At 42.0% G+C, this 72089-nt stretch overlaps 2 protein-coding genes across 2 annotated transcripts in view; both read right to left on the bottom strand.

Annotated features, from left to right (window-relative positions):
- The window catches only part of cunh14orf180 (chromosome unknown C14orf180 homolog), a 99034-nt gene extending 81460 nt beyond the window's left edge, over positions 1-17574 (bottom strand). Inside the window, exons 1-3 of the mRNA XM_068581013.1 lie at positions 17437-17574; positions 16944-17052; positions 15895-16037 (exon numbers count right to left, since the gene is read on the bottom strand). The gene's annotated coding sequence lies outside the window, so the exon portion shown is untranslated. The remainder of the gene's footprint in view (positions 1-15894; positions 16038-16943; positions 17053-17436) is intronic.
- A 32332-nt stretch (positions 17575-49906) lies between these two features.
- Positions 49907-69491, bottom strand: LOC137787703 (kinesin-like protein KIF26A). Its single transcript, XM_068580393.1, has 13 exons — positions 68632-69491; positions 66022-66205; positions 62888-63100; positions 61836-61929; positions 60968-61230; positions 59917-60100; positions 58960-59119; positions 58459-58621; positions 54372-57606; positions 53488-53681; positions 52566-52589; positions 52057-52207; positions 49907-51964 (listed from the first exon to the last, which is right to left on the bottom strand). Exons 1-13 carry the CDS (start codon positions 68646-68648, stop codon positions 51783-51785), a joined length of 5064 nt encoding a protein of 1687 aa, XP_068436494.1. The 5' UTR covers positions 68649-69491; the 3' UTR covers positions 49907-51782.
- Positions 69492-72089: the final 2598 nt, after the last annotated feature.

Genomic DNA, 72089 nt, shown 5'->3' with positions numbered 1-72089 from the left:
TGGCCACAACTATAACCATTTTAAATCATGTATAAATCACTCAAGTATTCGTTGATTAATCAATTGCTTATTTCGTCACTAAAATGCCAGACAAATAGAAGTGGTAAAAATGCAGTTCACAGCTCCATTGAAGATTTCTAATTGCATGTTTTGTCCGAGCGACAGTCCAAGAACAGAACAGTATCACAGTCTTACGTTTGAGAAGCTGTAGCTAGCAAATAACACAAACTCTGTGAGTACTGAAGGCATTTCTGCTACTATGAAGGAGAACTCCTATTTTGAGTACATGGTCTTCCCCATTTCCTGACTCTTTTCTTTGCCGTGTCCTGGCTTGAACTTGGTTACATGCTTGCAGCAGAGAGTGACACACCTCACTCATATCTCCTATTCTTTTTGCACATCCGTCGGGTAGATATCAGGCCTCGCTCTGGACTCAAAACTCGCATTTCTTAGGCCCATTAAACTGTCAACTAGGATTTACTCAAGATGAGCGGTTAGGAAAAAACAAGAAATTATCTTCTCCTGCACATGTCACGGGACAAAGGGCAAATAAATGTAGCAAGACCGAGGCATGAGTGTGAAGAAACATGCTTGAGAGTAAATAATGTGTATGGCGAAGCGCCTTTGGATGCCTCTCAGAATGGGATTATGATTACGTAAGGCATTTCAGCTATAAGGAGAATGAAAGAAAATGGAGAGACAATAGCTTGCTTTATCACTTGCCATCAGAGCACATATCAGTATCCTTAAAGCAATGGTGCATAAAGACATTGCCCTTCTAAGATTCTTCTGCTTACACCATTTTATTCAACTGTAAACCCTAAAATCTGGACTACGAAACCATGACACTGAATGGTGTGTTTGTGTGTCAAGAAGCTCTTGATGGCTGCAGTAGTGAGAGACAACAATGACATTCTGATTAAGACGAGATGGGGCATTGAGGTACAGGGAGGCACAGACGCATCGTCACCCATTTCCAGCAGAAAACGGTCAAATGTCTCACACTCTGTCAGTTTATTCATAAACCTCCCACTACATAGAACACACACGCGCGGTGGAACAAGGTGTGACGGACTGAATGAGGCCATGGATGTGTATATTGATGGCTCTATCAGGAAACTACTTCTCATGAGGCATCATCTGCTCACTTATGTGTGTAATGCTGACAGCTAGAATAATAATGGCTGTCAGACATCGGTAAAGGAACTGTTGGACCTTTACAGCCCAGAATATATTGCACTTGTTTACCTTGCATGGTTACTTAAAAAATGGTGGGTCAGCAAAGCTTGAGGGCTACTCATCAAACCTAAACCTGCTCAGTGGAAGGTGATTCTGGCTGACGCTGACTGGACAGATGCTATAGATTCAACATGTTCACAGATTGCCTCAGATTTTGTGGAGAAAGCTGTCCTACCTGAAAGCTTTGCAATGCCAAAAAACATGGCATGGTTAACGGCCCATGGGCATGAGAAAATAAGAAACTGCTAATCAATATTAAATTAGTGTAAATATGTATATCCCAAAAAAACAATAAGACCATGTAAAGTGAGTGTTGATGAACGTTGGTTGCTTAAAAAAAACCACAAAAAAACAGGGGTGTTCTGACGGTGTGGAGTCAAAAACATTGTCATATGAATTCTTCAGTGTTTTGTAAGGTCTTGTTGACCTTTGACCATCAAAATCTAAATCAGCTCTGTCTCAAGTTCAAGTGGCATTCCCGAGATATCTGTCCAGATGTATATGTCCCAAAAACATGATGCGCACCCCAACCCCCCTCTGCTACAGCTGTCTCCAACGCAGAGGTATAAAAACTACCTGATTCTGCAGAGCCTGAAAGGGGACAAACAGACACATTTAGGCTCCCGATGTATTATGAGTTACTGTGCATTGTCAGCTTATCACAGGGATAGGTAGGAATAGGAAGATTTAAGAAGATCAATCATGGGGATAGTACACTCTTGCGTGAAAGGAATTATGAAAGTCTGTAATTGTTATTCATGAAAAATACAATCTGACAAAGTAGGAATTTCCGATCCACAAAAGGCTTGCCAAGACGGAGAGAGAAAGAACACGCGCTGCTTTATTGACGGCCCAGGGGAACATGATTCCCTTCAATGAATATCATTTGGCATATCCCCGTCTCGTGCATTCAATAATTTACAGTATTGATTTGAAACAAAGTCATACACTGTGAAGTGGATAGAGGGATACAGTGCCTTCATTTAATGGTTTAGTGATCTGTGGCTTCTGATTTGGTACACAACAACTACAATGAAACATACATCGGAATTTGGCCTGTAGGGAAAGGTGACACGTCTATCTGTCAATGTGAAATAGGGACTCAAAGAAGAAAGATGATATTCACCGCTGATACTTTGAATGTGACATCCTAATACCACCAAGCAGCATGATGAAATGCATTATGGGCCAAATAAACACAATATAAAAAGAAATCACTTAATCCACATTTTTGAAAAATCCTACAAGATATTAATGGTGTTGGTCCTCGTCTTTGACATTTCCAATCAATTAGATTGTATCCAGGTGATTTAATTTGATTTTGTGTTGCAGTGGAGCGATTTTGGGATGCACGGCATTAATCAAAGAATTATGCGGAGTGAAACACAGGGGAGGTCTGTTGTCACCGTTACAGCCAAATCAATCAGACTCTGTCAGGTCCCCTATGAACACACAAGCCATTTTTATTCCCCCGATATCTATGGATCTCTCTGTGCATGTCTTTGATACACAAGCTTTTACGCCGTCTTTTCTTAAACACCAATATATCAAATGATAATGTATTACATATAACTCATATACATTTAATTTAAACTACTGCGGAGGTAAAGTTAAAGCCTCTAATATCTATTTTTGAATACCTCATTCTTATTAAACAAGAAGTACAGAGGGCTCCTTGTCTCATATATTGTATGAGTTATTGAGTGAGTTGCTTCCTCTATCCCTCGGCAACTCAGAATAAAAGGCTTATAGCATTTTTGTCTTATTATTGTGAATATCAAACACATTACATCCTTTTCCACAAGCCCACCAGTGAATTAAACTCATCGCTCTTATCTTGATGGGTCTCATTTTTCTTTTTCCAGAGAGATTTATGCTTTTGCTCGCCAGGTGAAAGTCATACTCTACCTCCCACTTGGATTATGTGTAGGTGTGTGTGTGTGTGTGTGTGTGTTTCTGTGTGTGTGTGTGTTTCTGTATGCAGGATACAGGGGTCTGTTTAGCCAAAATATAAAAACAGTCTTTTCCTAGGTCCGACCTCCGTGTGTTCAAAGTCGCCTCGGTGTGTAGATAGTTAAATCTGACTGTGCTCATAATTCACGTCTGGATCTCTTCCAAGATGCTTATCTAACCGCAGAGCAATTAGCGCAGTGCTCCCAGATTGTTTTCACTGTACATCTTATCTGATCCCACTGCGAATATAACCTATTGAAATAAACGCAAAACAAAAAGGTCACAAATGGGCAATTTCTTTCAGATACTACACATGAGTATCTACTATGCACAGACATTCACCTGACTACCACGCAGTGTTATCATATGAAACAAATTAATAGAAGCTGAGGATTTTTCTTTATATGTTTCATGGTAAATCATGTGGAAAGCCTTTTCTTTCTTTTGGTCTACCAGCAGATAACCCACAGCATTCCCCTTGAGATCTGACTCCATTCACACCTCTGAATGACACACACTTCATCTGCACTAGGATGAGGAGGATAAATTATTAAATCCGAGCACCGTCTATCCTCTCTTCATGAAATGATGCAGTTTCTTCATGAGATACCCCAAATGACAGCCAGACACTATCAGTGTCACCAAACGGTCTTTGAAGAAGTATTGTATTGAGACTGATAACGTCATGACAAACAGTTAGCTAATAACCCAAAGTGATCCTTTTTTAATTTGACTAAATCGCATGGAGTCCCTCTTATCAACAGTGTCATATGTTCTGTGTGATGCCTCTCCAACAACAGGCTCCCAGCAGGGGATCCAAGGATTACAGGAGGATTTTTTATGACATCTCTGAAAAGCACACTACACAGCCAGCTGTCCCCAGTCTACTGGCAGAGGCTGCAGCCCATTCAGACCCCGGCCTCTGACTGAGGCACACACAAGCCGCCAAGCTGACTGCAGTAATTAGACGATTAAAATGGAGATCCAGGTACAAGTAGACGGCAATATGAAGCTCAACCACATTTATATCTTAAGCCCTGGGCAATGTCAAAATGGATTTGTACAGCAAGTCGTCTTTTCAGCTGGAGACACATTGTCCAATCAGGTCATTGTCCAGCAAGAGTAAAAGCAAACTTGTATTGCATAATACAACTTTGCTTTTCAACATAAAAGGAATACATTTATGGCAGACTATCTCCATAAACCTTTCTCCACATAACAGCTTTGGGGAAATTCATTTTTTCTTTTTTGTTCTTGTTCTGCACTAGCCAATAATCTTCAAATGCACCTAATTGTTAATATTGTAATATTAGGAACATCTACTGTAGCTACAATGAATGCAGTCTATTGTTTAGTTCAATTTGTTTTAGAGAGGTGTTAATTTGACTGATCAATTTGGAGGATGTAGTTTGTGGTGTTGTTGAACTGTATTAAATTATACAGAGCAAAATAATAAAGCATAATAATAAAATAATGGAAGCATCCGTCAGTATAGCACAATACATTTCAACAACAAAAACTTCAATGAAGGTAGGACTTGTTGCAGAGCTGTCATATTAAACTGCAATAGTTTTAGTGAACTGTACCCAATAAATTGGCAACTGAGTGTATGTTCAAATGCTCATTATCATTTGGTCCACGAGAACATAGAATAAAAAAATGCATTCGTGAAAAATGACCACAGATGCCATCGCAAAACCTCCCAGAACCCAAGGCCATAGTTTCAAATCGCTAGTTTTGTCGAAACCCATCAGATATTGACTTTACAATAATACAAAACAGATAAAACTAGCAAATGATTACGTTTGAGAGGCTGGAAGCAGAGCAGTTTGGGAAATTTTGCTTGATGAATGGTAAACTATTTATTGATATCATAATTGTTAAAAGGTTCTCTGTTCATCTCTAACTTATATACCATCTGAACTGGTTTTACATCCACAACAGAACCAAAGTAGTACAAACCACCAGTATGACATCATTAACTCACACAGGAGAGACTATTCCCCCTCCTTGAGGAGTTCCTGCCCATCTGCACATCAGTTAGCGGAGACATCACACTCCAGTATAACGAGGTGGAATCACTGGCGGTATCAACCTCCTGGAACGACAAAATGTAGCTCCTAAATTTCAGTAGGGGTGTATGATGAGTGATTAATCTCCCCGTCTTCAGGGCATTCTCATTGTTCACCAGAGACACATTGATTGTCTTTAGATGGTTCTCTGCTTGACTGCTTGACACACAGACTGAAAGACAATAATGTACGTATACTTGTATTAAGAGGAAGACCGAATGGAACAGTTTAAAATTGCAAAACTGAAACTGTGAAATACAAAATTATCTCATACAGTATGTTTGTGTATATTTATGTTCCCTTTTTACTTAAAAAATGCTATCATCACTCACTCACTCACTTTCAATGCGCTTGTTTGCTATCCGTGTAGGTCTCATTGATGAAGTGTGCATTAGACTGAATTGGAAACTGTTAATTAATAGAACAGTAACATTAAGTATTGATTTAGACAGAGATGCATGCTAAAAAGCTCAGAGGAAATGCATGCGTCTCTCTGATTGAACTGGGAAGAGAACAAATTAACACTTCTGTCAAAAAAGGGTTCAACCTTTCTAAAATGCACGGCGACAGCACAGAGCAAGAATACCAAACGGTGGTGATAGCTGAGGAACTAAAAGATGACGATTGAGGAAGATTGCTCCGATGAATCTTCTTCGGCTCTAATCGCTCCACGCTTCTGTTGACAGCTGAGTGAGGAGCTGAAAGTAGAACTAACGATGTCCATTTAACACATGACCTGCACCGACACGCCAGCTCCTCTGGCTTCAGAACAACGCATGGAAAATTTACATTCTAGATCACCTTAATCAATACGCTCATTAAACCTTAATGGATTGACCATCAACCTGCTGCTTCTCTGAGAATAGTCAGCTAAAGATCGCCTGTGTGCAAAGCACACGCACGGTAAAACCATTGAGTCAATTATGCAAGACACAAGTCTTAAGCGAAGCTCAGTGTACGTCTTTACAAAGAGCATTATGGCATACGTATTCAATTTGATTGCTAAAGGTCATCACATCCATTTACTCTTGTTACAAACATGTCAATCTTAACATGAATATCTAATGAGCCTGAGAAGAGGTCTGAGAAAGTAAACATCCTGTTATTGCCCCTAAAACTCTCTGAAGTGCAGTGGCAGACCGTCAGGGAAAGCTAAGCATTTACCTGAAAGCATATATATATATATATATATATATATATATATATATATATATATATATATATATATATATATATATATATATATATATATATATATATACACACACACACACACCAGGGAAGAAAAAATCCATTTATGGAATAACCTGGTCGTTGCTGAACTTAGACCTGACCAACTGCAGCAACCCCAGATCATAGCACTGCCCCTACAGGCTTGTACAGTAGACAGTAGTAGTTAAATCCAGGTGGCACATTTGTTTTGGCCAGGCAGTGTACTTTAGGACACATTTTAGTACACAAAGTGAACATAGACACGGTTTTATCCACAGATGCACTCGTCTTCTGTCTCGGCTACAGCGGTGTGGCTGAAGAGATAAACGAGGTGGAAGGAGGATTAAAATGTCCCAAACATCCAGGCTGTTTAATTGAAACCTCCCGTGGGACACGAGAGAGGACGAGAGGGCGGGAAGGCTTTCCAGGGAGCCACCGCTTGTGCTCCTCCTAGGTGAATCCATTCTCTCATCACCTCTCAATAGGAGATGATGAATAGTGTGACATCAGTAACCCGCAGGGGATTAGGCGTGTGCCACCGATCCCTAAAAAAATGGAGCACTCTTTGGCCTTTATGTCGGGGACAAAGATGGAGGCGGGGTGCTGCTGTGATGATCAATAATTAATCAAAACATTAAAAGCATTTATTTATTTTTTTTGACACGCCAATTGGAGCATCAGTCTTATAAAATAGGAAGGCAGAAATAGTTTATTTTGGGAATGAGACACACTTTCCTCCCCGGCCTGATTTAAACTGCTTACACACATCTTGCTGGCTGCTAAAAAGAAGTTTCATTATTAATGAAATGTAGGTCCAGTGTTTCTGGAGTTTGATGCATATTAAGAATAAAAGCCGCGCTATCTCTGGTGTATTGACTTTGATCCTTATTTTTCTTTCTTTTAAAAAAAAAATCTTTCTCTGACAAGTTCTCAAACTTTATAAAAAGGGAAATACAAAATTACTGGTGTGTTTTGATCATCTTAAGGTCAACTGTTTGTCCTGAACAATGAAACCATTACCTGTGACACGTTGATGAGGAGATGATACAGCCTGCAAATCTCACCTTTAGCAACATCTAGAAATATATGAGGTTAGTGTCTGACACAAGGAGTGGACAAAATAACAAAAACACCTTACAATATATTTAAAAAAGGGGACAATTAAGTTATTGCAAAGGCTTTGTGAAGAGGATTAGTTTTCGCTGACTTTGCCTCAGGGTTGTCTAATTCAACACAATGATAACTTTTCAGGACATAATTTTGACTGTTTTTTTGTTGAGGTGAACATTTTTTTTCTTTTTTTCGCTTGCACAACATGGGATTTTAGCCTTCATTTAGAAAGGGTAAGAAGAAATCGGTTTTAAATCCGATCACTAAAACCACTATGCGGTCGTCTGAGCTGCCCATCCCTCCTGTAAAAGAGCACTGAACCATGTGACATGTGAGTGATGGCTTTTTTCAAATCAATGAGATGTGAACAAGTGCTGTGATAATGTTGTTAGCGGCATCATTTTCTCTTGTTCTTGGTTGAGCTGGTGATTGATAGGAGGTGGTAGCCATTTCGTCCAAGGTCAAAAGCTGAGAGCGTCTGACATAAACTCGCTGTGCAGTATGTGTCCTTGAACGTTCACCACAACACAACAGCAACAATGACCGTCGAAGAGTTGGGATTGCTTAGACGTTAGTTTGAAAGGAACCCTTGAAGCTGGTAGATGATTAGCATGAGAGGATAGCTCTACCTTTCACCCAGTGTACAAGGATGTGAAAATCCAACAGATTATTCCTGAGAGATTCACTGACATCATTGCTTTTTGCGTTCATCTTTGACCGGTGAAAAGCCAGAAGATGAATAAAGAGCCTGGAAACAAAAGGCTTAAATGGCTTCCCAGATCCATTTTCATTAAATGCGGAGAAAATGGCACTTAGCTTTTATTCACAGTAGATGGGGTGTCCATTAGGCTGAGAGTCTCACAGCATCCATGATAAAAAAGACACTTAAGTTAACACCACGTCTCTTTCATGGCGAGCTAATATGGTTATAATTGTTACAGGTAGGTGTCAGAAGCACACAATTGCAAAGGTGCTGAAGTTTAATGGTTTCCATACAGATATTAAGGCTTTTGGTAATATCTTTATGAGAGATTTTTCCGATGGAGATCCGGAACCAATTTTTAAAACATAAGCTTTAAATGGATAAAGCTTTTAAAAACAACTTTAGAATCACACAGAAAAGCCATCAGTCCTCTACGTTACTTTCTACATGGCTCTAGGTGTTGTGATATGCTAAACTCCTGTCAGTCTTACTTCACACTAAACTCACCAGAGTATACTCTTGTTTGGATTTTTAATTAGCTAAACTGAGAATATTAATTGGATGAGAAAATGCCATTTCTTTTTGTTTAACAGATTAGAGATGCTTACTCGATTCTCAATTAGCTGGTGAAATTAAGCTGTATGCAATTGTTTGTGTGAAGCTCAGTTTGTTCCAAAGCTAATACCCAGTATGCAAATTGTGTTGAGTACAGCAGCACAGGGTAATTCAACAAGAGAGACAGAAAACAGATGAATTAGTCTGGTTTAGTTCCTTTGATCAACAGAGAAGTAAAGCATGGCGGTCATTTTCAAAGAGAAAGTTTGACAAAGCATTACTGTAGCATCAGGAATTTCCACAGGGAACTCTTTGGTTCTCTAGTGAGCTGTGACGGGTGGACCGATGGTACCACACTACGGCTAATCAAACAGGTTTTACTCAAAATTCCTTTATCAAATCATTATTTGTTTGCATTTAGAAGATGTTGCCGGCCCGAACCTCCAATAGAAAATAGTCTGTTTTAACATAATCCTCAAACCACAGTTTTTATCTGTCAATCCATCTGTTTTCTTAAAATACAATAGATAGATCTTACTGTCCCCAAATAGGACATTTGTTTCAACACATCGAGTGCATTAATATATATTTATACATAACATAGCTACAGAATACATCATTAGTTATTGTGATTTGCTACTTTCTTTAGTTTAAATTCAGCACCGTTATATCAAAGTATTATTTCTGTTATTGGCAAATGAAATACAGCACACTGTAAGAATCATTAAAAAAGATGCAGGCTGGAACATGACATCTTCACTTCTGCTCTTAACCATCTGGTGGCACTCTTCCAGCTCCTAAAGACCCAGGAGTGCGCTACATGTACAGTCCCATGAAAGGGACCGAAAGCTGCTGCACCCACTGAACAAAGGCTTTAGTGATGGACATCACATTCCCTTCAACCTTACAGTAACACAATCAGATGAAGCATCCGTGTTTCCCGTTTACGATGCCCATTATTCTCTGTTCCGCTAAACTGTAACCGCTATGACAAAATTCAAACGCAACCAAACAAAAAATGCATGATCCGTTACAACAATATCAGAATTAATGAGATGCATCAATAATGATTACATCAGTGGTACAAACTAACTGTCAGGGACATTTCCGCATGACAATTAATTAATTAATTGGTGAGGGGTTTTATTATTGATATAAATCTATATATGTCAATCAATAAAGATTCTGAATTTTACTCAACACATTTTTTGCAGGATGCTTAATAAAATGTTAATTTTTCCCATATGGTTTGCAAGTTCAAAAGTTTTATTGTTAAGACACATTCATAGTCCAAAAAACGTCCGCCACTATGAGTAAAACTGCATAGAATTACACAACATTCATAAAGGAAGAGAGATGTATCTATAACTAAAATTGTAAAAGATGAAAATACGATTATACCAAGTACTGAATAGTGGCCATATTTGGCCACTATTCAGAGTTGATGCAGTGCTCGTGGCAGCTGTCCTTTGTGTGACATGATGATTTAGCAGCAGTAAGTCGCTCTATGAGCTAATGTCTTCCAGAGAATCACAATGACCCTTGTTATGAGAGGACTTTAGCCGAGCCCCTCTTCTCCCTGAGTGGCAGCGACCCCCTTTCTCCACGCCCACTGTTTTGACTTTCAGCCGCCCCTCCTCTCTCCTCCTCAGCCCTAATGAGCCATCTCCTGGGGCAGGGCTTTACCCCCGCAAGGGGTAAAGAGGCCATTATGTTGCTCATCTAAAGACGACACATAACCATGACTTCCCTCTAATTGTGTGCCTGTGTTGGCTCATTTGTTTTCGTCGTTAAAAAATTCACCTCCATATTTTCCCCTCAACATTGATAGACCGGCTGCAAGCAATTTGGGGGAGCAGATTGTTTTTACTGGCTTGGGAGGCTTTGAGGCCCCTCTCTCTCTGATGTATGGAAACACCCACAGACACATAGGCAGACTTGCAAAGTACAATGAAAATATTAAACACAAACACTCTTCATTATGCATACACGCAGACAAACACACACAAGTACATACACAGCCACACATGCCGGTGAAACCCCTTGGGACTGTTTTGGTTTGATGTTTACTACTTTGAAATCCACCACAGACGCAGGCCGACTGCGACCTGTAGGAGAGGAGACCTTTAGCTGGCACATTAAATATTGATGTGGTAAAGTTATGCAGATTGTTTATTGACCAGCTTCAGAGAAGATTTGGGCAGGGGGGGAGGAAAGAAAAAGAAAAAAAACACTTCTGTCTGGCAAACTCAAACCCTAGTGTAATTAGTTTGATTTCTTAATACCATTTAAAAGCACTTCCTTGTCCTGACAGTGGGGCTGTAATTCCAGAGACCAATGAGCAATTGGGAAAATAATTTTATAATATGCTGCACGCATAAGTGCATCTCTGAAGTAATGCTTCAGTTTGCAAAGAATGGATCTGATGAATGCGTATACTATTAGTGTTTAATACCTCCATCAGCCACAATTACGAATGATTCAACGTAAACATGGCCCTCCCCCTAGTCACTTGACTTGGCTGTGACATTTGCCAGGTGCTGTTTGCCTTCACCATGCTTAGGCTATTATTAGTCTAATGCCCTCGAAGCATCCTGTTTATCGGACCTATTATGCGACCTATTCTAAAATGATATGCCAGAGAAAGTGAAAAAAAACATGACAAAAAAAAGTTCTCATCATACCATATTGGTCACAAGTTAAAGAACGCTAGAAATTCTGAATTCAGCTGCTGATCATCTACACTTACTTTACTTAATCGAGTGTACACGAGAAACCATACATGAAGGATGGAAAATATTAAATGTCAGATTTAAGAAGACATGTGCTGTTTTAGACAGTCAACGGTGATTTGTGTATTTATGGTTCATTATGTCCCCGTCTAGCCAGCATTGAAAGGGCTTTGACCGCATCATTAACGTCCTCAAGTGGCGTCAACTTGGGCAGAGCTATGCTTTCATCTTTTTTAATGAAGGGGTAATTAATAACTCATTTATAAATATTAACTTAACCAACATTTGTAAAGATGTGGGGAAACCCTGGGCAGAAGGACATTAAGGGTTTTTTCTCCAGCTTCTGGGGAGATGCTGAGATATATATATATATATATATATATATATATATATATATATATATATATATATATATATATATATATATATATATATGTATATATATTAAATCTATCAGATTTCTGTGAAAGATACATCCTATTGTCAAACCGCGGTCGAGATGTAAATTAACCTCACAGTGTTTAATCAAGGGAGAGCAGCTCTATTGTTCTTCAGCTAGACTACCTGCTTCAGAGAGAGGGGATGTGGGAGGCATTTGGCAGGGGGGAGAGGGTTTAGAAGCAGAAACACATAACATGATGACTCATACAGTGAGATGTAAACATCGGATTGTAAGCAGAGGAAGGACAAGATTCATTTCTGTCACAATTTTCCTCAAAAATACTCCCAGACACTAATTCCCTTATAGTCTCATTTTAATGTCACCTTTCACCATGTAATTTGCAGTCATTTTGAAATCTCACATCTACCATTAGCTATGCTTGATGATATTACAGATCAAATCCAATTTGCAATAAAGATTTACACTGTGTGATACCTTGATGAATAAAATCTAATCAAAGTCACTAAGACACACAGACACACAGGTGACTCCCCTAAATCAGAGACCGGGCTGACGCTGGTGCCTGATCTGGCCTCCATAGCCCGGCACCTTTACACAATGTTGTGGCATGGCATGTCCTGACCTTCTGTTCATCCAGCAAGCTCAGCATGAGTGCATTGCTGGGAATGTGTCCAAACAAGACAGCACCATGAGGTTAATCCCAATGAAACTATGGCGCACAGTGGAAGACTGACAAAGACATAGCCTGGGTACCAAATTCACTTCAATGTTCCCACTTTATCCCAGAGAGCTGCAACAAAAGATAAATCCAGAGTGATAAAGGGGAAGACAGCGATACAGTGTATTTGCCTTAGGTAAGACACCTGTTACTGAATTGACATGACAGAAAATAGAGATCAGAGAGGATGCTCAGGAGAATGGGCTTTTGCTTTGTGTGTGCATAGCTGAGCTCCTGTTGCTGACTCAGTTGTTCATAATCCCGCCCCCGTAACGTCCCCCTTTTCAAGCTATGCAGATGCATGCAAGCTTGTATGATCATGAACACACACACACACACACACACACACACACACACACACACACACACACACACACACACACACACACACACGGGTAAAGGTCCTTTTCACATCTCCTCTAGTGTAAATCAATAGCTTTTAAAAAAAAGCAGACAGAACACTCATTTTCCCTCCTGTTATTTTTCATTGATAGTGTTTTCATGGATGCAAGCTACTTTAAATAACAGAAAAACAAAAGTCTTGCTTGCCAACAACTTAAATCAATGCTGGCAGCCATGCGAGAGCGAGCAGACATTAAATAGCATCAGTGGCAGTTTACCTCCATGTTTAGGTAAGACAATCCCTTTGAAACATACTGATATCTGCCAAACTCAATACAAAGTGCACACACACAGAAAATTTAATTAGTGCCTGTTTACAAGCATTGTCAATGCATGAATGCATGTTGTGATAGGCATGTGTGCCCATACCTACAGGGGATACGTAAAAGAAACACTGGAGAAGAAAGTGAGGGAGAGAAAGCACACGCGTGTGTCAGTGTGAGTGTGTGTGTGTGAGTGCATGGAGGTGGAGGGGATTAGCCTGATTGGCATGCAGGTGGAGTACTGCCTTCTCTGAATGCAGCAATATTTTTGCAGCAACCTTCTGACAAGCAGGTGCCACTCGATCACGTGAGCCTCATTCAAATCGTTTCTCAAAGCACAGATGGTGCAGGACTGAATAACAATTCCACCGCTGTTATCCTGCCGAAAAACCACACAAGCAAAAACCATCATTCAATTCAATTTATTTTGTAGAGCCCAAAATCACAAATTACTAGTTTGCCTGAGAGGGCTTTACAATCTGTACAAATACAACATCCTCTGTGCTGGGACCTCACATCGTTTCAGGAAAAACTCACCCCAAAACAAATTTTAACAGGGAGAAAAGGGGAAGAAACCTTAAGGAGAGCAACAGAGGAGGATCCCTCTCCCCGCATCATGAACAGAATTTCATTAAATAAAGAAGATAGCTCACTTCTAGCTTAGTTCAACGGTAAACTGATTTAGCTGAAGTTGATGACACAAAACAGAAAACAAATTAGTGTCTTCTCAGCAATTCATGCTAACTTGACAGCTTACGCTGCAATCCACTAAACACCAGCAGCGGATCTCTTTGCTGCTATTGCATTGTGCCTTCAGGGGACGTTTTCCAGAGGTAGCTTCCATTCGCACCATGCACTCATACGCAATGTAGTGACACAGAATGTGTCAGAGTCCGGATTTTCTATCAAGAACCAGATAATTGTGCGGCCTCATGGAGAGCCAGCTCACAGAGTTTAAACTTGCCTTCAGCCATAGTCGCGTCACAGCACTGTCAAAACCAAAATGACAGAAAAACAGACAGAAGAGTGAAGACAGGCTGCCTGGAGGGAATAACCATCTTAACAGGTCCCCTGATGGAAAGTATTCCAGGGATTTTGGAACCAGTGCAGATTTTTTTTTATCATGAAGACACATCAGGAAAAATGTGGGATACAAAAATCCTCTTTGCTTTGACAATCAAGGTTGTCCTCTTTAAGGAGCAAATGTCTGTATTTGTTGGAGTAAAACGATGACACACAACAACCCATTTCACAGGGACTTATGTTCAAGTTTTCCACTTTGTATCTTAAATTGTCTCATATTTGAGAGGAAACCAATTTCAGTTACGATCGTATCAGTCTTTTTTCACCAAACTGTGAACCCTCCCCAGATTGCTCACTGACACCTCTCCAGCCCATCTGACAGCATCTAACACCTTTAGATGTCCTTTAGCCCAGTTTATCATTATCACTTTTCTTTGCTTTATTTCACTTGTTCCTGTTCTCATCTGTGCCCGGACCACAAAGTGACATCTGGCCCTTTTGGTTCCCGAGGTTAACAGAAAAACTAATGACTTAGAAAACTGACCGTACAATTTCTATCTGTAAAGAAGAGAGAAAGGGCGGCAGTAATTGAAATAAAAATGAACAAGACCCGCAAAATTGAGGACAAGGAGTTAAAAACAGCAGACCTTTTCAATGCGATTGAGCATTTTTATCAACAGCTCCATAAACAACTAGCTGTGACACAGTATTTACCAAATAACCAGGCGCAGGAGAATAGGCTGTAGGAGCTTTGGTCAAAATCAATGCATTGTGAGCCACCTGTCTGCTTCACGGTCAGTCTTCCTCCCAAACAACCAGGACATGACTCTATATTGTTTTGCCGACACTTTATATAGCTATACAATTGTTTTCATCATCTACTGTCGCTTTGTTTTTTGTTTAAGGTTGCATTACAGCTAACTTCCAGCCAAGTAACTGGCCATCTTAATCATACTAATGATGATTTTCTTTCTGAAATAATGTCTTAATACATTAATATTGAGGCATCTGGTCAAGAGTATCAAAATAATAAAACATGTTGACAATGCTTCTGCTAAACAATTTTAAATTAAATCTTTTTGATGGGAAAGGACTCTGTGTCTCTTCATGAAGGAACGGCTTTAGTTTATACTCCTGCCAGCATTTTAGATCCAGAGGACCTCGCAGTAACATGCTGACACCATTTTATCCCTTTAGTTGAAAATGAGAGGAGAGTGCCTTGCAGTTTTATGATCGTATCCCACTTGGCGAGATTTCTGTCGCTCCTGGTATGTCTCACGCCCAGGGCATGGAAAATAGAAACTATTCTCTTGCGCTTTCCCTCCCTCCCTCTCTTCGTCTATGTGCGTTATACACCCACACTAAAATATTTGTCTGCACACTAAAATATTTGTGCGTGGGTGTTTTGTAACCCCTGAGTGCTTGCCCTTTGCTTAAAAAAAAACAAATGCGTAAAGCTTCTGTAGTGCTGAACCTGTCATCTCCGAGCCTCTCAGCTACACTGTTTACCTCTTGCTGGTGTTCCTCCCTCCTGGACTGAATGGTTTGCTATGAGCAGAGTGAGTCAGCAGATCAGAGGAGAAGGCAGGCTTCAGGATGAGAGCTGGCTGTGTTTAGAGTCAGTGCCAACCCCTGGCTCCATGATGAGTGACCTGTAGAGAGGAGATGACAGTCAGACATGTAGCACCTACAGTACAGCAGTAGGCTGCAGACTGACTCAGACCCACATATTGAAGCCTTTCCCTCCTCATGTACTACCAGGACTCCACTGGTATTAAAAACAGAAATATTCCCAGATAAGTAACTCCAAATGTAACCACATTCTTACAGATCATAAGTGTAGTACAATAGGCTGAAGAAGCCTTGGTCTAAATAAATCAGTCAGCCAGCCGTCTGCTTCACTGGTCAGTAGACCTCCCACAACACACACACAACTCAATATTGTTTGGCCTACACTATTTATTGCTGTAGATAATTGGATATCATGGTGTAGTATCATGGGATACATAGTGTAGCTTTGATTTCTGTTAGTTAATTCAGCTGCATTTGGAAATCCAGTCTGTTGTCAGTGTTTCTTGGTGGCAAAAACTAAATACTATTAACCTTCCTTACAAAACCTCTTGAAAGTTATTACACATCTTATAATTGAATAAAGGCTTAATCCTGTGAAAGATGGACAAATGGAAACATATTGCACATAAAATAAAACTACCATATCTAGATGCAGGTTTTATTTGTTATCGGGGTTTGGTAGAGAAAAACATTTCGGATAACCAGCTGTTATAATCCTTTCTGTACTCTGAATGTGCTCAGCCTTTGTGTTTTACAATAAAGATGCACATCTAAATCTTCTATTCAGTAACACACACGCACCTCCATACAAATGGCAAATGCAAATTCAATCACAGCATTAAAGAAAAAAAGCCTCCAAAATCTTCAAATCAACCATATAGCCATAGGGTTACAGGGTGAAAGATGGGGGTAGTGCTAGACATAGCATAGAGACAAAGAGAGGAGCAACACCAAAAGACTTTCTGTGATTACATGTCATAACACACCATGCTGAAGACTGCGGGTGTCCTGCCAGAGTGTAAATCACTGCCTGGGCTCCCTTGGGCTCCCTCAGTAGGTGACAGCTCCAGACCTTGTCTCACCTACTCCACACACCTCCCCAAACACGCAGTGGCCAAAATATAAAAACTGCATAATAAATACGGCAGCAGGATGACAGTTACTGTAATATCATATCCTTGCAGGCAGTTAATCAAAACTTTCTGCATATAATCATCACACGAGAGGAGAAAGGTGAAGATAATAAAGTCTCCTCTGGGTTTCTTACTTACAAGAATAAGACAACAGGTATCACAGAGATTAACTCATTACAAGATCCAAGGGGGGACAATGTGTTGATTGGAGAAAAAACATTGATTTCAGATTAAGATTTAATGAATTAACTGATCGTTTCAAACGCAATGAAGCAATTTTCAGTAGCATAGATTTTCTCTAAAAATAATCACATAAATACTCATTTACGCAAGTATCATTACTTACCTGATCATGCCCGGTAAATAACGCCTTTGTTGCTCTTTACTGCAGAGTCCAACTGTTTTACTAGGAATATACACTGTTGGTAGACCCATAGGTTTTATTCATGGATGCTTAAGGTACATCTAGAAGAAATCAAAAAGCAAACATCATTTCTGCCCTAGTGTGTCAAATGAACGATATCAAAGGCCATGGTATGATTCTCGAATTTTCCACAGGAAGACAGATGTACAGGATGCCATGAAACCCATGAGACACCAGCTCCGACTCCCTACTTTGCCACAACACAATTATCATTTACTGCTGCTAGTGACAGTTCTGCTTTGTAACAGAAATGTATGTGCCTGTTTATCCTCCATCTGTGATGGCATCTGTTTCATATTGTGCTCTCTCTCTCTCTCGGTTTGCCAGTGTTTGGCATCAACACATTTCAAATGTTATTTTTATCCCAAAACACAATGAGAGTTAGAGAGGTGGCCAATTCCAGTGTGTACGATTTGCTTGCGTTTATCTGACAATTTCAGAAGACAAATTCTAATTATATGTATTAAAACCAGCCAGTAAGAATGGATGTCAAATAGATGGCAGTCTTACTAATCGTTTGTGTCTCTTAAAAGAAAAAAGGAGCTCATCATCTGTCAGTGTCGGGTGGAAGTGCATGTCAAAATCTCTTGTGCAAAAAGCCAGGGTCAGTGTGAACCTGATGCCTCCCATGTTCCATCTTCTACAAGGTCGGGATCCTGTCAAGTTCAACGACCCCGGTCAAGAGTCAAGATTACGGTCAGAGGACACAGTGTGTTTTGGATGGATGTCCATCTGTGAGCGGACCACGAGGGTCACAGACACTCTAATTTAAGAGCAACAGTGTGCTTCACTATGTGCAGCGTTCATTCTACTACTTGCAGTAGGGTACGTCATGCAGACATAAATTTCAATCCAAGACATAAAACTGTCCAATCAACACCACACAACTACTGAGGAGAGGTGTTTTTCCCCTCTCTTTTGCTTTTAAATGTCACCATAGTTATATTTTAAATTCACAATTTGCACAAAATCTTATGGTTTACATATGTTTCTTGTGCAAAGGTGGCACCAAAAGCACTGTCTACCCAAACATAAAGAACAGAATTATCATTTTCTCTGATGTGCTGGCAGCCTTTTAAATACATATAAGAAATCAAAAGGGGTGCTAACCATGCTAAAAGAAAAAGAAGTGAGATTCACCACACCATTTCACACACACTGGACCGAGAGCAGCAGGAGCATGTCAGAGGTATGTGCTGTTCAAGAAACCTATGCATTTACACAGGCTTAACCCTCACTCAGTACAGAGGGGGATGGTGTACTGTGCCAACCATGAAATTAACTATTTCTGAGACATATCAGCTTAAAGAAACCCGTGCAGCTCCAAACACTTGTAAGGCTACAAATTCCAGTTGCGTTAAACCACAATCTCAGCGAACATGGCCACAGTAAAGTAAATACTATTATCAAACATATTTTGTTACTTTTTATTCTACCTGCTAACAATCAATCGTCATAGTGAACAATAATGGTGAACCAACCAACCAGTCACTGTTAATCTCCTCTAATAAACTAACTACCCACATATCATAGACTGAATTTAACATGCTCTTCTTAATAGTCACAGCCTCCGAGCAAAACATTTGCTGTATCCTTTTCATCATATTGCTAAGCTAACCAGCGTCATATTTAGCGTGCAGACATCTCATTTAAGCCTATGCAAGCAAGCCTATCAAAGCCAGGATATTTAGCCAGGATATTCCCAACTGAGAATTTTAAATCTCATTTACAAGGGATCCTTGCAAAGATGGCAGCGTTAAAGTTTCACAAAAGCGCCACATAAAACCACAAATAGGAGAGAAAAAAAAAAAAAAAGTTCATTCAGTGCTCAAACCTTCATTTTTTGGGGGGAGCTCATGCTGACTCGCTTGGTGTAAATGAATTGTGACATGTTGAAAATGAGAGTCCGCGAAAAGGATGCGATAGTAGTTTTAATCTAGTGGGGGTCAAACAAAAGGCCACATCATTGCAAACTCATAATGAATTCCTGGATTTAAATAGAGTCACAGCGGCAATTAATCTAAAAGTTCCCCCATAAAACAGAGGAAGTGACAGCAATGAGCTATGCCATGTCTGCGAGGCGTAGCTGCTAAGCCTTCCTCTCATGTGTCTCATGGAGCCCTGGTGTGTGTTGTTGCCATTGAAGCTCTTGATGTCATTACACTCCAGACGGGGTAAAGAGATGTGAGGAGGTCAGTTTTACTATGCAGAGCTGTAAAACTATTTTATGGTGACTTTCACGAGGAGCTTGCTGGTTGCCACCCTGTGTCTCTTTATCTGCTTAGAAGTCGATGGACCACAGCTCCACCAAGGCCTTAGAACTCCCTCCCTATACTCCCATATTTGCAATTTGTACACTCTTCTCTGAATTGCAAGTCCAGGAAGTCGGAAGCCCAGCCTTTGAAGTTGTTGTGATTAACACAAAATTACAACTCTATTTTATTTTTTTAACAAATCATGCTTCAATACCATAACACAGCTGCACTGTGGTCATATCGCGCTGGCTAAGCTGGCTTTATGTGACAGCACTATGAAAAAAGCTATTCATTTATGTGGCCATATCCCTGTGACTTTATAGACCCTGATGCAATGGTGTTATTACTTACAAAGGTGACTAATGAGCATGAGGTGAGAAGTGAAACTTGTCATTAGAGTGAAAAATATAAGAGGGACAAGCTGAGAGGGTCAAGCCTCGTGTGAAAGGAAACAGGGATGATGATTGAAAGTGTCAAGTAAGATTTGAGCTATGGGGTTGTGATTAAACTGAAAGGACCGCCATTATGGCCCTTCTATCATTTAACACCTTGATTGCAAGCCTGCCATGTCCCTGTCAGACTGACTGCTTCATCAAAAGGTTTTTGTCTCCGACAAGAACCCAATTTGGTCCAAGTCCCTTCCCGGGAGACCAAAGAAGACTGAAAGAAAACTGAGCAGTAAAAATGTCAAAAATGATCATATTTCCAATGTCCGAAAATAGTATATGTCTATTCTTTGCAGGTATTCCAAGGCTGTACGAGCAAAACATTATAGTACCTGTTACTGAATTCCTCATAACTACTCAGATTGCACTGTAAACTACTATTATCTACGATCCAAACGAACCGTTAACACAGATCTTCAAGTGCTTGTAAAAGTAAATAAAACTAACTGACCTCAAAACTATGACTTCATAGAAACTTAACCGTTTCATGTCTATTATATTATTTGTAGCTATGATAGCAGTAAGGCTTCTTGGATGTCAATGTCAGCTCAATGTCCAGACCGACATATCTTAACCACTACCGGATGGACTGCTTTGAAGTTCATAGGCCCCAGAAATAAATCCAAATGACTGACTTTTTTTTCCAGCGCCAGCAGCAGATAAAATATCTACCTATCCAGTGTAAAATCTCAACAACTACAAGACAGATTGCCACAAGAGTTTGTAATAAACACTTGTATAATAACCTGAAAAATCTGTCCAACACTTTGTTTTATGAGTCAACACCTGCAAATCTATTGACATGTTGAGCTAGTAAGCAACTGTTAGCTTGCTAATTAGCTAGACCAAGCTGGTGAAGCTGGTAAACATCCCTGCTAAACATGTTACCAGTCATTGACAGCTTGCTGATGGTATCTTAAAGCACTGTGTGCACCAAAGCCTCACAAAGAGGCAAGCTTGAGAGGTTTATATTTCCAGAGGTTTCCATAGTGTTTAAGTCTCCAATCCTTTTTTTCTATTTAAACCAGGCTGCACTCAGGCTGGAGCAGGACATATACGATACATATTTCTCCCCACCAGCTTTACAGGCTTGAACACAAAAGGGGTGAACTCACACAAAAAGGACAAAAATAGTTTTAGTGACGTATTTCTAAAAGATAGAGATTAAAAGCCCACTTTGAACCGAGTCAAGAAGCAAATCATGTCCAAATTGCTTCCCCTCGTCGTGGTTTCAATAAAATGGCTCACAAATTGGTTTAAGGTTATAGGGTGCCACGTCAAAACGACAAAATAATTGTGGCTAGGACTATTTCATTGGTATAAATAAAGATTCTGAGCAGAGGGGGCACACAGGTGTAACCTCTGTGTGATGTAGCACTTCTTATATTTCTTATATTGCATTATCAAAATAATAGAGTAGATCACAGCTTGTGGACATTTTTGGACAATTTATTGTACACTTTTGGTCTACATCTTCATTCTCTTTATGGTCAGGATTTATAAAGTTCAGACACCCCATTCTAGTCCCCACACGGGAGGTCCGGCCCTCCCAGTGACCCCATCGCACCCCGTCAGACTAAACAATGATGCCGAGTGACCTCCTCATGGCCCAAGACAGATGGCTGGCTCCTCTCTGCGGGCCCAACCATGGCCAAGGTCACCTCCTGCTCTTGGTGCACCTGCACCCCAACACTCCCATCATCATCTTAATTCCTTCTACACGTACACACGCCACTGCACAAAACCTTCCCTCCTCCCATTTAGCAAGAAGAAAATTAACCATTTAGATTTAGCACCAAATGCTGAAACACAGGCCGGACCCGGACCGAGTGTTGGTTCTAGCTGGACTCCAATCAGATAAATCAAGAATAATAATCTTCCCTTCCCTACTCTGAAATTATTTTAGAAATGTTGTTGTATTTAATAGACGTACAGTAGGCGCAGGCTATAAGACACCATTTAGACATGAGGTTTGGACCTTTGTTTGGAGGACATTTAAGTAACTTAACCTCTTTGAATTTTAATTTAATACCCCTGCTCTAGAGTCTGCTGCTGTTTGTCTCACCATGCTGAAGATTACATACCACCTGCCAAAAAATACCTGAGACACAGAAATGAAAAAGACAGTTCACAAAGTTGATCAGTTGATCCACTTCTACAGTCAAGAGCTGTTCTGTTTTCACTAATGAAGACGTGAGGCAAGGTTGGCAAAAGACGACAACAAAATGGAAAACCAATGAAAAAGAAACACTGAAATATTGTTAAATTGGGGTAATGCCTCCCTTGCATTACCCCAAATCAATGGGCACCTGTGTCATTCTACTAAAATGTTCCACAGCAGCACACTGGAGAGGGGGAGTAGTATTGACGAGAAGCTGTGATCCATGAGACAGGCTACCTGTCACCATCACAGGAGTCCCTCCCTCACACATTCAATACAGCAAACCATCGGATCAATGTCCACAGACACAGTCCTCCCCTGCAAAACTAATTATCTGAGCATTTTATACTGCCAAGTCCCTTCCATGCTTTGTTTATGCAGGCTGCAATTAGAGAAAGAGTCAATAAAAAAACTGGGGGAGGTAACGTGGAGGAGGAACAATGGCAGAAGGTGAGAGGTGGAGTCTCAGGAAAGCTGCACCGCTTCGGCAGCACGAGCAGCAGGATGCATGAAGGCGGGGCTGCATGTGTAACAGAGCAGACTGGAGACTGGGAATGTTTCATGACACGGACTGTTCCTGTGAGCTTCTCACAAGTCGAGTCCGAGTGAGGTGCCAAAGTACTTCGTTCTGTAGCATCAATTCCCCAGAAGTGTGATGTTGCCGGGTCTTTATATCACTTCAGCACGCACAATTAAGTTGCTGTGAATATTTATGACTGGTTTAAAGACATCCCTCCCAGTCCCCCAGGTGTCACAAAGTGGCTGTAATCAGAATGCAGAGGAGTCTCCTGCTCTCTGTCGATAGCCTACTTGTCTACTGAGAGCTGTAAAATCCAGAGCTCCACTCCGCCTCTGAAGGTGTGGTTAAGTAGCAGAAAGCTTAGAGCTGCAGCTCAGGCTTTCACACTGCTATTGCCATCATTAATGCTGGATATTGTGTAGTTTTTTCAAGATTCTAAAATGATAAGCTATTGAACTGATGGCAAGGGTTAAATAATTGTTGAGACAGTGGCATAATTAGAGATTTTATATACTAATTTAAAATTTTACTTTTAAATGAAAGGCTATATATTCTATTCTACTATAGAAAATAGGCTCTTCATATTTAGTATTTATATGCAGTTTATTCATTACGTGGTTTCTAACACACTCCAATAAAAAGTAGTTTATAAACATTAGTAAATACATAAAACATATACTGCTTATACATGCACAATAGATGTTTCAAATGTAAGACACATACACATTAATGATACATGAGTGTACGTTTTGCCGTGTGTGTGTGTGTGTGTGTGTGTGTGTGTGTGTGTGTGTGTGTGTGTGTGTGTGTGTGTGTGTGTGTGTGTGTGTAGCAGGGGTTTGGAAGCACAAATATCTTAATTAGACTTTCTTTGCAGGTTGAAGGCCTGCCGTCTGTCAATAGACGTATGAGTCAGTTTGAAAGCTCTACCATGTGGTTAAAATTCTGAGAAAGATTATGAGATACAGATCTGCAGTAATGTAAATCCATATCCTGACTATTAAATTCATCCGATATTCCAAAAACAGATCATTGGACTCTGTGTGGTGGAGCCCATAGATTGCTATGTTAACAGTACAGCAGTCAGTGTTTAAATTCCCTCCAGGGACCAAGCCAGGGCGACCAACTTGTAAAACATAAAGACCTACACATTGCATATCTTCGTGTGCAGTCTTATCTTTAATTAAATTAAAACCTTGATTTCCCTTAGCTGAGAGTTGATTTCCTCCTGGTATAATTATGTCGGTCTAAACAAGTGCACGGGTGTGTTTGGCCACTGGCAGATGATCTATCCAGAGAGCATTGATCCCTGACCATCGTAGAGCATTTATTACCCTGGTGTACGTCAGATTAAAATCATACGAAACTCTGTGGCACACAAACGCTAAACTTTTATTTACCAATACGTGTGCATAGAAGTTCCATCTATTTATAAATCATGTCATTAGATTTAGTATTTGAGAATTATCACTGTTTATGGCATTAATGTTGATTACCAGCTCTGGACCTTCTCTGTATGGAAATAATCAATGTACACCTACAAAATAAGTAACGGCATGAATCTACAAAAATTAAGACAAAATAATGTATACTGTGTCTTATATGGTGGTAGCAGCATGGCTAAGAAATATCCCTTGATTCACCCCTTTGGTCCAGACAGAAATAGCTCACCAAATTGGATCGATTGCCATGGAAAACAGTTAACAAGACTCTGAAGCGTATCTATAATAAATTTAAATCCTCTCATTTCAACGTTGTGTTTTGCAGTTAGGAAAAGGATCATAAACTAAGCAAACATCATGGTTACTTCATACAAAAATTTGGTCTTCAAACAGAAAATGACCAGTGATTCAATGCTTTATAACTGACAATCTGTATCACTGGCAATGGCAATTGGGGGAGGTGCTAAGTAAAACAGCACATATTATGAAGAATGAACAAGATGCAAAGCACAGATAGAAAGATGATTATTGAGCAGGCGAAACAGTCCATTGTCATGGGATTGGATCACACAAGCCATGATAGCCATGAGTGTAAACTTTCTACCGGCCTACTCACAGCGCCCTTGGTTGAACAACATCTATCTTTGAACACAACTACATACCTGAAAAGTCTGGTGACTGCCTATTGCATGGTTGTGACAATATTGCAGTGACAAAGTCTATCCTCAGACAGAAAAAGAAAAAAAACACCTGGCAAGGTGATTAAAAACTTTTGTGGTAGATCTTATTACAGTGGGGGTCTCCGGGGCCACAAAGATACAGTACTTTGATTGACTTTATAAGTCAATCTTTTATGATACATTTCCAAACAAATCTATGATCCCCCCCCACCTCCCTTTATGGGTTTCCTATCAAAACACAGGGAGCCAACAGTGTGGGCTAACTGACTAATGTCCACTGCCCTCCAGGTATGCATACAATTAGGAAAGCTTCTCTGTTTGGTATTAGTCCCTGCAGCCGTTCTGCTGAAGGCAGGAGAAAGTGGTGGTGCCTTTTAATCAGCCCCGACGTGGGAAGCTCCCATGTGTGACCAAAACCCCCAAGACAATCAAAGTCAAGAAAAATAAGTTAGCCCTGTACTCCCTCACAACTCCCTCACAATCTCTGCTTTCCTTCTCCCATTTCTTTGCCCCTCTCCAATTCTTCTGCGGCAATAGGTTGGCGACTCCAGCCTCAGCGTTATCTCCAGACTGCAGCCATGGAAGAGCCAAAGTGTGGAAAACAAGATCGTGTCTCAAAAGCGACCTGGAAATTGAGCCTTATCAAATGCCAAATATGCCTCAGAAGCCTCAAATGGGTTCAAAAACATTTTTAAGACGACCATACAAGTGCTTTAGACATCAGTCAGCAACTATCTGCTCATCCATCCATTTATCCTGCCGATTCACATTCAGGATCGCCGGCCGAAACTTGGCGAGAGGCAGGAAAATAACCTGCACAGGTCACTAGACCATCACTGAGAAAACACATTTCATATTATTTCCTGTCTAAGGAAAAGAGCTGTGTGTTTTCCCATTTGCTTAGGAATTGCCCTCTCACATTGGGTTCCCCAAAAGCGATCACAGTGGTATTCTGTTTTTTTCCCCCCTATAATTTGTTTGGAAGCAAAACAAAGGGTTCCATAACTCAAACAGTTTCCTGACATCCTCGGCGCAGCAGAAGGAAGCGTCCTCCTCCCCTTATCTTACAGGAAGACGCTCTTTGTTCTGAACACAGTGGTGAGAATCTTTGACAACATCAAAGAGTTGCAGAGCGTTTCTCCAACCGGAGTGCTAATGAGAGACGACCATCCTGCACGAGTGTGATTACAGCAGCTTCATTAAGGGGTGAATTGATATTGTGCGCTCAGCTCTGGAACTGCTGCCTTCGGGAACTCGTCTCCTACTCAGAACTCGCAGTCACTGAAGAAGATCAGTTCCGTCAGCGACGAGTGACTGGGTTAAAGCCTTCTCTGATGACTTTTGATCTTGAGAAAAAAACAAAACAACGAAGAGTGGTTTTCTATTGTAGACTCTTCAGAAGATATGACAAGCATGTTGAAAGAAGATCACATGTAAAATCAGCATCCAACTGAGGATAACAGAAATTTCCCTACTCTGGTGCAAATTCCCCTCAGGGTGAAGCGATCCGGTGTGTGCAGCTGAGCTGTTTATCGCTGCCTCGCGAGCTTGAGAGCTATTCTCAAAAAACAGGAAAGGGAAAAACAAAAGGGACTCTGTTAACATTACGTGCCATAAACCATAAACTCAACAAATCACCCGAAACCAACAGAGAGCAAGTAAGAGGGTAAATGAGAACAACTTGACCCTGAATTTTATTCCTTCACCGAGGGACAACTGTTTATTTCCACCGCAGTCTTCAGCAGCCATGCATCACAGCATCTTGCCGGTGTATTTACAGCCTGGCCAACCAGCACTGATATTGTTATGGATTATTCTGCAAAATTGGTTTTGGTAATTTATCGTGGTTTATGGTTAGATTAATTGCTTGACCTTTTTGGTCGTGTGTGTGTGTGTGTGTGTGTGTGTGTGTAAAATGCTAACTAACTCTACATTCATTTTGCAAAATTGTGCCTTTTCTACGAATGTAATCACAAAAGGAGAGAAAATTGAATCTATGAAATAAAGTTACTCATTAACTAGATGCACGATCACCGGATCACTTACTGGTCACATTACCTGCTATTCAGGCTTTCAGCCGAATCAATTAGTAGCAAAAGATCTCACTCCACCTTTTGATATACAAACTACTAACCTCCCCCCCCCCCCCCCCCCGTTCAATTCCTCTAAATGGGGGTGAATGATTCAAGCGTCCCTCCACTTCTCCACCCTCATCCCATCTTGCTATAATTATTTGAGTAGCATTAGGTCTCCCATTAAAATTAGCAATGTTTTATGGTAATTCCTTTTGAAAAACCATGTTGCTGAGGGAGATAATTATCTTGATTATTCAGGCTCTCGTACCCAAGTTGCATAGGGCACAGCCTCCCATTTGCTCGAGGCCGTTCTTACCCACAAGTGGAAATAATTGAAATGTAGCAGATGTTTAATTATTGCTATTTTAAAACACAGTAAATCGTAATGAAGAGTGTATCATTCAAGCATTACCACGTATGATATTCACATATTTCATACAGACAGAGTAATTATTATCTTAGTAATCTTAATGTAGAACTAGTGAAGTGTTTATCAAGTTCATAATTCATCACAACGAGGGAAATCTTGGATTAATTCCATTTTGCTGCAGATCCAAAAAATTCTTTCATCTCCCTTTAATAAAAACATCTACAGGACTGACACTGCAAATAGCAGGTCAGGAGAGCAACATGCATTAAAGAAAATGTTCAACCCAAATATTACAGCAAACTGCATACACTCTGTAACACATGAGATGTGCAATACCACCGCAACATGGTGGCTCAGTGAAAAAGGCTTTCCACCAAAAGGTAAACGTGCTGGCCTGATCTGATCTAGAATTCTCTTAATAGCAAAGGCATGGGTCTCAAAAGAGATAATCCATTATTCATCTGAAAATCTAATGAATTAACAATGAGATAATCTCACCATGTATGTTTTACATCATAAACAGGAAAACCACTATCATCGTGAATATTGGATAATTTTCTTTCACAATTATAAATTCCAAACAGATTGCTGCACAACAGCAATATTAATATTTGATTGAAATGGAAAATACTGTCAGAGCTTCACTGTCAGATAAAGTCAGTCATCTAAAATTATAGATTCATTTGTAAAATACATTGTAATTAAAAAAGCACAAGTAAAGCCTTCATATCCTTGTAAATGACACTAACTACAACAAACCGCCAGTCCTTAAATCATTATCAGGCATTATACTGAAAGGATAAATATGACAATAAGTTTCTTCTTATTTCTAACAAATCCCATGAAAAGACCAAAACCAACAATACAATTATCTCACTAACAAGTATTGCCTGTGTAAACCAAACTTGATATATTTTCTTCGGTCGTATACCTTTATCTTTCTCCAAAAACTATGACACACGATTGTACGGATATTGCTCCTTCATTATCGTGAACATGGGTGCTGTCGTTTATTTTGAGTCAATCCTACAAGCACCACTCTTCTGATGAAAATAATCACACGCTGTTTTACTCCAATGCAGAAAATAATGATACATGTACAATTTACTCTTATTTGAGCAACATTTCCTGAAGACTACAATACTTTTGGGAAATTGTCCAGCCTTTTCTACAATTGAAAGTATATTAGTGACCTGTATTTACATTGTTAGAAGAAACGAATGTGCCTTGGGTCAATCATAAAGTTTTGAATCGGCTTCACAAATTAGTTTTTTTATGATATTTGTTAACAATAACCGAAAGATATCGTATCGTTTAGGACCAGACAAGAACTAGCCATCATACACCTTATTAGACACTCTCATCATCATAATAATTAGCATTAAAAAGGACCGCACAAAGATGTCCATCTGTCTTTGTGCTCGTGAGGGCAGATGTCACTCACCCTGTGGTCCACCTCTCACCCTCTGAGCCTCCCTCCTCTGAAGCAGGTATTTTAATTAAAACATTGTAGTAAGACTGTACCATGGGAGTAACGTACCCAATTCCATTAGAGCAGCAGGTTGAGCGCAGCATCAAGCTGAAGTGGATGGGCAGCGCCTGCTTGGACAGAGATGTGATGAGAGTAGACGTGATACATGAATTTCACTGCAGGGTGGAGTGAGGACATGGAGATACGGCCGTTGTCCAGCTGTCCCTCCCTTGGTGCCAAAGAAGTCAGTACACGGGCAAACAAAAAGGAGATTTCACAATATTTGCTAAATATACACAGTAAGAGTCAATTGCGGGATGTGATTTAGGAATAAAAAAAGTAAAAAAATCTAGAAATCGCAATTCATCTTAGTTTTCTCGACACAGATTTCTGTATAACTTGTTAGCACTGTTGGCTTGTCCGCATGTGAACAGGCAGAAGAATTACATTATCCATCATGTTTTATGAACATCTCAAACAGAGAGCGACAGCCACACCTAAAGTCAGACTGGCATGCTCTGCAGCGGTCCCCTCTTCTCTCGTAGAGAGGGAGCACCCTGAACCAGTCACAGAAACAGCGAGTGCACATCTGTATGCTCGCTGGTGTAAATGTTTAGAACAAGCTCGCGATGTAATTATTATGTTGCATAATTATCGCCGTCAGGAGAATCATGTAATCATTGGCGTGTGAGTATTTGCGTGTGAGTATTTGCGTGTGCGCCTCTGTGTCTCTCCACAAGTTATTTTGCTTTCTTCCACAGCAAACTGCAAACATTTTTGGGTGGTCGATGGACCTCTGTGATTGCGATGACTCACACTTTCTCAAACCACCTTTTATTGCCCATAACCGTTTGCTATATACTTTGCAAACAGTTAAATGGAAGGTGTGTTTGGCGAACAGCTAACGGAGCTACTAGTAGAAAAACCCCTCTCTGCCGCTGTTCTGCCCCTCACCTATCGTATATGTTTTCGACAATGCATTTGACTAACAGCTAACTTTCTGTACTCAAACTGCTGTACTTTTGGGTCGATTACTCGCCAACTCGCTGCATGTTTTTCAATTTGATTGAAGTGTGTTTATGGCGCTATGCAGCCAACTTGTTATGTACATCACCGATTGTTGTTAGGATAACCACTGCAAAACTACCAGTACAGACAGACACACACACACACACACACACACACACACACACACACACACACACACACACACCTGTAATCTCTGCAAGTCAGCCGCTGCTACGCAGGCAGACAACTTGGTCAGTTTAATTATGTTTTTGCAAGCTTCTATTTTGTATCTTACTGACGTTTTTTTTTTATAGATTGAATTAAGTGTTTTTTATGATGCTATGCAGTCAACTCCCTGGTCGTTAGTTGGCTCACTGTGTTCTGTAACGCCATTCATGTCGAGACAGGAGGTTGAACAACTGTGGTCGTTGCAGATACACCTGGCGGAGAATTGCAACTCAACTATATTGATTGTACAACAGATAACTGAATAAACTACAGCTTTCGTCAGGCATCACAGTAATCTTACGTACAAGGTTGTAATCTGGGACACTGAATAAGATATATGCCAGCAATACTATGGATAATGGAGTTAAAGTGTGATAAAGACAGACACTTAGTAAGCATATCCGCAATCTCTGAGCAAAACTTTCAGTTCAGCTAATTTCCATTTCTAAAACAAAGTTTCGGAGGTGCATTTGTGGTAGTGAAAGATTTCCATGCAAGTTGTGCATATGACTTGCACATATATGCGTCGGTGTTACACAGCAAGTGCATATGGGACAAGATTTGTATGCAGGGTTTTTCCCTAGAGAACGCAATTACAGACCAATTTACACCCCCTCATTTTTCTCTGCGGCATTTATCTTTAGCAAAGTGCACTTGGGTTGAAATGAAGCATGGCAATGGTCTCCGTTTATGAACACTATCAAAACACACTGGAATAGTCTGCCATATGCTCCACCGTGCTCAGGTTGCCCATCAAAATGACTTCACATTAGAAAGAATTCCTCCCTTGTGTTCCCATTTGATTCGCTGTTACTCTAGTCCATTTAGCTACAACAGATCACTACTAATTGGTGTTTTTTCTTTTTCTTGCCAGGATGGCTGCCACACTGGAGCCTCTCGTTTCCTGTTGTTCGAATATCTACAAGACATGCTTCTGTACAGTGATTAACATGCACACACAATGTCATGTTTAACGCTGCGGCCAATACAATGGTTTTCCACCAATGCTTCTTTGGATGAGTAACTAAAGAGTGAGGGTAGTCTCCTGAATATGTCTACAAATACCATTTAACAATGCCTGATGAATATTCAGTCCTCTTACCCAGTCAGAAAATCCCTATCAGCCATTTTACAAAGTATAGCACATAATTATGCCACCTCTAAAATGGAGATCTAACGCCCTGTCTTGTCTGATGCCTCCCAGCTTTTAATTAACTAAATTACTGCATACTTTTCCCCCCATTGATTACTGCTATGGGGATTGATTATTTCCACACAAACACCCATGCAAATAACGGCTGCAGGTGTGAAAACTAGATGTAATGAGAAAAGGGGTTTCAAATTGTTGAAAATCATGACCAAATGAAAGTCTCCCGTTTGATCTCATTTGCAAATGAAACCTATTACAGTGTTTGCTAATGTCCTGTATGCACTGACAGAGGGCAGAGGTCTGGCTATAACCATAATATCTTAGCCCTGGATCTCCATAGACCTTTATAAAGATGGACATTTTGAACGAGAGGGAAATTGCAAGGATAAATTGAGTAAGACTGGATGAAAAACTGCAGGCAATGTTTTGTGCAGACGCAGTGTAGGCTTGGAAATGTGAGGTGGTCATTCAGCTGCACTTCCTCACAGTTTTGAGATACTGATCAGACTGGTTCTAGTTCTCGTTTCAGCCTCACCCTGAGGTCCTTTAAACTTGCATTATTAAGAGCCGAGTGATATATCTCAGCCTTCAACCACACCTTAATTGAAAGGTAATTATTAAAAGGCAGTTAATCAAATAGTCATACTCAGCTCGCTTTTACAGATTTAGGCTTTGAGAAAAACAAATGTCAAGAACATATTTTAAAGATACACAAAACACATGTACAAAAAAAAGACTCTTAATTAGAAGGTTATAATTTTATGCAGCACGGTTTACAAGTACTCATCATACAATACTAGAATAAGCCCAAGGCTTCCTTTGAGCGAGCAACAGGGCTTATGCTTTCTGAATTACTGTAACCTCATAATGACCCTGAAAGGCCATATTTTAAGGCAAGCCCAAATAACAGTTCAAAACTTGTAGGCCAATTTAATTAAATACATTCTCGTGTACAGACACACCTGTAAAACTCCCATGAACCTATTGACATTTGGCTTCTGCATCAGAGGACACGTCAGCCGTCGATGCATCCATCCAAACGCTTGCTGACCATTATTATTTTCATCCAACAGAGCAAATGTTGCAGCTGTATGCATAAGACACCTTTTGTGACATTCAGAAGAGATGATTTGCAATCTCTCTACCACACTGACATTCAACATCATGGGCTCCATGTTATGATAGCATCTCTTTTTTCCCCCCTTCCTCCTCTCTTCGGCTCCCAGAGAGATGGTGCAGGCTGTGGCTGCCACAGCCCTGCTGTCAGACTGCCATAGCAGCATCTCTCTCCCTCTCAGCCCATGGGGTACAGCTGACAACACATGATCCTCAGAGCCAGACAGCCAGCTCGAGCACAGCAAGAGAGCCTTCAGCTAGTGCTGACATATTCCAGAGCCCATTTCAACAGATGGAGTTTTTACAGGTACCGTTTGGGGTAAAATACCTCGCTTGAGGGTACAGCATCTGGTCCATCACAAATTGGATGGTGTACCCTGCCTACCCCCCCTCAACCTCACATCTCCAACCCCCAGCACCTCAGTCTTTCTTGCCTATTATGTAGAAGATGGGTACTGTTCATCAGAATAAACATATTCTTGGAATTGAAACAACCCCGCTTTAGAGTGTAGCAGCGCTGGTGGAACATCCTTGTTCAGTTTATAATTCCTTCCAATATACCTCACGAAACATCTCACACATTGTCTCCACTCAAAATTATTTTTCTCCTCTGCTTCAACTAAGTTCTATGACATGACACAGTGTTGAATCTCATTTATGCAGCAGCTTGAGCCTTGTGGACCCGTCCAAGTCTCCATCACTCACGCTGTGCTCAATAACCTTGGACTCATATTTCTCTGCTAGTGATTTAACGACTTGCAAAATTACTTTGCTGTTGGTTGAGCCTGTGTTGATGTTGATATCTCAACTCTTTACTGTCCTGTGACCTGTCAGTCCACTCCTGTTATTTATCATGACTTACGCCATGACACATGAGCAACGCCCAACCAGCCATTCATCTCCCTGTTAAATAATACGTGCCAGACCGGGTCCAGATCAGAGGAGCAAGGTGAACTATGAGGTTTTGAAAACTGCAGCACATGAATTACAGCCATCAAGGAGTTCCTCGGAAGTTGTGCTACCAAGCGGCCTGCTAAGGCCCGACAGGCTGTTAAAATGAATATACACATGCAAGGCAGTTACTGTGGTTAGATTAGTGACTGCTTAATCCTGTTAGAGGAAATGAATTAGTTGTATATTGCAAAATGCCACACAAATACCACTGTGTCATGTAGGAACTGATGCAAATACTGAGTTAAAGCATAAAAAGGCACTGGAAGAAGACGCAACAAGAAACATAATTACTACCTTTTCCCATTCCTTTGTTTCACGTGTCAGACAGGTCTAAACCAAAGGTTCACTGCATAAAAACACAATTGGAGAGAGGGAGAAAATCAATATTTGAAGAGTCTCAGTCTGTGCATTTTAAGCAGTCTATGAGAGAAAAAGCTTGCATATTCCACCAGGTCTAAATTATTAATAATTCTATGGTTTGTCTCAGTATTCTTGGAGTGTAATTTAAGAGAGAGGACAAAAGCAACATTAACTGTTGGCAATAGCATGTATTTAAGTATCAGCGAGTGCCATGGTTTCAGTCGCAATACATATGCATTTGTTAACAAATGGAAAAACATTTTAAAAACAACCAAGCGCTGTGACTTATGTTCAAAACTACTTTAAGATATGACTACTCTTGTTTATCTTCGGCACTCCAATCCTCTACTTAACTGTAAGTGTAAGCAATTATGGGAGCATTCCTTCCAGTCAATATCCCCAGTGATTTCTTATTTATTTACTCATACTAATCGTTATTCAGTCCACACAACTCCATACTGGTAATTTCTACACACAGCAGGTAATTCATTTCCTAAAATGTGGTGCAGAAACTAGAATAAATTTACAACAAATAATTCTATATGCATTGCAATGATACACAATTACACTGCAACATGCTGCGTGTGGGCAGGTTGTTAGGCCCACATTGCTTCTATCAACAGGGTCCAGCAGCGAGATAAGTATGGAGGAAGTTCAGTCAGTATGACGAGGACTTCAATCGCACAATCTTTATTTCACAAAAAATATTTTTACTATTCTTTAAAAATGGAGAAACACATGAACGGTGTAGGTCTCTGAAACACAAAGGAATGGGAAAAGCTCAGTGTCCTTTTTTGCTGAACAGTCAGTTATTTTGAGGTTAATAATTTAATAAAATGTTCTGAGTGTGAATTAAATCTTGCAGAAGGCTGATGGAGACATTCCAGTTGTCATTAGAAGACTAAGTCATGGAGGTACTTAGTAATTCAAATTGGTCGTATTAATGAATATATGACATCGTATAACAAAGACAATCCTAATGTCACTGCAAAATGTTCCTTTATTCCTTTGTCACATCTGATAAAGATATGACAGGCAGCGCCCTACAACCAGATTAAGGCTGATATGACAGCAAGACAATCATGGCAGACAAATGACCAGTAATTCAATCACTGGTGCAGGACATGTCATGTCAGCCAGTCTATTGACTCTGACAGGCGGCAAGAGGTGCCGGCAGACCTATATTGACCCGGGACACACAAAGTGCTGATGCATCATTGTGTAAATTAGAAAGAGACAGGTCTCCTAACATTTGACCAACAGCTTTGGGGAGCTAGACGTACAAATTCAACGAGAAGAAACTCAGTGCACCGACGTCAATATTCATCTGGAGTATACTCGACAAAGGCAACCAAGAATAAAACGTAACCAAACTACAAAAATGAAATGAAAATCGGCACAATGACTTATAAGAGAACTGTTTTGGTATCTAGATAAATACTTTTAAATTCTCAGTTTCCTGGGCCACCAGTGGTCTCACTAATACAACACTAACTACTGCTACCATGGATAATGCGCCAGACGAATCTCTCTCCATATTTGAAAGACCTTTCAGTTGCAAAATATTGAAATTGAAAAAAAAGATGAAAAATAGCTTCCTATATCCCTTCAGTTCTCATTTCCATCACAGCTCGGATGCATGCACAGCCACACCAGATCCAGATGCCAGTCATTAAATAATTTATGTCCGGCTGAGATGAACTTTGATTTAATTGATCTGGGCAGGCCGGGTGGAGAAAAACTGATGGGCCACAATGTTTGGAGTCGATTCAAAACTGCGAGAGAATCAGCGTGTCCGGAGGATTTATTGAACACATTATAGCAGAAAGCAGAAACAAGTGCCTCTCACCAGCATGACTAATACATTACAAAACAAAAACCATAGTTTCTGTTTAGATAATTACTGTTCAAAAGCAGTAATGGACTGTTGATTAACGCCTACATCCATCCACCATGATGTAGATAAAAACACACAACGCCAGTGAGACTTTTCATTTTACTGTCATCTAGGCTCTGTTGGCAATTGAACCACAGGGTGTGCAATGTTTCCTCTTTTCATGGGGCAAAGTTAAGCCTGTGATGCATAGGTGCCCAAAAGGAGGTGTGTGTGTGTGTGTGTGTCTTTAAAAGGGAGTGTAGTTGGAAGGGTGGGGCTCACTCATGGGGAACTCTTAATTGTATTTCTTACCTTTGTTCAAAAGGCACTCACAAAGGCTTTATAAGAATGACGACAAAATGGAAAAATACAAAGAAAGGTACAAAATAAACAGACTGTACAATAAGTTGGGGCACATGGGGAAGGCAGGTGGCAATACCTGTGCCATGACACCTCAACTGCACTGCTTGCATGAGGAACGCGTTGCCAGCCTCAGGGGTTGCACCGTCTTTCACCTTACTGTACCATTATTCCACCGCCCAGTGCATGCAGAATAACGCAGACGCGTGCACACAAATATGGGCAAACAACCGTACACACAAAGAACAGAGAGGTGGATGGGGGTGGAGACAGGCAAAAGAGAAGGCACAGCATACAAAAAATCTGCTGCTGCTTGTGTAAATTGGCTGTTGCTGCCTCTTCTTTGCCAGATTAACTCCACAGGGCAAGGAAGAGGAGGAGGGAGCGAAGGAGTGCAAGTGGGGGGGCTGGGTTCAGTCCTTTCATCAAAGGGCCTTTTTTTTCCTCCTTCTCTTTCTTTCTCTGTGTGAGGGAGTGCCAACTCCAGAGTGGGCAATCCATTCTGTGATTGCATGTCAAGAAGTAAAAGCTACATTTTCTACACTAGAAATCACACCTGACAGAAATAACAAGCTTTGCCCAAACTCTTGACCAAATATGCAACAGTCACACACTTCCACATTCACACACATTTTGCTTAAATTTAGTGCAACAAAAACACTCTGCAGAATTTGTATTGAAGTCAACCCAGTGGATGTGCTTCAAGCAAAAGGCAGAGCACTGGAATAACAATGAATTATATGCATCAGCCTCATGGCCCATTATTCCAATTCCAGCTCCTGTGTCCTGTGTTTGGGCGTGCTGTTTCCAGCCCTGCAGCCAGAATGTTTTAATCGGTTGTGCCTGGCCTGAGGCCATGAGGCCGACCCTCAACCCTGAGAGACAGGTCTGCTGACACTCCTCTGCTCTCTATTGTGATGCTGTCACATCCGTTACTCAAATCCCCAGCCCACTTTTGTCATCGGTTCTCCCCTGAGTGGGTGTAATTACATTAAGGAGTCAATGTTAGCGCAAACTTGCTCTACCCACATCTCCATCGTGCAGCATATCTTAGCATTAGCTTTACTATAATCCTGACCTAGAGCAATAATAATGACCTGTGTACAAGGGGCCGACCTCCACCTCCTCCTCCTCCCCCCCCCCCCCCCCCCCCCCACACTCTTATTAGCTTCAAGACATGCAATTATGAACCACGTGGCTTGCTAAGCCTTCTGCTTATTGTCTAATCTTCTCTAATCAGTTCAGGATTTAGTCAAATATCTACTAAAATCTGTGCAGCCATGGTGAAAATTAGATAAAACTTGGACCAGATTCAGATCTGTAATAATGAAAAAGAAATGTAACATAATTTATTGAATGAGATATATTTTACAACAAAGGTGGGTTTCAGTGGATGTCAATGAAAACATTTCTGAATATAAATCTTAGTGGAAAAGACAAGCCAAAGGCAAAAGGAAGGTGTACGCACGCTAAATAAATTATGTTTTATTCAATCGGGATGGGTTGAAGTTCACTATCTTAATCTGATTTGAGAATATTCACTCAGCTTGATAATTGCTTTAGCACCAAACCTGTAGTTGTAATTGCATCACTTGGTTAATATCAGCATTCGGCTACTGTTAATCAAATTCTGTAGGAGGTGGATGAGCATTGCACTAAAGTTGTCTAAATTGAGTTAAAGGCTATCGTTTTCACAGATTTCCACAGATTTCCACAGCTCTGGATGATGATTTGCTGGTGTGCAAAGTCCCCGAGGAAATCAAAGCCTGATAAAACATTAAACTAAAGTGACAAAAGAATTGCTGCATCAAAATAAAACATTGGTCATCTTAGTTTTACAGATGCTTTACAACGACGTGTATAGCATATATAATAAGCCATTCATCCTTGCTTCATTATAGTGGAGCAGTTTAAGAGAAGTAGATATAAAGATTGCACTTTTTACACGCTGTAATATATTATAATAAAAGGTTTTGAATTCCAGTTTGAAGTTATTTGACGATATAATGAATTTTACACGACAGCATCAATACTCATGTTTCACAATAAAATTGGATGTTTTTGATGCTTAAAGGTTCAGAGGGATGATTAGTTGTGTTTAACTGTATGTTATCTGTAATTCATTTGAGTTAATAAATGTTACACTATGATGTTATAGAGCAACAAAACTGACTTAAAATGAGGAAATTGTTGCATATACAAGTGTATATGCCCCTTTTAAATGTAAATCAAGGGTAGCTGAGGAAATACAGCTGTAGCAGCTTCCACTTGTGTGAATTCTCTCATGAATGATCAAATTGCTTCGGCTTCAATCATGTACAAGCTTACTGAATAATTCTCCATAATTCTTCAATTGATTAGAGAGGAAAGATCATTCCAGTGTATTTGAATCATCTGTAGTACCTAACATTGCTATTCCAGAATACCAAAAATAAAATAAAAAGTTCCAGAACAAAGCTAAGGCACCATCGCTCTCTTCTTCTTATACATAGGCTTCAAAAAGATGTATCCATCCTCTGTCTTTGGTGGGCGAAAACAATAAATTTTGCACGGATTTTCTCGGAAGACAAAAAGTGCCAGGTTTGTTAAGTAGGCTGGCACCGTCATGGCCCCCAGAATCCACTCCAGACCCCCCGCAAGGAATCTCCTCTGAAGTTACACGGCGAAGAGAGGAAATGCCTGCCTGCCTCATCGCGGCCCTGCTACTCCATATTCATGTGTGGATTCGGGGGTGGGCGAGACTCTCTCATCAAACATGGCAAAAAGTTGAACTAGGAGCACCTCCTTTTTTTGGTAGGGGGGCCTTTTTGAAGTTTGCAGGGGTGCACTGTCATGGAAAAAATACAAAATAGCAGGCACTCCATGCGTTTGGTACTGTGGTGCAGAGAATTAGTCCTCCTGTATGTCGCCCATGTCCATGGAAAAAACGAATGTTATGAAGTACTTGTGTCCATCTGTGAGCCAAAGGGTATGAACATTTTAAAATAAGGTATGTTCAGGCGCATTGTCGGAGCAAACCTGGTCTAACATCAATGGTGCAGTATTGTATTGCCATTTAAAAAGCTCCATTATTGAGATAGTATAAGATGCGCCTACATAGGCATGTTTACAACACGGGTGCACTCTTCCTTTGACGGGGATTTGATCATATGCAGTCGAATGGCGATGTTGACGTGACGGTAGAGGCAGAGGCTCCCTTCCCTTCATTCACAATATGCCACGGCAACATTGAATGTATAGCTTGGGCTTTTTGAAGTGGGGTTGTATGGAGGTACTAATCCATAGTCAGTGTATTACTTACAGTAGACGGCAGTGGGCACAACCTCGGTTTGGAGAAACGGGCAAGAGCACAAGCACGGCAGCAAAGAAATATACTGTTGTGGACGGTATGCATTTGAAATGTTAACTGAGTGCCAATATATCAATATAAGAACATTCTAGAGTTGTAGCATATTGCTATTTGAAAAATATACAAAAATTGATTTATTTCTAAATCCAATAGTTGAATAGCATGTTTTTCGTTATATGTCTATTCATTAATATGCTTCACTAATATTCATAATATACTATTTATAAAATTAGAATCCTGTCGTGGCTGCGTAGGAATATTGCCATTTGTGATCTGCGCAAACCAAACATTCAAAAAGGTATTAAAAAAGATGGATGCAATAATGACTCTCCCAATTTGCAAAGTCAGCCATTTAAAAGCCAGGTGCACTTTTTTTGGGGGTAGGGGGAGGGGGGCGGAAATGAGAGACACGATTGCTTTATTTAATGCCAGACTGTCCAAAGCACACCTATGATTGATTAAGAGTATGAATACAACTACCCTGGCCCTTGCATCTTTCTTTGTGTCCAGCTTATAAACACACGTTTATGCTCAACCCATGTCTCGTGTTAGAATAAACAAAGCTTAAGGTTGGAGGACGTTGTACTGAAGTGTATGAAAAGCTAAGCCGGGAGCAACTTTTTGATGGAGAACAATGTGTTTTTACTGGAGCCCTCTGCTGAACCAGCGTGCTTTGCCAGTGCAGTGGTCTCCATGAAAAAGAATGAGCCTGTGTTTTTTTTCACGCAGTGCTATTGTTGGTCTAACCAAGGCCCGAGGAGACATGTGTCATGTTCATGTGTATCACAGACCATAAAGATTCCTATTCAAGAATACTACAGATGGTTAGAAGGTCTTTTAAAAAGGGTGACAATACACAGCAAGCATTTTGTGAGTGTGTTTCATGGCTGTATATGGCAAGAAAACGAGAGAGGACAGGCTGGCTGCCAACAGATTGTCAAAATGCCCTCAGTGCAGGGTCCAGCTGGTGATTGTGCCTTTTAAATGTGTTTTATCCCCTCATTCTTTCCATAAAGAGAGAGTGAAAGGGGAAGAATTATTTTCATAATCACACAAATGTTCAGATCACTGTTGATTGGACTATTCAAACATATATGCACGATGCAACCATACTTTAGCACTGTAGACCGGCATCATGCTAAGGGGTGAACCCTGTTATCTATATAGTACAGCTGTTATCTCTCAAAAGCCACATTTTGTTAAATATATGCCCTGATTTTTCAAAGCGAAAAGAAAAAGTTGATTCTCCATGATGAGGGAGTTTTCTAGGGGTTCAAGTATATTGCAGCTGTGCATGAGTGCCAACATCTCAGCCAAGATAAACTCTGCACACAACTGCATCCAGCCTTGTCACATGAGATGTTTGAGGCTGTTAACACGACTGCAAATGTGATATGACACAAACAAATCTGTAGCTAGCAACTAACTAAGACCCAAGTGTTTCTCCTCAAGAATTGTTTGCCTTCTTGACTTCAGCCGATTGTTACTGTGTTACCCACTCCATCAGAGCATTTGGAGGTTTATGGTGATGTGATTTATATGGGCTTGTGGCACGTTAATGATGCCAGCGAGCCTTGCCTGTCATCCATATTCATGAACAACTGTGTTCGGGGAGCTGTGGAGATGGAGGGAGGAGGGACTGCCACACGTCCGCCAAAAGTCTCCTGAGCACAAAGTGTGGATGGTGGAGCTGCTGAGGCCGCAAGTTCACATGCCTGTAGGCACTGGCCCACCTGCTCATTCAGATTAGTTGCATTCCCAGAGAGAAGATCAATTATTCTGAATGAACAAAGAAGCAACACGCTAAAGTCTAAAAAATTGAAATTAACCATTTCATAAATTATTTAGGACTGGCATTTATCAGAAGCTAATATGCTAATATTTTGGAGGCGTTCTTGTCACAAGAGGATCTGGTTTACTGTATGCTGCAGGGAAGAAAGCAGGAAGCAAAAATGTGGAGAGAAAAAAAATCCGCCAAAAGCTGTTAACACATTTATTTTTTCTGTAAATATAGCCAAAGAGGTATTGCTGTATAATTCTATGTTCAAAATTAGCATGGTAAGCACATCCCTCATAAATTAATGGATTCCCCAGGATATGCACTAAAATGTTCAGAACTCCAATGTGATTGTAAAACACTGATATTACGCATTTGTTCATTTAAATACTTAACTCCGAGGTCTAAAGGCAATTTAAAACTGCCATTCATTCTCGCCTATATCAATAGAGAAGGCAGCAGGATTTCACGTCCTATTAGCAATCATGACCTAATCAATGAGCTGTGCCTCTGAACAGCCGACGGCTAATTAGGAGGGCCGCTCTTTGTGTGCCATGCCGTTGAGGTAACCAGTGGTAATTAAAGAGGAAGAAATGTCTGTTGAAGGTTGTCCATATAGCACAACAGAGGCCGTGCAGAGTGAATTGCACAGATACTCCAGGGTGAGGCCTAATTTGCTCCTGAGCAAATCAATAAAACCATTTCATCTCAGTTGCTATGGAACAACATATACTAAAACACAATGAACATTACCGTGGGGAAATTTGCAAAAGAAATAATCTTACTGCTGCTTTTTTGAGCAATGTCTTGTTTCTTCATTTGGAAAAGAAAGAGGCTGAGTGTTGTCAAGGACATTATGTTGTGTTCTACTCTCAGAGGAGTTTCCATCCACTTTCATTACTGTCACAACAAGAACCAAAGTCAAATTACTTTTGTTGAACAACAAAACAAAATAAAAAACATGCACTTTGTTGTAAAAACGGTTCTCACTATATGACAGCTAACAAAACAGTTATTCATTCCATGATCGTAATCGTAAAAGGAGGCTGGATACTAGGCTCTGTGATTTTAATACCTTTGGGAATTTGCTTAACTGTACTAGATTCCATATGGGGCTCCACAGAGAAATATAATCATAAAAGAAAAATAATTAGCAGGGTTCTCTTGTAAAATAAAAGTCATCCATGAATCTTTTCATAATCAAAAATCTTTGCACACCCACACACATGAAAGACAATTCATCACTTCAGAATGAAATTTCAAGATACTATTTCAAAAGAATGACAAACATTTACAGATTCAAGGTTCCTCCTAATTTGATTCTCATCTCCGTCACTCTCATCCAAAAGCCCGTACTGTGTTTCAGCAGTGCTGCTCATTACTGCAGTGGTGAGCGGTCCTGTGTGGCGGGAGTGGATGTGTGTGGCTCGACACGTCAGAGAGGTCATACTTTGCTACAGTTGTTAATTCAGGCAGCCAAGAGACGACGTTGACATGGAGCGACTGGTGGCGGCCGTATGCTTGAAGCTGTGGACCAGGGTTGTGTCAGCAACAAGTGTCAGCACAAATTGAGGAGGGTGAAGAAGGGGGGGGGGCGGGGTCGAGAATGTCACATCTTATCGTGGCTTCAACTTAAAACTTTGAATTCTTATTTTTAATGTTTGCACTTTTTGTCAAATAAACATGTTGTAAAAGGGACTTTCAATCAAATAAATTCTTTAAGGGAAATTACACACAAATATCAAAGCAAAACAAACGGCATCATCGTCATCTCTGGCAGTGATATAAGTGTTAGTTAGCGTAATCAATTATAACAATATTACAGATAACAATGTTGCAGGAAGAAGTAATGATAGCAATAATAAGGAAAGTAGGTTAAAAACTACACTTATAAGAGGGAAGTATCAAATTGATTAGAGAAGATAAATAAATGACAATAAACACTAAAAACAACTAAATAAATGAATAACAATTAAAGAGGCACTTTTTAAAAAGGTAATCTAATGAAAAAAAAAAGACTACAGGTCAATTTTTTTTAGCCGACTGCAGTAGTTTACAACTTGTTTCTATTCCAACATGATCGTCAGCTTTAATGAAGCACAACCAGACACAAGTAAGAATGATGGTCTAGCAGTAATTCAGGACACATTTTTTCTCCACCTTCTTTTGGCTATGAATGAATAGCAGGAAAAGAGAGGGGGGATTGTATCAGCCTGCCAACCAACTCAAATAGACAAACAGCAGGACACACGCTCCCTGCCAGACAATCCACCATCACGGCAACTGTTGCCACGCCGCAGAGCTGCCAGCCTACTTTTGATTAGCGAGCGTCTTGGACGTGATTGGCTACAGTATGAATGGTGAGGTAAAGAAGCGTCTTAAATGTTGTGTAATTAACCTCTTCATTTGCACATATTCCGCCTCGGTCGTCATCACTGCTGACAGCCTCCTGTCAGCAACCTGCACCAATCGAGCTCTAATCTGGGAGACGGAGAGGGAATACAAAGACAGTGTTTGGGCTGTCACCACTGTGGTGCGTCTGCAACCGTCTGATGAGACAATGCACTGTATCTCAGTGTTGCCAATGAAGGCTCACTGCTGCTATGGAAAAGCTCAAGGGAGACAAAAAAAACACCTCACAGCTATAATCATCATCTACATGTGTAAATGAAAACAGCACACATAATCAAAAGGTGTGAGCAAGAGACAGACGAAAGCATGATCAATAGAGCAAGGCTTTGGCCGATTACCCCAGAGGTGGGAGGGACCATGACAGTTTCATTGTATCTTTTTTTGTGTGTTAAAAACATGCAAACAACAATAAGGTGAAATACAATAAGAAAGATACTAAGGAAGTGGGCAGACATAACTAATATACTTTGCAAGAACTTGCACTTCTCCGTGCTGCATAGACGTTCACATGGTGTGGAGGTGGAGTGTGCAACAATGCTATTTCAAGATATCGTATGGATACAAGAACAGTGAGCTGCACTTATCTGCCAATTTGTTACTTGGGCTGTTTTTGTATTCTGCACACAACACCACAATTGGGGATTGCCAATTTCAAAGTCGGCAAACAAATCAAAAGAACATATTGTGTAGGGATAGTACTGAAGATAGATTTCACACACTTGAAGGTTGTGTTCAAAAAAGTTAGAAAGCTTGATCCAATGCATAAGGATTCCTGAGAAAGAAACCAAAGCCCTGAAAAATCAAATGCCACTCTTCAACAAGATGCATAAAATGATTATTCCTGGTAAAAAGAAGAAGAAACACACAATTCCACTATCCAACGAGAACGAGAATCCAATTTATCTTCCCAGTAGCCATAACAGTGACCTGAAATCACATTAGCCTTGCTTTTCATGAGTCACAATTCATCCAGGGAAAAGATGGAAAGTGCCAAGTGCCAAATGCTCTTACAATTTAAAACATGTTTGATCTAAAGGGACAGGCTGTAAGGAAAATAACGTGCCAATCATAGAGAACTGAATGTGAAGCCATCCAAGCAGAAAGAAAGGACTTAACAATAAAATGTGTCCTGCAATCTGCTGATGCAAGTATCCGTCTCACAGCCTGTCAAAATGCAATCCCAAGGTGGTAATCTTTCTGAAACTATATGCTGATAGACGATTTCATTTGAATATTCTGATTGCGGCGAGTAAGCAATGCTACACACTTAACAGTTAATTCCATTTAGCCGTTACAACACTGACAACTATCACAATTTGACTTTACATTACATATCTTGGTGCGTGGTTTGTTTGACCCCTGATCCCTGCACAGAGCAGAAAGGTAACAGACTAAACAGCCTTTTTCTTTGAGTCCTCGGGCTCCGTGTCAGCTCAGTGAAGTGAGGAGCAACCCTGTAGCCCTGGTTCTGCTGTCCACCAGATGGCTGCTGCTGGGAGCCAGCTAAGAAGCCTGTCTGGTGGCCACTGAAACTTAAACGTAAAGGACGCTGTCGGTTATGAAGAAACGTCTTCAGACAGACTAATTAAAAAAGGGTCTTTTTCATCACGCCTGCCCATCTGTTAAGAGAACACAACCTGATGGAATAACTGGCTATTCAGTTTCAATGTGCAATTAACAGCAATATCTCAGTGAGCACTTTTTCAGGAAATAAATTATTTAGCATCTTCTCTGGAAATAATTATTGTTTTCTTCTTTTTAAATGGCAAGTGATCTCCTGAGAGTATTTTAGAGATATTATAAAAAGGTGGAATCCTTTGAAAAAAACAACACAGACCTGCATAGGACAACATCAAGTCATTAACCTGACTGTTGTGTACCGCAACCTGCGCAACTACTGATGTAACCAAGGACTTTACCCTGCCTGTGTTTCCTGTGAAGAATCTTTTTTTTTAAATCATGAATATTCATTGCACATTAGCTCCTCACATCAGTATTCTGAAAGCACTTTAACAGTGTTTCTAAACAAAGCCTTTATGCAAATCAGCACTTATCTACAAGTAATCTGGACCAAGGGACTACACGACCACTGATAGAACAAGGTCAGTGCATGTGGTTCTCCTCATTCTGACAAGGTCAGTGCATCCTGTACGGACCAAACACAACACACCAGTGAGTAACTCAGTTTCTGAATCACAAACTGTTCTGGCCAAGACCTGCTTGACGACAAAGAATCTAACAAAAGGATAAAAATGTAATGCTGCATCCATGCAAAAAGATAAAACATCCAACTCTCCGGTGACTCATTCGTTCACCAACACTTTCTAACTACAGCTCACTGTCACACAGCAGCAGAGACTGGCTGAGTCTGTGTGCACATCTTCATCATTCGCTCATTACCTTGCCAGCCTGCAAGCTGTCAACACACAACAGGCTGTTTGAACTCATGACCCACATCCTGCTCGTCCTCATACTCGGGGAGTGGTAATAAAAGGAAGAGGATTCCCATTACAGTTTGTACCAGTATAAGTTATTAGCCCTATATCATCTCCATCATTACAACTTAGTGTATAATGTGGCAATGCTTGCTAGTTTCGTAGCCTCTCTTGCCCTGAAGCTTGCTGAATTATACACAGTAAAGAAGGTTACATCTTAAGTGGTGGATCATTTCAAGTTGTCTCTGAACGGCTAATTAATCCACTTTCACATTATGGATTGCTTTGGTGTGATTTACCGCCTGGAGTATTATCTCAGCTCAGTGTCATGTCGTTGGACTTGTATGGCCACCCATCCTGAATTTACAGTACACATTGAGGAAAGCCTTCAGGTCTGCAACCCTTAAAATGTTTCTGTCTTGCTGCAAAACTCCTCACACATGCAATCCGTTAAAGAGGATGGAGATGTCAATGGTTACGACCCCCCTGAAGCACGACCACGCAGGCAGAGGCCGTGTGTGTGGGGCTTACATCTTGCCTAGCCTCTGATAATTTAAGGACATTTCTCCACGGCAGCTTGTTTTAATTACAGAGAATAAGTGGCAGCATTTGGTCAGGTTTATGAGTGTTCTTCAAAGCACAAGCTTGGTTTAGACAGACCAGTCTGTGGGACTGCAGAGCTGTAAATCCAAAAGTGAGCAACTGCTCCAACTAACAATGCCCAGGGCAGAAGCAGGCCGCCTAACACACCTTAGAGTTTCAAAAAGCTTTCCTTTGATATGTCTGAAGCTAATAACCTGCAGTCTGAAGCCATGAGGTTTTCTAAAATGATGAATAACAAAGGAATGAAATCATTTAAATGCAATACTCTTTGAGACCAGCATTTGTAGGATTTGAACATATTTTAAGTGTCAGAGAGATCTATCTTCTCTGACACAGTTTGACAGAATAAGCCTATTTTAACTAGATGTTCAGATACCATGTTTTACTTCCCCACACTGATTTTGATACTTAAACTTGCCTATTTGAGTACTGATTCAATACCAGTGCATTAAAAAGAAAAACATTGAAACAGCTCCAAATTTTGTCTCTCATTTCTATTTCATATTGCTGTAAAAAACAAACCTGAATGCATCATAATGGATCTGAATGGAACCTCCGTTAAACATAGTCAGCTTTAACGTTTACCGAAGCAGGACATTTAGTATCTCTCCTCCTGATTTGTTCTTCACAATTTAACATTATCAGATAAATCATAGGCTGCACAAGTGTTTAACTACAAGTGTATATTACTAGTTTGCACATGTGCAGTACCCATTGGGCAGAATGATTGCAAATGAGCTGATAAATGATATAACGTGATATGGGATCGGATTCTCTCTGTTTATCTTTTTTTACGTCGCTACGACAATGGTAACCATATCACGTGTACAACATCACAACGCTATGTGTTGTGGATAATTCCCTTGGGCAAAGTCTGTAGATGTACAGAAAGGCATTATGAAGGGCTCAAAATGTCAAAGAGAGAGTCCTCAAACACTCGACAATTTGACAGTGGGACAGCCCTAAACCCTCAAGGACTTTGCGGGAGCGCGCCTCAAAGTCTGCGAGTCCGTGATTGTGGAGATTTAGATTGGGCTCCATTGACTTTGGACGAGGGAACTAGGAGTGCAAAACTACGAACAAATATCCTGGTTTTGGTCTCATTCCCGCAACACGTTATGTCAGCAAAAAATAATGGAAACTATAGACGCAAGACATGAAGAAAGGTAAAGATATCACTTGGATTCTCACAAAGGAGTGAGCAGAGATCCAACAGAGGGTCATTGTTGGATTGGGGTGAGGGGTGACTCCTGACTTTTCAGTGAACTCATTCTGAATTCTCGTACAACATCCAACTCCCTCCTAATGATGAGAGCCCTGAGGCAAAGTGGGCTGGGACACACGAGACTGACTGTGCTCAGCAGCAATCAGACGTCTGCAGCAGCCCGGGCCAACTGTTACCACTCAGACACAGACTTCCTTAAGAGCAACGAGCTCCAGTCTGAGCCGACAGGATCTTGAGGCGTTTGTCAAAACAAGGCTTTTGCTGTCTGCCAAATCACTCCAGGATGAACTGTAGTGAATAAAAAGATAGAATTTCCTATACTGCATTAGTCAGAATCAGATGTAAAGAGATTCCTCTGTACAGTAAACTCCCTGGCACTGATATCACAAAGTGTCAAAAACCCACCCAAGACTGAAAGAAGAAAAAGAAATCACCCAAAGAATTTGATTTGAAACACAGTGACCAGCTGCTCTTGCAAATCCACCAAATTAACCTCTTATGTTTTTGATCAAAACAGAATTAACCAGGAGGAGGCAAGATGTTATTGCACAGCAGGGTCCGAGTTCTCACTGAACACACACACACACACACACACACACACACACACACACACACACACACAGTATAATGCTCAACAGGACTCCATGTATCACACTGAGCAGAAGGCCCTCCTGATATAGGCAGTAATTAATCACTCTGGAGCTGCACCATCATGTTTTATGTTTCCTGTATATCAACCTCACTGCTTTAACAATATTGCCAATTTGCTATTGCTGATTCAAATAAGCAGAGACCACTTGTAATGGTATGACTGGTTTGTTTGGGGGTGTTGCTCCAAACTGTATGTTCTCCAACAGGGACCAATAATGGATTAGAAAAAGTAAAAGAGTTTGTGATATGTATATGGTTGTTAAACACTCCAAGAAAAAAAACAATCATTAATGTCAACATGCCTCTGTCCACTGGGTCCAGCAGTCACTAACTTAAGCGCACATGCAGGCACACAGGTGTTTCCAATTAGAGCTGGTTAGGCCTCTGCTCAGGCTTAATTTGGCAGAGCTTCGCTTGTGAGGAATGACACGAGGTCTCCAAAGTCATGTAGCTAGGCCAAGCAATACAGTAAATGCAAATGTCAGCTAGCTAGCTCGTAAGTTCAACCACATACAAAAAAAAAAGACTCCTACCTCTAACGTTAGTGGTATTTAACGTTCAAACAGCTGGCAGCTGGCTTTGATTTAGCTATCAGAGATATCTGCCTGCCTCAGTCCAATAGAGGTGAATGATATAAGTAAACTGCGACATTTCTTTCGTGCCACAATTGTACCCGTTTCAATCGACTAAAGTTACTTCCTGGGAATAAATTGGCCACAGTGTGCTCAGGTGCATCAGGATAGTCAATCAGTTTAACGTCCCCCACAAAGTCCACAGAAGAGGTCAATGCGGCAGCAATACTTCAAAGTGGCCGTTTGGATATCAATTACTCACCCCGCGTTACCCGTCTGCCTGAGGAGAACCAAATCCTTGATAAATTAAAAACTATTCCGTATACATCTCATTTTATATATTGAAACACTTCTTTCGCTAGCAAACCGGCTCGCGCATGCACGCTCCGAGTGTGCACGCGACAGAAGTGGCAGTAATATTAACGTTTCTTCAGACGTCCAAACTTTCGTGGTTTTACGTGAATACGTGTTAATTTAGTGACAAATATAGATAATAGTTGACTGGAAATCAGCAAATATTGATTTAAAATGTAGCCTCAATGTTCCTTTTTTGTCTAATGGGTATACTAATAATATACAAACGTTACAACACGCATAATGGGTCACTTTGTATTTCCTGTTGGATTTATTGTTAATGCAGCAGACAATAACCTCAACTTGGACCAAAGCTGTCACCCTAGCAACATGATGGTGAGTATATGATCACTTTATAAATTGCATGAAGACTGAAATTGAAGGTATGCAAATGTAAACCTACACCAATGTCCATGTGTCAAATACTGGATTGAATTTTCTTATGTCATGTAGACACAAAATCAAACAAAAGAGCATTTAGAATAGATGTTAAGAATATGTGAGTCAGGAAAAAAACATTTAACTCTGATTCATCAGTAAGAAGAAACATTTTATTCACAGGTACTGTAAAAGTAAAACACAAGCTGCCGTATCATACATTTATACACAAGGTTTGAAAATCCTATACAAAAACAAAGATATCCGAAAATATGGGTTTTGATATGAAATATGACCTCACATATAATCATTTCTTGGAAAAAAGGTCTTTGTTTGGTAATAGTTATTTACTTTATGAGCCTTACCCAACATTAGTGAAAATTGAAGTTATTGTAAAAAATTAGAATGGTAAAAATGGAGTAGAAATTATTCTTCAAAAATGATTAAAAAATATCATGCAGCATCTTCAGAGAGGCCCTGAGAGAGTACATCTTTGTAAAAGAAAGAAAACAAAGTCATATTTGTAACGGATATAGAAATCAAACATAGTTAAATACAACAAAGCCAGTTTGTTTGACTCAACAATCATTTTCACGATCATCTTTGTTCTCTTTGTGTCAGCCGTTTTATTCCTAACGAGCACATTCTGGCAGCTAAAAAGAGCTGATATCATGATTGATTTTCCTAAACCATCTCACGATCATTTACTATTATTCACTGCATCATTTAACAAGAAACAGCAATTATCGAGTCTTTGTTTTAGACTCTGGATCACCTTTGTTGATTTGCCTATTTCAAAAGAAGAAAAAAAACAGGGGACAAAAGAGGCCAAACAGTTGCTGCCCTCAAGTCAGCATTGAGGATCTTACAGTAGTTGCAGTGAATGTATTGGAATGCATAGAGCCGAGGCTTGTTAGCACTTGAAAATGGGTTGTGTAGGAGGCCAGTAGACTTGTGCTATTTCCTCTGTTTCTCTTTGTTTTACAGTATAGAGATAGCACCCAGTTTGAAAATGTGGCTCAATGATGAGCACTGCTATCAGTGTAACCAGTCATCATGCAATCCTCACAGGCGAGTGTAACAGGGAAGGAAGGTCTTTCGGGGTTGCTTGACCACATACTGTATTGAGGCACCAGAGTGAGTGGCTGAATCAAGAATCATTACCCACTATCCATCACAGTGGCCCTCTGATTGATATGTTTTGGCTTAATCTCTCATTTTAAGTGAGATAAACACGGGCAAGGACAGCCTGAATAAGCCCTCCGTCCCCCAACATGACTTCTGCTCTACCTTAGTGCATCCACTGAGACCCATTTCGATCAAAGGCAACTGGAGAGAAAAACATTCACTCAACCCTGCTAGCTTTCACAGGCCAGCTGGCAGGCGATGAGTGACAACAGCAAATGCACTCCTTGATGAGATAATATAGTCCAGTTTGAAAATATAGAAAACTACAGAACCAGAGAGTTAAAATAAGGCGCAAGAGGCTGAATGAACATGGATAAAATGCTGACTGAGGTTTGAAAAAAGAGAAAAGGCAAAGTCTGGGAGCGCAATAACATTAGCTTATTGCTTTTTCTTTTTTCTTTTTTCTTTTTTTCCCCTTAAAAGGATATTTGTACACACCACATAATCATATAAATACACTATACAATGCAATATAAAATATTTTCTTAAAAGCAATATGTTCAGGGTTTGCAAAGGTATGCTTAGGATACCCGCACCGTATGAAAAATAATGACTTAAAACAAAACAATACAAAAGGCACTTCCAGGTGTGGTTCATTGACTCTAGAGTAAGTGATGGCCACTGCATTGGTGCTCACGTTTAATTTCTCTGCCATTAAAACATGTCCCGAACAACGAGGCACTGTAGCTGGGTGGTTAATATTTCCTTTGTTTTCATGCCAAGATCCACTCTCATCTCATCTCTGTCACGTGTTGTTCCTCATTCCAGTGATATCTATAGACTGACTGCTACATTTAATCATCCTTTTGTTTTCTCACTTGCTCATTTCTCCGCCTCGACTTTCTTTTGTCCTCAGACTTCGACTTCACGCAGTCCCTCCTGAGCACCAGATTTTGGCATGCTGATGTCAAAGCAGGTCACCATCATGACACGGGACTTGCATATATTGACACAGAACTCCAGTTCCTCTGTGGCCTGTGCCAAAGCCTCCAGGTACTCTGGAGACTCTTTATCCAAATTCTGGTCCACTTCAACTGTTCAAAAAGGGAAAATGAATGTTTGGTTTATCAACAAATTAAAGTTTCGAGCTGATCTTACGGTAAAAGAACATTTAGCAGTCACTTACACTCTCCCATCCACTTGCTGGGGTCCATCATCAGTCGGGCCTTGGTGTCATCAAGCTCCTCCAGCAACACCTCATACTTGGCCCTCAGTTCCCTCACTTGCTGTTGCCTTCTCTCCAGCATCTTCAGCTTACTGTTAAAATACAGCAGGCCCTGAGAGAAAAGGAGAGATGTTTTATTACAGCGAGCTCAAAGGTTCAGTTGACTGAAGTTGCTGAAAGTATAAAGTCAAAAAAGTTGAAAATGTCATAGCAAACAAGTCTGAAAACTACCACTAAAAGTCGCTCCGAATTGTTGATTAAATGCTACTTAAATAAAGTAGCAAGTACAATCAATTAGAAATTCTTTGAAGTCAGTTTGTGCTGTAAATATGGGAATTATTCAGGTTTTGTGATGTAAACAATGATGTTTTCTCCATTGTGGGCTAAATGATGAATATGATAATGTTACTACCATAATACAGCCAGTGTTGCTAATAATGAAACCTCAGTGACCCCGGATATTAACTCACCGTGTCAACATCCTGGAATGGTTGCTGAAGACAAGATTGGGGTAAGCACATAAAACAAGTTAGCATAAAACAAGACAGAACATTAACAGAACGAATAGCATGTGAAAACAGCATCTTAATATATACACATACTGTTGACACAAGCTACTGAAGCACATACACAAGACTCCAATTCCAATTTTGAAATAGTAAAAAGCAATTTCATCATTCAGGCAGTGATGGCTAGTAGAGAAAAATCTAAGATAATTTTCCCCTAATTGAAAGTAAATCAAACCACCATGTAGCTGATTTAATATCATCTCTCCACAAATCCCTGTCTGGCTGTGGAAAACTTGTGGGAGCAGTTAATGATCCACAGAAGAGGAGTCGGCTATAAAAAGCGATCAGGCGTCCAGTGATGAGTGCTAGCGCTGAGTTGATTTGGGCTGGTGTTGGGCGCTCCTGCATTCATCACACATTCTTTGAACAGTATTCTCATATCATCTTTTTTTAATTTTACTCCCCCCACACGTCACCATCATCAGCAGTAAGCCGAGTCATCGCTCATTTCTAAACCAATTAACCCCTGTCAGTAATTGCCTCCTGAACTCTTGACATTCCTTAGGAAGGCTGCTAAAATACCAAGCTCTGGGAATCTGGAGGCAGACACTTTAACTCCAGGATTTGCAACTGAGCTGACTGAAGGTCAGACGTCTGAGACATACCATTACTGTCTTGTTCTTTAAAAAGAAACTGGGAAGAAGTGAGCTAAGACATTCCCACAATGTAAGTCAATGTGACACCTCTTGTCAATGTCACACATGCAGAATATGGCTTAGCAAGAAGATTTAACGAGATCTCGATCCAGACAAAACATTATCTAAAACAAGTTCAGCAAGCTGTACCACCATGTCGAACAAGTCAGGAGTGACCCTCTGCTCACCTCTGTGGTTTCCTCCAGACGTCGCCTCTGGAGCCGCTCCACATCATCGATCTCATACACCTTGATCTCAAAAGGCTCCTTCAGAGGCCCTGACATAGGAGGCAGGTCTACCCACTGGCCTGCTGTGCCCACTTTCTTTCCCAAGGAAGAGGAGTCTGGCAGGGGTGCCGGGATGAGTCGTCTTCTCTGGAATCCTACAAAGATATACATATGGTCAGATAGGCACCAGTTACATTGGTGACACACAATAGTTGTATTTTCTAGGATTTATGAGTAAATATGTACGAGTCTCACTCTGAGATATAAGAGGGTGTGAGGCCTTACAGAGGCCGGCAGAGTTGTGGTGATTGCATATTTATGAGGGTTTCATGGGTTGCTATTCTGTCCATACACAGCCCAATAATTCAATTGGTTGGTTTAACAGACATGAATTCAAATGGATATATACACATATACACATACACACACACACACACACACACACACACACGCACAGGGCTATAAAAAAAACTGATCCAGGTCACTGCTGTTCGTCATCTTATTTCATTATCACACGGTTCGAAGTTGTCTTGTTTGAAGCATTCCTTATCATTTCCCCATACATGTATTAATAATGTATTTTGCTGATTCAGGAGAAGAGAAAATCCAATAAAACACCAATCCGTGGATGTGATGAGAATGGATTCATAAAGTTAGAGCCGCCATAAGGCAAAATTTCCTTTGAGAGGGCATTCATTTCTGGAAGCTATTTCAATGAGTGTATCTTCACTGGCAAGCACTGTTTGACATCTCACCGACAATACAATGCTATTTTCAATATGATATGTTTGAATATTGCCTGCATTGATACGTGTAAAACCCTAAAACCCAAATTAGTTTCTCACCATTTGCTCTCTTCTTGGGATACTTGGAGCTCCTTGTTCTGCCCGAAGACGACATGCCGCTCTCGCTCATGGAGTCATGGGCAGAGGAAGCACTGCCTGTGGCTTCGCTGTCACGGATCATGCTTTCATATCCGCTGCTGCCACCACTGTGGTAAAACAGAGCTGTGCGGCCCATAGCTGGGGGCAGCTCCCCGCTCAACACACTACTGTTGTCACTGCCATGGCCGCTGCTGTAGCGCTGAGGTCGTCTGGGTGCTGTAATTTTGCTGTATGGAGAGGGCAGTATGGCTATGGGGGATTTGTCATCACTCACATTCACACCGCTGTCATTCCCGCTGTCTGAATCTCCTGAACCTCTCATGTGTTTGCCTGATAGGTTGCCTGTCGCCAGTTCGCTCACACGGCTGTTGGCAGCCCTCATGGCCTGCTTCGTGCCCATGATGGTTCCTCTAACAGGTTTACTGCTGACAGCAGCAGTGGTTCGAGGAGCTGATGTCCGTCCAGATGGCGGGAGGTTGGCATTGGTATTTCTGGTCAAGGGGGTGGCCAAAGATTTGGTGGAGGAACTCAGGCCCTTGGAGTTGTTGACTGAGAGTGAGCGTGCCTTACTGCCATTGAGTGTTCCTAATGCTCTGGGATTTACAGAGGCCTTTACTTGTCCAGGTTTGCTAGTACTTCCTCCACTTGGGGATGATGGGCATGTAGCTATAGGAGAGCTGGACGAATTAGGAATACCAAATCTTGGAATGGTCCTGCTGGATTTGCTACTGCTGCTTCCCAGACTTGCCCCACTATTCTCCCTACTAAGCGTAGGTCTGGAACCTGATAAGGACAGGCTTTCACATCTTTCCAGGGACATTTGACTTCCATAATGCTGCCCAGCCTCTCCTCTCGGCCCTCTTGCCTTCAGGCTGGAGGTAACTTTGGCTGTGTTGAGGCTGGATGTTTTGAAACTGATAGAGTCCGCTCGGTGACGTACCTCAAGCTCATCCTCTGATACAGCTGCCCTTGCCCCAAAGACCCTTCCTGTTTCCCCATATGCTGACTTTAAGGCACTTTGGGGCAGCAGGATCTTAGTCTTGTGGTCAAGGCTGGACTTTCGCACTGGAGGAGGAGGAGGTGAAGTGCAACCTGGTTTAGGGAGATTGCTCGTTTTCTGTGAGTTAGCCTTGTTGTTTTTCCCCAAGGAGGAGTATTTAAGGCTTGTGGTAGATGCAGTAATATCTTGGGGTCCCTTGTAATCTGAGGAGGAATGGATGACGGGTACTGTTCCCAGGGTGGTGGCCCCTCGTCTCAGCTGAGGCATTTTGCTGGGTGGATTCTTACTGGCTGACTTTTCACAGCCATCGACCACCCTCTGGGATGAGGTAGACCCCTGCACCTTGGGTGGGCGAGGTACACTGTTGCTGTTGTTGGATGTTTTGCTGGAAGGAATGGCGCTGGGGGGATTTCGGAGAAATTTGCTAGTGCTGCTTGAGTCGGAAAACTGAGGCTCTGTGTGGTTGTCAACACGCTGCCAAGGACTCTCCTGCTTAGCCTCTTGCCTTGGAGGTTCTCTACTGCTGCTGTTGCTACTACTATGAGAGATGGATGAGGTAGGTTTAATCTTCCTGGGAAGACTGGAGTGGACTATGGAGGGGCCCTGTGGAAGTTGTGAGGAGCTAAGTGAGTGAGCTTTAGTTATTTTGGACGTCAATCTGAGGGAGCCTTTGGCTGATTCCGGAGATGGGGGGCACTTTGTCAAAGATAGTTTGCTTGACGCGGCACTATCACTGTCCAGTTCGGAAAAACTAAATCCACTGTCATTCAAGGAGTTCTTGGCATCTCTTGGAGAGGACACACAATGAAACATATCCAGGGAATCAAAGTAAAAGGCAGCGTCTGGTCCCATGTGTTTGGCTTGTGGAAGGAAGACGTCTGTGGAATGAGCCCCTTCACTCTCCAAGGTGCAGACACTAACCTCACTCAACCAAGAGCTGATCGATGAACCCCTGCTATCTATACACTCCATTGCTCCTTCCTGGTTTGGTGAGACCACTGCAATGTTCACCTCTGATCCTCCCATAGCCGACGTGTAGGCGTCAAATTCATCATTGATGCTGCTGATGATGCTGACCGGTCGGGAACCAGAGGCCAGGGCCTGAAGGGAGCAGTCACTGTTAAAGCTGATAATGCTGGATGGTCGACCTGTATCTACAATACCGCCGATACACAGCTCTTCCACCACAGTGAACACCAGCTCATCCTCTCCATTCAGCTCCACAGGCCGCTGCAAGGTCACAGTTGCTCTAAGGATGTCCCGATCCAGACATCTTTCCCTCAAGGTAGATCGCACCTGGCACACCTCCACCGGAGCTCTGAGCAGAGGGGACGTGTATGGATCTCTCCTTTTCACAGCTTGGTGGCTCATTCCTACAGGAGGCATTCTGGTGCTGGATCTTTCTTCATTGCCAGTATTTTCCTTGCTGGAGTCTTTCTGCTGTGAAGGAGATGGGGCTGGCTTAGGCAAAGCTTTCTTGTTGAAGTACACCTTCTCCCTCACCACAGGCTCAGAATTAGGCCCTGAGGCCATTGCTTGCTTGTTGATGCTAACTCTGCTGTCTGAAACCAAGGCTTTCTCACCATCAGCGCTGGTTCTGTCTGATGCTATACATTTCACATCGGCATCGTCCAGTTTAGATATAGTGGTGGGACTGCAAGTCGGTTGTGTGGCAACGGATTTAGGGGATTGTTGGGGTGAGATGCCCTCTTGGGTGTAAGAAATAGTTGCTACAGTCTTTGGTGAAACAGAGCTTTGGCTCTCCTTAGATATGTCAGTCTTGGGGCTAGCCTGGCCTCGCTTACCCTCTCCAACAAAGGCATTGGGTTCTTCACTGCCATCTATACACTCCAACCTCTCCTGCAGCTCAGCAAATGTGTTGCATTTAAAGAACTGGTCCAGAGGGCCCTCTTTTCCAGACTTTTTTCTGTTCAGGGAGGGGATGATTGGAACAAAGGCAGGTGGGCCTTCATTGTCACTAAGCTCCCTGTCTGAGATCTCAGTTCCCCCAGGGCCTACATAAATGACAGTGTCACAAGACTGTTCACTACTGGATGAGTAGTCTGGGTCACTGAGCATGGACGGCAGATCTGGGTCCAGGGCAACCGTTCGAGGGTGGAACGGCCTGAGGTGGGGCGGCCGGCGGATCCTCCCTTCCTCACAGGAACTTTCCCCTCCAGATGAACTGGAGGCATACTGAAAAGCAGAGTTAGAGAAGATAGGCTTTGGGGTTTAAAAATGATCTCATTAAGTGATGACACTAATGTGATTCAATCTTACAATATTAATGTAACAATCTTTTTTTTTGCAAAACCATTTTAATCCTTATAAGTCAAAGTAGTTTCATTTATTAACAATTTTCATAGTGAAATCCATCATAGGAATATTAATTCCGATGACATTACCATTCAATATTTATCTAAAGGTTAAAAGTGCACATCAATAGTCACAGAGAAATTAATGTCAATAATACAAATTGCTGTATGTGGACTGCATTATAATCAGGCCTGGGACCAATACCAAATAAATACATGCTGTCATTCAACCTAATTATCTGGAGCATATATTTCTCTAATCCGAGGGATGCATTACACACTTCCTTGAGCAATGGTATTGATTACATGATTATGCATTGAGGAGCAGAGGAAAACTAGCTCTGAGTTACTGCACTAATAATCTTTCATTTGCAGGGGCATTCGCACATTAATTTACTTAATAGTTCCAAATTTACAGGAGGAAGAAAGATTTAGGGACGCGAGTCGTGGTATGAAATATGATGAATGCAATCAAAGTTGCACATTCCCATTAGTAACGTAATTGCTGTAATAGCAACACTTAAATTGTAATACTAAAATACATAATTGCTCTGCATTTATAAACAATGAACAACATTAAAAGTAGCACAGTTGTTACAGAATTATTCATTTAAGTTGCTAAATGCCAACTTGTAAGATTGTAGTGCTGGATATTCATTCACTAATTATTAAAATGTTTATTACTAGATGTGTTTAACCATATTAAGTGGTGCTAATCAGTTTATCAATGTACCTTGGATTTCTTCTTCCTCATGCGGTGGATGCGGGATGCCAGCTGGATAGTGGTGAGTGAGTCAGCGTAGTTGGCGGGGGAATCGGAGATGTGGGCAATCATGGTGGTTCTACAGTTGATGTTGCCAAGGGACTCCCTCAACAACATTGTCAGTTTGCTGTCCCTACGTGGAGCATTCACATTGTTGTTAGCAAACGGCACAGTCATATTTTAAAAGGACAATAAAATGATTCCAGGAAGAGACATTTTAAATTCTCTGAGCTGACAAATACTGTGACGAGTCATTCATCTTTTCATACCTGTGTAACTATAATATAATCTTGTGCAACACCAGTGAAAGCTATTATACAAAAAAACTAAACTAAATAAACTGTCAGAAAGCAAACGTGCAAGCCTGACGACACATGCAGCAACTTGCCTGAAACTACTACTTAGAGCCACAACTTCACAGAAGCTAAAACACAGTAAAATAGACAGTAAAACTAATGGTGGTTTTCTTACCTGTAAGGTACATGTTTTGCTCCATTTGCCAAAGCCATGATGACATTTCCCAGTGCATTTAAAGAAAGACACAAGCCTCCTCCTCCGTCTCTGCTTTTACTCAGGACCTTTTCACAGCTCCCCAGGTCGATAAGGTGCAGCCTGCTCCGACCGCCTGACACTGAGACAACAACAGAGGACAAAGCAGGTGAGCACAGCCCAGACACTCCCTCTCTGAAGTCAGTTCCTCATGCACAGTGCCATGATAACAGGAGTCGTACAGCTTAGCTCAGAGAAGACGATTGATTGTCAGAACCTTCTAATTTATTTATGATAGGAATTTATGATTCCCACACTGAAGTATCCCAAATTGCAGCCTGACTGGTAAACGTCCACCAGATGTGTAACTACTGGTAACAGGGAGGCACGAATACATTCCCCTTCAACTGATTTAAAATACAGCAAGAGGGAATTGACTGTCATTGTAAAAATCCCAGGGCTACACATTGTTATGTGGGTGACTGATGTAATTGCTACTGCAGCAGCAACACATTAAACTCCTGTCAGCAGGGCTTCAAAGCGTCATTCACTCTCGATCAAAGCATAATACATGCATACAAACACATTTCTGTCTTGCAGAGACCAAAACCAATTCATTCATAAACACAGCAAAAAAGGACATGTCTGATGTTTCATTCACACTTATCGTATACTTTTCTGCCATCGAGCTCACTAAACACCTTAAGATTATTCAGTGGGAAAGAGAGGTCACTTTTGAATAGTTATAATTAAGGAGGATAAAAATGAATAAATAATTCTGCTCTGGAACTAATTTTGAACACACATGCAAGAAAATCACTATAGAAGCATTGGGAAATTAAACAATGACCATATATATAAGTTCATTGCATAAATGTGAGGTGGCCACTTGTTAGAACACTGCCGGGGGTGTAGATCAAGTAATCTCTTGTTACTGACTTCCTCCCTTGCCGCTCTTCTCCATGCGGTACTGGTAGATGTGCAGAGTGAACAGCATGTGGGAGTTGCGCCGCTCCTCCTCCTCCACATTAGGTCTGCTTGTGCTGCGTGCGGCGATGGCAGCATCCAGGAAGAGGGCGGCTTTCTCAGCCGTTGGGGCACGTAGCTCACTCTGATTCTGGAGCTGTGGGGGGAGGAAGAGAGAGAAAACCGGGTTAGGGTGAGCAAAGGAGAACACATAGGGCTTGAGAAAGAGGACAGATGTGAAACGGATACTGGAGAAGAGAGGGAAGAGAAGAAGAGTGCCAGTTAATTGGACCCCGGCACACATTTCTTGCCTATTAGATTGAGTCTCGGGGGCGATTAAAAAAGCAGATATGCGCACAGAGGGAGGAGGATTAGGAGAGGTAATGGTGGAGCAGGAGGCAGGGGGCACTTCCCTCACCATGGATGTGATGATGGTTGTGGTGAGATACAAAAACAGAAGAGGGAAAAAGGAGAGAGAGAGAAGGCAGGGGACATGAAGGGAGCCCACACGTGGCTGTTGAGAAGAAGAGCAAGACAGAGCTTCACAGAACTGCGCAGCCTTTGAAGTCAGAGTCCATACAGCATCCCCAAAAAACAACATCTGACAGCAACACCTGTGAGTGCCTTCAAACCTACAGTCTTCCACCATCCCCCAGTAAACACTTCTATTGTGCTGAGGAGGGCTAGCGCTAACACACGGGTAATAGATGCTGATGGATGCTGACAGTACAGTCAATACAAAGGTAAGAAGAAAGCCATCAATACCACAGATGGGATTGGTGGGTTTGTGGGTGAAAACAAAAGCATAGATTTGAGAAGCAGGTAGGATAGAGCAGGGCAGACTGAGAAGTCCTGAGAGATAGAAAACACACACACAAGAAAAAGTCAACATTTTTGGGAGAGGAAGAGGTAGATCATAGACAGAAAAAGATCAATACTCAGACAGACTAAGACTGTATAACCCACAGAGACTATGAAAGGATCATTGAACAAAGGAAGAGTGGAGAGGTTGAATGCTTCTCACCTGAGTGCCACAGATGGGATCCTCTCGCAGGTGGATGCCGGGGGACTGCCCCTCCTGCAGGCTGCCGTTGGACACCTCAGACAGCAAGTCCTTCAGTTCCTCATCTTTCCCAAAGATTTCCACCGCAGACACTCGGACGGAGAAGCGTGTGCCCGTCTTCTCTTTGCGCTCATTGATGAGCTTGAATAGCCAGGATATGGCACAGGGCACAATGCCAAGGCTCTGAGTCGAGCTGTCTTTGCCAATCATAGTGTATGTCTTGCCTGAGGATGTGTAAAAGAGAGAGGGGAATGGAAATGGAAATATTGCCTTGTGTCTGAAAGCCAGCTACACTGACTATTTGCTCAAACTAAAATGACTTCTTTCATCAAGCTGTCTGGAGTGGGCAGTAAGTTGACTAACAAATAGACACCAACATTGGATATTTTCTGAGTGTTACTGTGTTCAACAACTGTGGATGGGAGAGGAAAAAAAAGCTGATGTGGGGCTTCTGTCCAGGAGGTAATATTCAGTTCATGTAAAATAAAAAACAGTAATCCAAGGACCCATTCGAGAAGCAGTAATTCTGTGGAGAAGTATACCTGGTGGAAACAGCCGCACAAGGAGCGCAAGCCCTTCAGCCTAAGAGCCCAGGCCAATTACTAAGATTTTAATTACAGACTGAGCCCTGAAGCCTGGATGCATCACTTTGCCCCTCACCCTCCTCCACAGACTCACCCCATCCTTTCCTCCACTCTACCATTCCTTGACTCACCCCAGTGCACCACTAAGCCAATTGTGGACATCAAGTGTTCTAACAACGAGCAATGAGAATTTTCTTCAGCTAACAATGGCTCTTGTCTAATCTCTTGCCAGTGGAGGAGCTTACCGAGCTTGACTTGGCCGAAGCAGAAGATGCAGCCGTCTGCACCGTTCACCACAGACTGGATGACCTCGGCTACTGTGCCTGAGCATACCTCAGCCTGTGAAAAAAACACAGAGACAGCACCCTCACGGTCAATTCTGCCATATCTAAGAATTACTGGAAATACTGGAAATACACAGGCACAGAACAATGAATCCAAAACAATATCTTATAAACTAAATGGTTATTTAGCATTAGCTACACCCAAATCACATTAAAGGTTGCAGTATTTTTCATCACACAGGAATGTGTGTGTGTGTGTGTGTGTGTGTGTGTGTGTGTGTGTGTGTGTGTGTGTGTGTGTGTGTGTGTGTGTGTGTGTGTGTGTGTTGTTTGTTTGTGTGTGCTGCAACGCGTGGCTCATTTTTGCAATCTGTTTCAGCATGGGTCCTCTGGGGCAAAGCTCCTGCAGCAGAGGCCCTTTCCCATACATCACACTGCAAACAAGGCCTCGAACAGCAGAACAGCTTGCTGTTACCGTTAGCCACCAGCAGTGCTGTCCCAGCGGCACAATCTAGCAGCTTGGCCTCAGCTTTGCAACAGCAACATTTAGGCTTTAGCAGCAACTTACTTAGGAAAATACTTGCTCCTAGAAGGTGGTTTGAAGATCTATGGCTCTCAAGCGGAGAGAGCAAAACTGGTCTGCTCCCAAGTCAGTTTATAGTAAACATGTATCTGACCTTTGTCTTTGATCTCAGTGAGTATGCCTGCTGTGGGCTGCAGAGGGCTGAGGTTACATATAGCTGTTCTATGAAAGGAGAGGTTAGATATAACTGTGGTGGATACAAATCATTCCCCAGGGGGCTTAACAGGCCCAGCTGTTAGGCCCACACTGGTAAGAATGCCCTCTGACCCAAGACAGGCATTTTTTCTCTAAGCCCCTGGCCACACCCTGCCAGCATAAAGACATCCATTTGCCCTTGAGAGGCTGAATTCCCACACGACACCTTAAAAAAAACACATACGTCGCAGACACACAAACACACATGTTGTACACTTCCCCTGCAGGCCCTTACTTGTGAGGCATCCTGGGTAAAAACAGCATCGAAGGCGAATATCTTTGGGACGGCCACAGTGGCAGACTTCCTGTGTGCTGAACTGGAGTGTGGGCTGGATGCGGGGTCGTAAAGGGTCAGCTGCTTCTTCCTGCTGTCCACTTTCAAGAAAGACTGTGACTCTGAGGAGTCTGCAGTCTCCAGAGACGGACAGATACGCATCATCACCTTCACCTAAAGCACAGAGATAAGCAAAGAAGAAAAAGGAAACGAAAGGGTGGATTAGAAAGTGAGAAAGCATAAAACGTGTCAGCAGACACATGTAAGAATACGTTTTTTGGGTTCAGCACAAAAAAGAAAAAATTACAGGCAAAGCTTAAAATATTTGACTTACAGTCAGAGGAAAGAGGAGACATGTATGGTAGGACTTTTAGGTTACAGGGAGGGCCAGATCCTGGTGCCGTGAGCAAACCCTCACGTCTTACCTATAACCACCCAGCGGCTCAGTGCTGTGTGCACTGAGAGTCCTAGTGTTCAACTTCCCTTTCTTTTGGCAGCCCGAGGCCCCCAGGGCACTGGCCTCTCTTGCCCAGTCCACACGGAGGCATGGCTACAGGCATCCAAACAGAGCATGGCTCAGCGTTGTGCATTCACGTCACCTCCACTATGTCAGAGTTCATGGACATCGACAGTTGCCGTGGAAACACTCCGTCTCACATTGAGTGGTGGACCTGATGGGTCAACACATTGCCTAATGGTGTCAGTGAAAGGCAGGAAGGTGCGTATTGAAAGTCACAGCAGAAAATGGTGGAAAGTAATGCATGTGAAGCGCCACGCTGGGGGATTATCCCTCGAGCGGGATTGTTTTTCTGGACAAGGAGCTGCTCACCAGCATGGGAGCGCAAGAGCATATGGCCCCCCCTCTTATTCCACCTTCTCACTCTTCCTCCTTCTCATCTCACTCCCCTCTATTACCTGGAAAATGGCAGATCCACATTAAGAGCCTGAAAACCGACCCTGGTGCATTCTGGGGCTTGACATTCATAAAGTGAACCTACAGTCTTAACGCATTCCACAGGTCACAGTACAGCCCATCATGCCCGCATGCTACGCTAAAAAGGATGCCGGCTTATATCTGAACGTGTTAATTCGGCACTGCTCTGACAAGCCCACTCTTGTCTAACGTCATTGCCATGGTTACAGAAGTGAGGTCATTCTGCCACTGGTGTATAGTGGCACTTCTTACAAACAATAGAATTTATATTCCACCATTTCCTGCCTCGACCATGCTGTGCTGCGTGTACTGTGTGTGTGTAGTTTGTGTGGGTGTGGTCGTGCATGTCTGTCTAACACCTCCTCCTACCGTCACCTTCTTTTGTCATTCTGACGGCGCTACATTGCCTTACAATCTGATGGTCAGAAATACTCCTCTACTATATCTCCAAAGTCACGGCAGAAATATATCTGTGATTGACAGGAGACATAAACGGCTCTTGGGATATGAATAGCAGTCTTTGGAGTCCCTGTCAGCCCCCTGAGTGTTTAGTGTGACACCTCGCATGATGTCAACTGTAGAGTTTCTATATCCTACAGGAGATGTGATAGGGAACTCAATCCTGAGCCATTTCAAAGCTTCTTGAAAAAGTACCTATGATGCCTCTCAGGCATTGAAATAAAAACCTTAAAATACAGCTAACTCTCTCTTCCCGTTTTGACAGAGGACTGTTTCACACAGCCTGGGACTCTCTATCTTCTTCACACCTACACAAAAGGCTCATTCTTCCCACCACTAGAATATAAATATTGCTACAGACCCAGGCACCAGCATTCTGAAACAATGTCAGTGGAAATCCCTTTCTTTCAATGAGTGAATTCATCTTGCATTCTGCAGGCCAAGTGCAAACTGTCTTTGTGCTCCGCAGGGGGCTGTTATCGTGACTGACGTGTGCATATGTTCAGTAAATTACATTTGCTATGACATTTAAAACGGGTTTCCACACATGACTGCTGAGTCTCTGTCTACAAGACAGAGGCTACCAGGCAAGCTAATGTCTCAGTTTTATTTATGTTGGCAGAGATCAGATACTGAAGGCCACAGAGGATTGGCTACAGTATTTTCACACCTCGAACTCCGTGCTAATGACCCTGTTTCCCAGTCTCTTGATCCCCCACAAAATCCATTAGTGTGGCTGGGCATTCCTCCAGCCACTCAACTGTCTATGCCTGAAAGATCTGTGTCTAGGTCAAAAGTGGAAAAGTGGAAGTGACCCACATACATATATAAAACAAGACATTCACCTAAATCTTAGGTTGAATATGAAACAGACACAGGCAAAATCCAAACCATGTAGGCGACTGAAAATGTTATTGCAACTGGGATTCCACAAGCAAAAGGAGAGTCAGAGACAAATACTCAAAGAAAGCAATGCTTTAAAAATAAAGAGAACCTGAAAATCTGGCCTGATAGTCTTGGAACAATGTCATAAATCTTGATTTCCCCTTTAAAACCAGCCGCACAGATGTATAGTATACCTCAGGTCTGGGCTTGAGGTGGCTTGTTAATAACAGGTTTTTTATGAAGTCCTTGTGTCAATGGGAGATTTACAATATGTGGCAAAATCTCAACCGTCTGGATACCTGGCAACAGAAGCGAGCGCTTCCTATCCAGGTGGGATCTAATCTTGTTAGGGGACTTCTTCTGCTTTAGAAATACAGGACGCTTGCTCAGATACACAATACCCAATAAACCACAAAGGAAAAGCTGTGTGTTTATACAGCTTTGTTTAATGACTGTCCTATTGCTGCCAGCCTGACTTTCATCATCACACATTGTACCGATCAAGGACTTAGAAATCCTGCTGTTCAACGTGACCTCAGATTTATGGATTATAGTTTTGCTGTCTCTCTGTGTTCAGACAGAGAAACGCTGGTCTCACAAACTGCATGAATTCATGACATTCCAGCAGGCTTATCTGACTACATCTGCATGGACTGGACCAGACGGCACGCTGCCCGAGGACCAGTGTGTCGCCACCCTGCATTCCCCTCTTCCAATGGGGGTCTGTGTGTGTCTGTATGTTTGTGTGTGTGGTTGTGTAGGGGGGAGTTAAATCATGCATTCAGCTTTGAGTCTACTGATCCAGGTCTATTCTCACCTTTCCCATCCCTGGGTTCTCTTTCCCTTTGGACACGGCTCGGAGCAGGCATGGCGGGGCCGGGGGCGGCGAGACCTGCAGGATGCCACTGAAGTTGGTGGGGTAAATGGAGGGCTCCTGTGGGTGGAGCAGTGAGGGCTGGTGCTTCTTCCGCTTAGAGGACAGATTCAGCTTCTGAGCTGCCCTGGAAAAAACAACAACAAAAAACGCCTTGAGGTTGAAGCTAAACTTAAAGAAAAAAAAAAAGCAGAAAAAACACACAGAGTTCCATACAGATGGTCTTAAGCAAATGTGCTCTCATGTGATGTTTACTTCCAGTGTAGTATCCAACCAAAGGCTTTTGTAAGGGTGCTGCAAAGCCTTTAGAAATCCCACGCTCAAACTGTAACATAAAGGTCAACAAGCTCCTTTTAGTTCCCATAAAGAAAACAAAGTCAGCAGGAGAGCTCTAACTGCTTTTTCTTCCAACTCCCACCTCAAACTCCCCTACCAAGAAAAATAATGCTTCAGCACTCCACTTCAACTAGAGCAGGTAGAGTGCTCTTAAAGCTTGATTTCTGCAACAGAAACTGCAAATCAATAAGATAAATGATTACCAGGCAACTCTCTTTGCCTGCAAGGGATGAAACATAGGCTGGTGTAGCAGGAAGCCACCCATGCATTTATCTTGATCAAACACAAAACAATTGTTATAGACATGACAGGTGAAGTCTACTGACACACTGCCCTCTGGGATATCGTCATATCTGTCTCTGTTACTTAAGCTGAGCACTTATCAGAGCGTTCAGCCATCATTTAAGTCAAAGCTGGAGCATGTACGGTTGGGAGTTCTGATCATCATTTAAATTAGACAATAAACTAGCCAACACCAGAAGTTGAGATGCAGGTTGGTAAACCCAACTGCTACTCTCCATTAGTAGACCAACTGCATGAGCAGTTCTGCTGTGCTGGCATCTAACAGCACCCTCTGCTGTAACTGAATCCAGCTTTTTGACAGTCCTCTAATTAAAATCCACTGTCATCCTGTCCTCTTGTCTCCGAAAGTCAGTGCTAATGAGACATGTATTGGTCACATGGCCAACTGAGTCCGGCACATGCACTCCTTCATGTCCAAACTCCTGTACCTCAAAGGACAGCGCCAATATCTCTGCACAGTGCAGGAAACCAGGCCAGACTTAGAGTGGTTCCAGGTACGGCATAGCCCTGGATCAGCTAACACCATTCCTGAGCTGGAAATTCAAGGTCAGGGAGGAAAGTAATACTCCAAGGAAATTCAAATGCACTCAAATGGTTTTCACTCAAGCAGTTGGATTTCAGAGCAATACAGGGAAGACAAAGACGCCGTTGTCAACGTGAAGCATGACTGTCCAACAGGGAATGAAAACTATTTGGAGTGTAAGGTTAAAAGATGAGAAATCTGCAGAGCAAGGGGTTTTAAGAGGAGTAGAAGAAGCAGAGCATGTGAAAGAGCAGAAAGGGCAGAACCGTGTGCGTCCTGAGCAGCAGTCTCCTAATGGGCCAGCCTGAGCTCATTAGTCCTGCTCTGGGCTCCTCCGGACAGGTCTGGGTGGGCTGCTGCCAAAAACACAAACCCCCTTCCTGTCCTCCTCCCTGCCTCCCGGAATGACAACCGGCCTCCCTCGTCTCCTCAACGCTCCCCTCTACACTGTACGCCCCCTGCAGCGACAGCCCAAGAGCACAATCAGGGAACACACTGCCGGCTGATGGAATAATTATTGCATCCAAGAGGGCTACAGGAGAAGGCTCTCCCCAGGGAGCTGCCTGTGTGATAGCATGCGAGACAGATCGAGTGACTGCAAAAAATGAGATGGAATAGATGAATGTGAGATGGCGAGAAAGGGGAAACTACACCAGGGTACACGTGGCTGTGTGTGACTACGTGTGTATGTGCGTGTGTGTGTGTACATGCAGCTGAGTGTGTGTGAGTGTGTATGCGCATTTATGAGAGGTATCCACAACACATTCATTCAAGATAAATGTACCCTGTCCCTCCGTCTCTCTCGCTCGGTCTCTCTCACCTCATTCTGTCTCTTTCCTCTTTCAGCGAAGAGATAAATCAAGCATCAAGAGTCCCCATGAAGGGGAAAAAGAGGGTATTCTATCCTGTACTGATTTATAATTGCCTTGACTGGTCAGGAGCGCTCCCAGCCCAAAGCAGAGCTGGTAACCTTGAGGTTTAATTCATGCTGCACAATGATCACTGCACGTGTTCTTCAATGGAAGGTGTTGAAAAAAAGCTGATATTGCTGGATTTTTAGTACAAAGAGAATTTAATTGCTTGTCACTTTCTCTCCCTCCTCTATTTCTCGCTGCCTTGCCCAGCTATATGATCAGTCAGTAGAAAATAGGCAGTGAGGAGAGGCTCCGATTTCTTCGCCCACAACAGCTTGTCCACCTGTTCACTCCCAATCTCCATGCTAATGAAGCTGTTCCCTACACAACTTAGTCTAAAGCGGAAACTGTGCCTGTGATACCAGTTGGTGTAAAGTTAATACACAATATCTGTTGACTGTTATACATATTACAGACTGAACCACAGGTTTTTTTTAACATGCACCAATAAAGAAAATGCTGCAATGGTGTACTTACAGCTCTTTCCAATCCATTATCTGGTTTATGCCTATAGTCAAAAAACAGACAACTGATAGAGTTCAACTTTGCGGTCCATATCTGTGTTGTCACTGTTCTCCATTACTTGCACATTTGATACGCCGGCACAGTGGCCCGAGAACAGAACGAGGCGGGGCTGCTCACTAGTTGGGGCACAGAGGTCCTCTTTGCTCCGATCACAATCATCGAGGATCCGCTTGATTTCACAGAGGTTTGTAAGAGGCTGGGGGGGCGGAGGGAGAACCAGGAGGAGGAGGAGGCGGGGGCGTCATAGTAACTAAATGGAACAAGCGCCAGGTGGGGGAGGGTGGAGGTGGGCAGACCGGACGAGTGCCCTGCAGGAGGTTCACGGTGAGCTGTGCAGGTAGTCCAGAGAGATGTTGAAGGAGGAGGCAACGAGGAGGTCAGTATGAGAAGCAGCACCTCCTCTGTTCATACGCCACGAAAGAACCTCGAACTCTTTCCATGCCTCTTTCTTTAGAAAAAGTTCAGCGTCACTTCAGAGATGCAAAAACCCGGCAAAAGCTCGCTCTGCAACTTTCCACTCCCTCTTTCACATCACAATTCTGCATTCATCCCACAGGCTGCATGGTTGTCTCTCATTTCGTAAATCCACTGTGCTGCGTCTGCCGTGAGTGGCTGCAGGTCCTGATGCCCAGGTCCTTCCCGGAGTCTCTGCGGCTTACAGGCAAGAGGAGGGGGAGAGAATCAGCACGCTTGGCTGAGTTGGAAGATTTCCTTGGGTGGCTGAGAATGAGGAGAATTCCTCCTCCTGTTCCGCCTCTCGGTCCTTCTCCTGCTATCGGAGAAATGCTGGCAGCTGTCCTGCCGTGTCTCTCTCTCTCTCTCTCCCTGCCTCTCTCTCTCTCTGTCTCTCTCACACACACTCCCTCCCTCCTCTCTCCCTGCCGCCCTCCTCTCTCTCTCTCTCTTTCTTTCCTCAGCCCAGCCCCTTTTCCCTCCGATTGCCAGACGAGGTGTCAGCGCTCGATTGCTGGCTGCTCGCGGCGCAATTTGTGAGTATTCTCTTTCTCTCTCTACCACACACACACACACACACACACACACACAGACACACACACACACACACACACACACACACACACACACACACACACACACTCTGTCTCACACAAACCCCAACACACACACACACACTTGTATGCCCCCCACCACACGTCACATGAATACTTAATGCATACAGGAGCCTTCTCTTCTTTTAGGGTCCCACACTTCAAACAGATTTGGTTAGTATGCCTACAGTGCATGCATGCATGAGCACGAGTGTGTATGTGCGTTTGGGCGGCTAGTGAGTGTACACTTGCACATTTGTATTTTTTTTGCCTTTTGTTGAGGGATGGAATTAGCCAGTGAATGAAAGTGTTATTAATCACAAGGAGTGGCACACAGATAAGGAAGGATATACTTAAGAGCAGAAAGAGGGATTGAGCAATGCTCTGATTCAATTGTGGAACTGAGAGAGATTAAAAAAAAGAGTGCGAGCGAGGGAGAGAGGGGGAGAGGACAAACAATGAACAGATGACATCTTAGAAAGACAGATCCATGCTGGCTGGTGAGAGAGAGTGCAGTCAGTCAATGGTCAAGGGTAAAAAGGGGAATGAAAGCATGTGAGTGGGCGAGCGCTGGGGTGAGAGTACCCTGTATTCCCATGGCTGCCAATTTACCAGTAAGCCCTCTCAGCCCCCGACCAGCCAGCCTTGTTTGAAAGGCTGCTGCTTTGGCTGCAGAGTGCCTACTACAACATATCGGCAGACAGAGTGGGTGTGAGACTTGCCAGATGAAAGTACATTCAACACAAACCCACAGCAAGCGCTCTCTGCCTCTCTCCCTCTGACACAGTGCCCCTCATATGAACTCTGCCGGATTAAATTTTGGGGGGCAAAAAAAAAAAAGCAGAAAAATAAAACCCAGCACTGCCTACCTATTTAGAGAGCGCAGCATACTGTAGTAATGAAGCCGTTTGATATATCACATAACCTTTATCTCCCTTCTTGCCACAGCACGCTTACCTCTGATTTTCTGCAGTGTGTCCAAATTAATTTGCCTGAGGTGTGCTTATTTTAAAGAGCAAGAACCGTCTCCTGAAGCTTTGCCACGTGCTACTTTTACACTGAATCCCTTTGAACCATGACAAGCGACAGTCGATGAGTATGGGACAATACTAATGTGGGCATTGGTCACCCAGTCATTATTTTCACGCTCATTGCGGCTACCTTTATTGAGATTTCAAGTGTTATACATCAAAATGACGTAATGATATGGAACAGCCACAGTTGGAGGTGTCCTGATAGCCTGTCCGCTCTATCACTGTCTTCTTCTGAACAGACCTCAGGGACAGATAATGATTGGAATATATATATATATATATATATATATATATATATATATATATATATATATATATATATATATATATATATATATATATAGTTGAGCCAAAGCAAGACAGATGTAAAATTAAGGATCATTTGGAATGAAAGGTCTCCTGGTGCCTTTTGTTCAAGAAAGGAGATCCAGATACCATCCTCAGCTCTAAAGGGAGTGACAGTGAGTGAAGAGGCGAAGAGGTCAATGACTTGAGAACAGTCAGAGTTTGCCCGCTGTGTCAAAAGCTTCACTTTGGCCCGGTGTCAATAATCGCTCCAGCCCTCTTTTCAAGCTTTGTCAAATTAACAAGAGAAATTCCTTTTCCCCAGAGAATCATTAGCTGGCGCATCCATTTGCTTGTTTGTGCACATTTGTCTCTGTTCTTCAGGCAGGCTATACACCTCTTTAGGTTGCCCCTTTCTGTGGCTAATTATCATGTTTGCCACATTTACTATCCTTGACATTTTCTTTCTGTGATTCTCCTTTATTTCCTTTCTGCAGACAAGATAAGGCTACTCGGACCATTCATGCGGTCATCAGATCAGTGGGTTCGATACTGCTCTACCCCCTACCTTCCCACAGTGAATCGGCTTCCCACTGCTGCTGATTAGCAGGTCGGCATAGCTCTTCATGAATGGAGGCGGGAATACTGGGCTCCAGCCAGCCTCAACACTATGCAATGATAATGACTACAGCACAATGAGTCGGGCTGGCACGCTGCTGTAGATGTTCAGAATTAATCACGGACACGGTAGTAGAGGCATTTGTGATGGTGGATGGTGCATGAAGCATGTTGTTGAGTGCTGGAGACACTGTCAAGTCCATAATGTCATATCAGCAGATTATCATGATTGATTGGGCTGGATGTGTGTTGGTCTTTCAGGTGAGGTGCTCTGTTTTTGAGTCATATAATAATCAATAGGAAACCTCCCCAGAGCTAAAATCAGTACACACTGTCTTATTGATGGGCTGCCCTTGACACGATCAAACAGCCCTGTGCCCCAAAGGTGTGGGGGTATAACATAAATCCACCACCTGAGTTCAGTTAA

The sequence above is a fragment of the Clinocottus analis genome, unplaced genomic scaffold (assembly GCF_023055335.1).
Source record: "Clinocottus analis isolate CAN_PGR_092001 unplaced genomic scaffold, fCliAna1.0.p SCAF_17, whole genome shotgun sequence".
Classification (NCBI taxonomy): Eukaryota; Metazoa; Chordata; class Actinopteri; order Perciformes; family Cottidae; genus Clinocottus; species Clinocottus analis.
The sequence above is the reverse complement of the archived record's forward strand: the minus strand, read 5'-3'. Positions and strand labels throughout refer to the sequence as shown.

Excerpts from the sequence above, each read along its gene's own strand:
- LOC137787703 (XM_068580393.1), bottom strand. Across the intron at positions 61,231-61,835 it reads CTTCGGCCAAGTCAAGCTCG|GCAAGACATACACTATGATT; the intron begins GTAAGCTCCTCC and ends ACACATCCTCAG. Across the intron at positions 58,622-58,959 it reads GCAAAACATGTACCTTACAG|GGACAGCAAACTGACAATGT; the intron begins GTAAGAAAACCA and ends TGCTCCACGTAG.